Here is a 72,089-nt window from a genome sequence, read left to right on the forward strand (position 1 = left end):
TGATAAGCACTGCCCTAGGAATATTCAAATAAAGAAATTAGAGCTCTGAGAAAAGTGTGTTGCTCTGATGAACATTATTTCATGAACCGTGTGTGTGGGGGGCTGAATACTGATCCAAAGACAGGAGTCGAAGACAGCTCTCTGCAGGACTTGCTGACTCACAGTCTAAGTATCTCCTGCTTAGATTGCGGTGTGCACACAGCACCCAGGTTACTCAACATTCATTCACCATGTCCCCACTGACCCAGCACAACAGCAGTTGGGAGTGGAAAAAAAAAAAAAAATCTTCCAGTGGTCCAGCAGTCAATTCAGTCACACTTCAAGTTCTGTCTCCCCACAGGGGTTGATAGCTGCCAGCGGAGATAAGGCATCTGTTTGTCTTCATCACTATGCTTCTTTCTAGAAACGTCTGAGGTTGCAATGATGAAAAAATAATTTCACGGTATTTGGGTTAATTACAAAAACCAAACTCTACAACTATTTGTTGAGCTGTGGAACTCACACACATTCAAAGGTTTCTGAATGAATGCTAATTCCATTCTTTTATTTCCTCATACCACAAACATTTTAATTTATCTGCCTTTTTACAACCTGATTTACACAAGCAAATTGCAAACGAAAACCAGGCATTCTTTAATCATCCAAAGTGCGTGTATAAAATATAGAACAAACCCTAGTATTTAAACATAAACAGGGGTAGCTGAAGCAGCTTTATTGCAATCTCTTCAAGTTAGCATATTACAGTTTAAATATTTATGCCTGTAAAGGTCTGCATAATCTACAATACAGAGTTATTTTAGAAGCAGTTAAGACTTAACTAATTGGAAAAAACCAACAAAACGTCAACGCAAAGCTGTAACAATTATCTGAAACTTATTTACAATTAAACATTTAGGGTCCTGATTTACAGAACTCAGTGCCTTTCATGATTTATTGATGAGTTTTAGAGAGAAAGTAAGCAGTATGTAGAATATTCCCCAGGTAAAATCTGGAGTGAATGGCTTTTAGAGCAGTCTATCAATATGCTTAACTAACAACTAAAGAGTAACAAAACTGTATACAGCAGCAATCAGAATAACAGGCCACAACAGAAGAACTAATGCCATTTTTGACAGTATCCTTGGTATGTATAGGAAGAAAAATGATTGCCATCCCCCACCCCCGCTGCCAACTTTTTTAATTAAAAAAATAAATTGTCCTTAATAATCACTACATGTGAATTCTGGGTAATAATCTCCTTTCTTCCCACAGAGTTGTGTTTAAACTTAATTCCTGCATCAGCAAATTTAAACAAAGAAAAGTTCCTTTGATAACAGCCATCAGAGTTCAATGGGTATTTATTCAGAGGGGAAAGCTTGGGGCAAGGTGACCAAGTGGTTAACTATTCCAATTGCAAAAGAGACATCATAGATAAGGTGCTAGAAACCCAAGATTACCCTTGAAGCACTTCAGTGGATTCAAGTGATTTAATGTACACAACAAAGGAAATGACAAAGGAAAATTAATGAAAGTGTTTTTAAAGAGAAAAATTTCAACAAATCAGGTCCCAGGTAGTCTTTAAAAGAACAAAAATTTACAGTAAACATTTTAACTCTGGAATGCAAGTATTGTACAATTACCAGTACATTACATTTACAAAACTGCTTAGACAGTAGTTGCTCCAGAGTAAGAATTTTAAAATATACAAGCCAGTTTACGATGACTTTAGATATGTTATTAAAATACATTGTTAATCAAAAATACTTTACTATGTACATGTACACTGTATAAACTCTAGATTTGCCTACCAAAGAAAGCCTTAATCAATTTCTGGTTCACTGGCCCAGTACAATTCTATCATTTGGTCTTCGTATCATACACATGGGCTGAGAGGCATGGTACTGCCGTCAGTTCGTCAATAAAACAGTAACGCATTTTTCTTTCTGTAGAACGTCTAGTTGGATGAGTCAGTTTTACTTCCACCATATTTTACTTTCCTAAATGCTGATCCAAGTAACTCTGGGCATTCACATAATTCATTTGCAATTTGGTTACACTTCAAAATAAGGCTATAATTCATTTCATCAGTTATGACACTGTCTTGCTTGTAGTCAGGATGGTTTGCGATAAACTCCCTCATCCATCTGGCAACTGTCATTAGTTCTCCTGTGGGGCGGGGAAGCGAAAAAAAAATTAAAACCACAGAAGTTTTTTTTTAATAAGTTGATATTTAGTGGTCGGCATAAACGCAATTCTGGAGAGAAATCACTGTGTCCTTTTAGTGTAGCCGCATGGCAGGGGGTGGGAACATCTTTCATAGCGTTTGAAGAAGTCCTCCAGGGCAGGAATTCTAGGTTGTGGGCAGGCAATGAGAACACATACATCCAGGTTCTATGGTACCTGTTAGAGGCCACCCATATGCCGACACTGCTAGCTCTTAAAGGACAGGAGCCAGCACATGTGTATAAGAGCATGTGTCCTCCCGTTTGGCCAGAGGGCTAGGACTACAAATGCTGAGACTGCCTCAGAGGACTGTAGGGTCCCTTGAGCCATCTTTGATCAAAGAGGTAGAGAGAATAAAGAACAGTAAGTAGAGTGAATGAAGAGGGAAATTGGCAGTATACCATTTGAGGGGTGAGGTGGGGTTCTACGGCTATCCTTTGTGACTCCAGAAAGTGTACAGAAGCCTCAAGTTAAATACAGATGCCATTACCATTATTGCTGTCGCTTTATTAATAGCTGACAGCTCCCTTGTGCCAAATACTGTGTTAGGCACTGTAAATGTAACCTTAAAGCTAATAAAGAAAGGGGATTCTCAGGAGCCTCATTGTATGTACAAATGCAGGCTGAAGAACAGTTCAGCTTATTTAACTTACAGAGTTCCTTAGTCCTATAAAAGAGCCCATGACGAGGTACAATCAACACAGTTGGACGTAAATGGTAAGTAAACAATCCAGATGCCATTTCATCATCTGAGATGCCAGTGATTTGAAGATGCACCCCTATTTTCTGAACTGATAAGAAAAAAAGCACTGCTAATCTAAATTATGTGTCAAAGATTAAAAGGTGAATACAATTGCAGAGATACGAAAATGTGAAACAGTGTGCATGAATTAAATACGGCATTATTTTAAAAGACTTGAAGAAATTGAACATTCTAAGATTGTACCGTTCTGTCTACATTACGAGATTAAGAAAAACAGGTATCATACCAGATGCTCTCTTCTTAATTAGCTTTAGGTAGTTCAGAATACTACATCTAGTGTCCACATCTACTTCCATGTTTTCAAGGTAAGAGTTCAGAATTGGGATCAGTCCAGGAAACACGCCTTCCTACAAGAAGCAGGACACGTTATGAACTCCCTGCTGGCGGATGTGCACAGTGAGGCATACGGTACAGGGCCACCCTCCTACCTTCCCATTGATGATGGTGTCTATGCTCATGAGGGTGTACTCCTCTGCAGCAAGCTCTGTGCTGTTCTGGGCCTTGCCACAACCATCCACCACTGCGTTGCCACCTGCCGGAGAAGAGCGTCAGGGGAGCTTTAGCAGCTTGTTGCAGCCTAAGCTGACGTTAGAAATCTAAGATAATGTAATACCTTTGCAAATATCTTTCCTGAAATAAAACATTCCCTGCAAGACAGCATCTCGTTTCTGTGCTGCCTTCATGTTCTCATCAACCTAAGGGAGAAAAAGAATCACGACTAAGTCACAATATTCTTGATCGGACGTACAGGTTGCAGCGCCTTCCTCACTTCTGCAATGAGGACTCACTCCCTTAGGGATTCTACGTTCTGCTCAAATGCTTCCCAGTGGGAGGAACAGGCTTTTTATTTATGTGAGGACTGTGTCACTCAATCATGGATTGGTATGTGATTTTTTTTAACTAATCAGGGAATTTTAAGAGACACGTAAAACCCAAAACTTATATTCACGTGGAATGTCTGTATTTGAAAGCACCTCTGTGACTGAGGCTTGCAATAGACATACAGTGTTGGGAGGGCAGGTGGCTGGTTCCATTTACATAGCAGTGTCTCACCAGGAGTCGCAGGGTAATGAAGGCAGAAGGCAGGACTAGAACCCAGTTCTTCTTCTTCTGTTTTTTTGAGACGGAGTCTCGCTCTGTTGCCCAGGCTGGAGTGCAGTGGTGCGATCTCAGCTCACCCCAACCTCTGTCTCCTGGGTTCAAGTGATGCTTCGTGCCTCAGCCTCCCAAATAGCTGGGATTACAGGCCTGCGCCACCACACCTGGCTAATTTTTTTTGTATTTTTAGCAGAGACGGGGCTGGTCTCGAACTCCTGACCCTCAAGTGATCTGCACACTTCGGCCTCCCAAAGTGCTGGGATTACAGGTGTGAGCCACCGCGCCTGGCCTATAACCCAGTTCTTCTAAGTTGAATGCTCTTCCCCTGCTGCCTCGCCATTGGGGTTTTGCCTCCCCACTAGAGTGAGGAAAGGCAAAGACAGTTCATAGGTTGTCGTATCTGGAATAAGGTTACAGCCCTCCCAAGGGCAGAAGATCACTGCTTTTTGCCCACCTGGTGGCTCCAGACATGTAGACTCACTCATGAAACCGAAAACTGTTTCATTTGTGAATTCTCTACATCTCCAATGACTTTTTAAGACTCTCAAAGCAGAATTTAAAAAACTTTTTAGTAGTAATCCCTTATTTTCTATAATGAAATCTTATGTGGGACCTCAGTGTATACAATAGTGACCAGTTAGGCTGATGTGGGACAGATGGTACATAAACTCTCTTGATTACCAAATCTCCTCCCACATTCATTATGTGGGAAGTGCGATTGTTAACGGTTTCATTTTTGAAGAGACACACAGGACCTTCTGAACAATCTAGATACTCTAGGAGCACACTCAAATAAATAGTATAAATTCCACCATGGCTGTGAACATCTGCTTTCATTACTAGTATTTGTTTCTTTTTTCCTTAGTCTTGTAAAAAGTTGATAATGACCACTTCTAATTTCTGCTTTTATGACTTCCTTTCAAAGTATATTTTATTTTGTTCTTTAGATTCTCAACTACTTAGATTCAAAATCTTTGTTTTACGACATAATTTTTCCTCACACACCAGCTCTGCCAGCAACCTACTGTCTTTCACTTTCCTATACAACCTGTAATTCTAGTTTTGGCGAATCTAAAATCTATACATTTTTAATTTCCAATGTTAAATTTCTCCAGAATCTCTCTTTAGTTTTAGTGGGAACGCATGCTCTATTGTGTCTACTTTTGAGAAGTGAAGATTTTCTTTATTTTTTGTAAACCTTACTCATGGCATCTGAAAAAAGATGTGGTATGAGATATGTAATACAGGCCATACAACCAAGCTTATTAACCGTGCCATTTAACTCCCCCATGGCCCTTCCCATCCTTTGATTATATGACCTGTCAGTTACTAAGTAACAGGCAAGGTACTCTGCTAAGTGGTTTACCTCATTAATCTCACATGGGCTTACAACAGCCTACTTATCCCCCTCTGGGATACATGTGGGAAACTGAGGCACTGAGAATAAGTAACTTGTCCAGGTTAAAAGCCTCCTAAGTAGTACCAGGGATTTATGCATTTAGTTCTCACATCAAAGCCACATATTACCCATCACACTAAATTCTTTTCATGTTACATTTCATGGTACAAAAAGGACCACAGCTTTCACATCTTCTTGGAAGAATATATAAAACTACTTTCTCTATCCCATTTAATAATTTCTACCTCACATTTTGCCTGATATCGCTTTGCCATTCCTGCTATCATTCCAAAAGGTCACTATGCAGTTCTTCCCAGCATCTGTCCTTGTTCTAGGTATATCTTGTGCAAACTGTGTTGTTGCTATTTTATATTATCTGTTTTAGCTGTTTAATAGGATAGAGTTTAGTCTATTCAAATTTGTTTTCATTTTATTTTCACCATTTTATGTTCTGTGGGCTATTGTTTCTTCACTCCCCTGGCCCCACACCCAATTTTGTGGCACTGAAATGTATTCCTGGTTCATTTTACCACCCTTTTAGCCAGCAAGTTTAGGAGTAATAAATCCTGTTTCTATACTATTAATAGTTTTCCTTACTTTTAAAGAGGTAGTTTTGAAATTATAACTCTCTAAGTGTCAAGCACTAATGAGTATCTGCCATTCATCTCCTTCCATATCCCCTTACTAGGTGCCATGGTTTGAATGTTTGTGTTCCCTCAAATTCATACGCTGATGCCTAATGCCCATTGTGACAGTATTAGAAGGTAGGGCCTTTGGGGGGCGATTGGGAGGACCTCCTTTGGGATGTCATGAAGGCTCTACCCTCATAAATGGGAGTAGTGCTCTCATAACAGAGACACCTGAAGAGCTTGTTAGCCCCTTCCACCATGTAAGAACACAGCAAGAAGGCACCATGTATGAACCAGAGGGCAGAAGCTCTCACCAGACACTGACACTGCCGGTGACTTGACCGTGGACTTCCCAGCCTCCAGAATTGTGAGCAATACATTCCCGTTGTTTATAAACCACCCAGTGTAAGGTATTTTTGTTACAGCAGCCCAAACAAACTAAGACACTAGATAAGACTTCTGGCATACTTTTAGCCCTAACTTGATCCATTCAGTTTTGTTAGAATCACCTGAAATTTAAAGAATAATTTGGATGAGAAGATAATTCTGTGGTTGTTAATTCTTTACCTCTCGAGATTCTGAAAACTTCTTTCCATCCAGCATTTAATGTTGCAAATGAGAAGTAGTATCAGTTGATTTTTTTCCCCCTTGGCAGGTCTCCTCATTTTTCCTCTTGTCCAGACAGTTAATTTTCTCTTTGAAATTAATAAATGCCTACATTTGAGTTAAGTATTTGTCTCATCCTTAAGGGAGACTTATTAAGGAAAAATTCTATTATTTCCTTGATTATTGTATTTTATATCTTTTCTATATAAACTATTCTCCTCTTCTAAATTATTACATAAACATTGAATTTTCTAGAGTTTTCCAGGCTTCAGGTTTTCCATAATTTCCATTTCTTCACCATCCTGCTGGGATTAATCTTAATTTGGTCTTCTAAGTCACTACCTTGGATATTCAACAACATCTGCTCTACTGGTGAGAATACTCACCATTAAATAAGCACCATCTATAATGCTTGTTTTATGGATGTGACTGAACCTCTATAGAACTTGTCTGAGGCCACTAATTAGAATTCCTTTAAGAACACTTTCCAAAGCTGAGCATGGTGGTTTGTGTCTGTAATTCCAGCTACCTGGAAGGCTTGGCAGCAGGAGGATCATTTCAGCCCAGGAGTTCGAGACCAGCCTCAGCAACATAGTGAGACCCTGTCTCTAAAAAAGGTTTAAAAATTAAAAATAATAATAATAATTCTTTCCAGTTTCTTATCTTTTTTTTTTCAAGAGATGGGATCTGGCAATGTTGTCAGGGCTGCACTGGAATTCCTGGATTCAAGCAATCCTCCTGCCTCAGCCTCCTGAGGAGCAGAGATTATAGGTGTGTGCTGGGCCCAGCTTACTTCCTTGAAGTAACTAAGTTTCACTGAACAGAGTATACCCTTGCAGGACCAGTTGGGCCCTTCTCTTTAAGGCTGTTAATTGTTCTCAATTTTCTGTTGCCTTCCGGGCATCTATTCTTATTTATAAGCAAAGGCTTAGACCGGTAGCTTACATGCAACCTCTCTTAGATGGATTTGGTCTCCCCAGTAGGTAGGCATGAGGGCAATGTGGGCCCACAGAGTTCTATGATCTTTGGTCTGGGTGTGAGGAGCAGGCATGGGCTGACAGCCTGACTTCCTTCAGGGGGTGTGGGGATGGGCACAGTCTGGCAAACCGCTCATGGAGGAAGGAGATGCCCCAGGGGCAGATGCTGGAGCTAAGCAGTTTCATTCCTGCTTCCATGTTTGCTGTGACAGGGCTGCCCTACTTCTCCATTCTCTGGCCCTAAAACCCTCAACCAGGAACTCCTGCAGCAGGGCCCTCTCTGTTTAGCAGTTTTTTCCAGCCACTCTCTGCCAAGAGGAACCCTGGCCCAGAAACTAAAGACCTTCACCTCCTCAGCTACTGCCCCACCACCCACAGCTCTGCTCCCTCATCACCTGGAGTTGTTCTGCTGGCAAACTGCTCCCAGAAAGCGTGGTTTTTGGTCTTTTGGGGGGCTGATGAACTCCAATTTGTTTTTCTGACAGTCCAACCCCATCCAGATTCTTCAGAAACATCTCAAGTTCAGTTCTACTGAGGATACTTTTCCCGGCATTCCAGCATTTACACTTTCCCTCCCCATCCTAATTTTAACATTGTAATCAACCTGGGATTTTGTGGTGGATGAAATCAATGTGTGGGACTACTTCTAGCCATCAATCACCTTGAATGGAAAGCGTCTAGAAATTAAGCTTAGGTTTAAAAGAAAATAAAGAATAGGGCTGATGGAGAAACATTTTATTGCAAAGGGTAAACAATTCCAAATGAAATCAGGTTGTAAAAAAATAGCATATATAAATAAATATATCGACAGATAGATCTATACCCATCACCATAAAGAAACATATCCTTACCTTTGACAGTGGAATGAGAAAATCCAATTTGTACGAAAGGATCACTCTGGTGAGCAGTACCACGAACACCACATAGGCAGAGTTCTCAAAGTCTGTTAATTGTACCTAGACAAGCAGAAGCTCAGAGAAGTTACAAACCAACTACACAAACGTGCTCTTCCCTGACCCAGGCCCCTCCTTCGATCATGTCATTCCCAAGCCATCTCCTAATTCCCCATCTGGGTCTGGAAGCCCTTTGCCCACATCTGTTCTCAGAAATCAACCCTCTATAACTTGGACTGACTTGTTACCATGCACATACTTAATTTTTATTTTATATTTAAGAGCCTTCTGACAGCAGCATCAGAAGGGTGATGAACAGCTGGCGAAAGAGTACTTTTGAGTCAGTTCTTGCTGATGCGTGTGTCTTACCTCCATGGGTCGAAATTCTACTCTCCATCCGATGTCTGAGTTTGGAGGAGGGGGCTTAAATCTCATTGTCTGCCAATTTGTGGACTGAATATTCTATGATACAAAAGCAGAGAAGAAAACCAACTTTTCATACATCTGGGAAAATATTAAGATGATCTGATATTTAATTAGGAAAGAAGACTGCTTACTGTCCATACCAAATTTCTTCAACTGACAAAGACAAAAAGGTATAATTTAAGATTTTCTTGGAGTGTGCTCTTTCAGGAAAACAAAACAGCAAGTGTTTGCCAAAAGCTAGAGGCCCTATCCCTGCAAGCTTAATCCCACCCAGCTCCTACTCCCTACCTCCCACCTAGGGGGCAGCAGCTGAAGAGCCACGGGGCCCCCACCTTCATCCCTGAGTTTTAGGAGCCAGCCTGCCGTTCCAGGTGACACTGGACACTTTCATCTGAGAACCCTGTCACATAACAGTTGTTTCCTTTCTTCCTCCTCTCCTGGGAATGCTGCTGCTTCAATGACCCCAGAGCCTAAGAAGGGTAGCTGTTTCTCAAGACGCTGAGAGAGAGTTCTTTCTTGGCCCTAACCATCTTGGGATCTGATGGCAAGACTGGAAGGATTTATATCTTTTGTGAGTTTGGTGGGGGAAAGAAAGGGGATATAGGTGGTATTTCAAAAGGTATATATGTCAATGTCTACATATAACATGACACAGAAATAAGCCTATGAGAAGCCTATCTACAAAAAAAAAAAAAAAAAAAAGGTGGTAGGTCTGAAGCACTGAAATAACTGATCAGGTTATTTTTTGTGCAGTGTATGAATTTTTCACCACTAGGCAAATAAGAAAATACTGAACAACAACAAAACAATATAATCAGTGAGATAAACAGTAAGAATCGTAAAATAAGAGTACTTGAAACCAATTTTTCATTTGTTCAAGTTCTTTTCTGCACTGGGTAAATGAAAGTCTCACGAAATTTCTTTTGTATTCTTCACAGGTACAGAAAACTGCCTCCCCATGTTGGTTTGTGAAGTGAAATGCATATAAAACAGAGGATTCCAGACTCTCAGAAGTCAATAAATAAATAAATAAAAATAAAACTGAGGAGATACCTCAAAATGGTCAGACTCATTAGCATCATCCAGGTGTATTTTCTCTTCAAAAAGTGTCAGTGGGTCTCTAATAAAGAGATGAGCAACATGCTGGGCCAGGAGATGATCAATGCCTGCAAAGAGATCATATGGGAACTCACTGCAAAGCAGGAGATACCCCTTCCTCTTAGTCCAGAAAGACGACAGGATAGCTCAGGAAGTTTAAAGAAAGGGTATCTAGAAGCTTGAAATAGCTGGTTTGATTAGTATCCTCACCTCGCCCAGTATTTTATCCTGCGGACACTGCAGAAATGTCAACGTTTTATTCACTACTTACACAATGCCTGCTGGGGCACTGGTGTGGACCTACACACAGACCTCCAAAGTAAGCTCCTTTTGCTAAAAGTCAAGAAGATCTCACAAGTATTTGGAACCTGAAACTTTAGGAACAAGCAGCCTCATAAGGAAAGTTAAAGACTTCACACTAAAAATAGAAACCAGACCAGGAATCAGCAAAAAAGTGTATAAGAGCTTTGAAGAACTAAAGGCGTACAATTAAACCCAGAAAGATGCAGTGGGAACCCACCTTCCTGCAACAGCTGTTCGTAGATCTCTTTATCTATCGTCAAGTCGATGTCATTATATTTCTCACCACACTTAGATAAATAGCTGTCTATTGAGTCATATCGGGATTTACTGATCCTATAGTTATTGTTCTTCAATGGCTAAAGATTAAAAATATATATAAATGAATATGCTATATAAAATGAGTTGAAAATAATATATTTTTATGTATGATAATTATATAAAAACCTCAACATAAGATACAGAAAAAAAGTTAGAGAGCCCTGAAAAGTATTATTAAGGAAAATTATATTTTTTAAAATCTGAAGGTAATTTAAATACCCTTTTTTTCTGGTATGATTTAAATATATTTCTTTCTTTTTTTTTTTTTTTTTTTTTTTTTTTGAGACGGAGTCTTGCTCTGTCGCCCAGGCTGGAGTGCAGTGGCGCGATCTCGGCTCACTGCAAGCTCCGCCTCCCGGGTTCACGCCATTCTCCTGCCTCAGCCTCCCGAGTAGCTGGGACTACAGGCGCCCACAACCGCGCCCGGCTAATTTTTTTTGTATTTTTAGTAGAGACGGGGTTTCACCGTGGTCTCGATCTCCTGACCTTGTGATCCGCCCGCCTCGGCCTCCCAAAGTGCTGGGATTACAGGCGTGAGCCACCGCGCCCGGCATATACTTCTTTCTTTTACAAGCAGATCACTTTCATTCTTATTAAGCTAGGGAAAATAAATGCTAAGGTTAAAAGCAAATAAATAAATAAATCTATAATGTAAGATAAACCTATCAAAATAATTTATCCTTTAAAGTTTATTTCTACTTAGAAAGCATGTTCAACAATTTATGAACAATTACATGAAGACCAGAGCAGCAGTAGTATAGCCCTGGTTAAGAATATCAAAAACACTTATGAGGGCTCCTTTAAAAACACCCCTGGTTCAGGTCCCATCCTAGAGATTCTTATTTAGTAGGTCTAGGATAGGGTCTCGGTGTCTACTTTTAAAGATTTCCATGGGTGGTTCTGATGCACAACCCTTGCTGGAGAGATGCAAGGGTTACTTTACAGTTCAACATGCAAACAAGAGGTGCCATCTCACCCTTATTAGTCAATGCCTAACCTTTTACATGAAAAAAGAATCTCTGACACAAATTATACTTTCCACGGCAGAAAGAACCATATACAAAACACTCATGTGGCACCAAAAAGCCTTTTGCTAAAAACAGCCATCAGCACTTCCAAAATATAGAAAAATGGCACTACTAATTTTAAATGAAGCTAAAACAAATACAGACATCAACATATGACAGAAATTAACTCCCCACCTAGACCAAATCTTTTTCCTCACTTTAGATAAAAATTTCAGGGAGACATCCTAAAATTGCAAGTAGTTACAAAAGATCCATTTTTACCTGCTTGATTTAAAAGGGCTATTAAGGAACAATAATTCCCACCTCCAGTCCTCTCTCCTCCCGAGTTCTATCATCTACAGATGCAGAAATCACTCCCCAGCGACAATCGATGTCTGACACATAGCCTCGGTAAAAGGGAGATGCAGCACTCAAAGCCATCTAAAAACAAACAAAAGTCAGGTCCTGCAAATTCAAAATGTCACTTACATGCTAAAAAAAGCTCCATGCAGTTATATTTCTGATAAAAAATAATCAGTTTGTGCAACCCATACAGAGCTCCACCACACGTACCTGTGCCTATCTTACAGTGAAATATACCAAGAAGAATCCAGTTCCTTGGGTTTGATTCACTTAAATCATCCTCTCTCTAATGTGAGGACATGAAGTATGGGAGAGGGAAAATGTCCACATTCAAACTTGACGTTTAACAAATCAATGTTGTACTAGCAATAGTAAACTTCTACAGTGTAGACTCTCAGTTCATTATACCTAAACCTGCATACTACTTATATTAGTCCATCTCTGACTGAGGTCTTAACTGGACTTAAATAGCACACCATTAGTAAATCCTGCATATGTTATCTTATTTCCTACGAAGTAGTATTTAAAATAAGAGGTAATTTATACTTACGACAATTGGACAGATAGTAGCCAACTGATCATAAAGGTATCTGGCCTCAGATATACTGCAGGCTTGGAATGTCACCTGTTTAAGAATTGCAAAGTTATTAACACCAAGGAATCATTAGCATGCTCCCCAAGCAGTGAAATCAGATAAGGAAGGTGCTGGGGAGAGACGGGCAAGTTAACAATGCTTCATGAATGGCAACATTTAATGCAAGAGTTTTGTTTAAAAGTTGTCTTAGGTGAATTTAACTAGAAAATGGTATTTAATTATGTTCCATTGCCTATAGGCAACTAATATAAATAACCAAGGTCCTAAGTGAAATAAGATTAAGTAGTCAAAAAAGAAAAATAAGACACAGACATACAATGACCTTTAGCAAAGCATTTTCTCTTCTACTGGCTTGTTGCCTTCCTATCCCTTCAGTTAGTGAGGGATGCAAAAGGTATTTGGACCTGTTAACTATTGTTTCCTTTCCCTTCCTTTTGCTTTCCTTCCCTTCCCTTTTCTTTTCTTTCTTTCCTTTTTTTTTTTTGAGATGGAGTCTCACTCTGTCGCCTAGGCTGGAGTGCAGTGGCGTGATCTCAGCTCACTGCAAGCTCTGCCTTCTGCGTTCACGCCATTCTTCCACCTCAGCCTCCCGAGTAGCTGGGGCTACATGTGCCCACCACCATGCCCGGCTAATTTTGTTTTTGTATTTTTAGTAGAGACGGGATGTCAACGTGTTAGCCAGGTTGGTCTCGATCTCCTGACCTCGTGATCCGCTCGCCTCGGCCTCCCAAAGTGCTGGCATTACAGGCGTGAGCCACCGCACCTGGCCAACTATTGTTTTCAAACTTCACTGGTGGCAGTATGGTGAAGAGCTTGGAAGGGGGCAAGACTAGAAAGACTGGGAAGCAGTTAAAATACTGCATCTGTCAAGGAAAAGGCTGAGGAAGGATGTGGGGGAGAGTGATACTAAAGTCAAAGTAGCAGGCACTGGTGACCAAGGGGAGACCAAGAGTGGGGGATGGCTTAGGTTTTGGCTTGGGTGTTCAGAGGTTAGAGATAAAGAGGTGTCATGACGTGATGGACTTATGAGGCCAAGAGAACAGACAGAAAAAGAGGTCCTCTAAGTGGCTAGGTCTCCAGGGCTGGTGCTCAGAAGAAAAATCTGAGTTGTAGAAATACCTGGGGAGTAGGCTCAGACAATGTCCTGAAGATGGGGAGATCACCCAGGAAGCCTGCACAAGGAGGGTAGGTAGGACACTTAAGAGTCAGGCAGAGAGAAAGATCATACAACTTGGTGAGCATAAATTCTTTGTTACCCAACAGAAACCAAAACCAAAAACAAAAGACCTGCTTTTTTTCCAAGAGGGTAGAAGGGACAAGGAACACAAATGTGTTTGTGTTAGCACATTAGTCATAACTGCAAGTTGGCAACAGTTTTAATCTCCTCTGTTGTTGTTATTCAATAACGACAGTTTGAATTTCGTGTTATTCAATAATGACAGCTTGAATTTAGTGTTGGAACACGAAATAATTTGTGTTGAAGACTTGAAATACAGCAGCTAAGTGAATATTTGACTGTTACAATCTCAACTTGTTAGTTCCAATGGTCTTAGCTAGATCTCAACTTTGTTTTCCACAGCAGACGTCTACTGGAGACTCAAGTTTGCCTGCTCAATTATAATCGCATTTCATGTCAGTGTGGAGACTATATTAACTAGTCATTACTAGTTTAATAATCATTAATAATTAATTCAACACAGAGAAAAGCTGTGTCATGGGCACCAAAGAATAAGAGTTTCAAAGGTTAAAGTAGACAAAGATTGATAAGGGTTGGCAATTAGGTCACTGATAACCAAACCAAGGGGAGTTGCTGCAAAGAGGTGGGAACTTGGAAATCACTTTGCGTGTGGCATGAATTACACGAGCAGTGAGGAAATGGGAGCTGGCACGCAAAGTCTTTATGCACTTATTTGCTGAAGTGGAAGCTCCAGAAGGGCGGGGATCTTTCTTCCCATTCTCTATCCCAAGTGTGCAGGACACCTGGTTAGTGCTTAACAAATGAGAATCTTGGGAAAAAAAAAAAAAAGAGGTGCTAAAGAGGATAACATAAGGTCAAAGGTATGGTGAGAAACCTGAAAGACAGGGACCCCAAAGGCCAACTGACAAGGCATTGAGATTTAAAGAAAAACAAAAAACAAAAAACTACATGTTTCCCAAGTATTTTGACTAAATAATTATTTTGAACATGCATCTCTTAGTTTTTTATGTCTTTTTTGTGTTACTCTTAGGTATTTTAGTGTGTGTCATTTTTGTTTTTAAAAAGATACTATGAGAAGCAGGTTTTCTTTCCAGTTTTTCAATTGGCTTCTCTCAGATGGCCTGTACACAATATATAATTTGTAGGTGAATCCTGGGAAATCCAACCCCAGAGAAGTATACAACAGTGAAGTGACTTAGTTATTTTAAATACCTTTAGTAATTAGCTTTCTTACTCTAGAGCTGATATGCAATCATCAAATTAAATAGGACATCACTGTGGATAATGGCTTTAATGGAAGGAAAAAAAGTTCTTATGCCTTAAAAAGCTATGAATACATGAGTAATTTGGGCTTCTAGTGTCCTTTTAAAGCATCATATAAAGGAGACGCACAATGCTGCCAGGAAACTGATGGGGGTGGGGCTGGGGGTGGAGGGAGGAACTAAGGAAGATATATGTTAGAAACCTAAACATCTAATCTAAACTTTATCTACAACCCAGATCTGAAGTCACATGACTTTGGGGGGGTGGGTTGGGGGGTCTCATAACCTGTCATGAACTTAGTGCTTTTTTTTTTGGAGACAAAGACTTGCTCTGTTCCCCAGGCTGGAATGCAGTGGTACAATCTTGGCTCACTGCAACCTCCGCCTCCCAGGTTCAAGCGTTTCTCATGCCTCAGACTCCTGACTAGCTGGGATTACAGGCACATGCCACCATGTCTAATTTTTGTATTTTTAGTAGACACGAGATTTTGCCATGGTGGCCAGGCTGGTCTCAAACTCCTGACCTCAAGTGATCTGCCCACCTCAGCCTCCCAAAGTGCTGGGATTACAGGCATGAGCCACCGCGCCTGGCTGTGAACTTGGTGCTTTTTAAGTGATTCCTGAAAGGCCCCAAAACAGTCAAGAATTTGAATGTGGTTAAAATGCTTTTTGTTTTATACACAAAGTCTTCCATTAGCCTTAAAAAATTACTTTAAAACTATTTTTTCTGCTTTACTGTAATAAGTAGTTTCTTTTTTTCCCCCATCTCTCTAATGATACATAATAGATGTACACAGCTTCAGGGCACACGTGATAATTTAATACATTCATATAATTTGTACAGATCAAATCAGTGTACTTGGGAAAGAAGTCGTTTTAGCGTTCCACTGAAGAGACATAAAGCAGGGATTCTGGTGGTGAATTGGCAAAATTCAATTCATGTGCCACACATGAAATGCTTTATCTGTGCTAATGATTTAAGTGGCGTAGTGAAACTGTATATGTCATTGGGAAAAAGAAAACAATCCTACACCCATGACAGAGCTTACACTGGATGGAAAACTTCTATCTACAAGCAATAAAAATATTGATCATCTACCACTAGGAAACATTTATGGGTATACATACAGTGTTTCAGTGGAAAGAAATCCCTTGGAACTATATCAGAGAAACTATGTGGTCCTTGGCAGAACACCCTGGTTTAATATTAAACCAAGAAAAGGCAATCAATACACTAACAGCACTTACACAATTCTAAAACCATGTACTGTAAGCTCTAGAACTTAATGGTTTTCTTTAGAAATACTTGTAATTAAGATAGGAAAACAGATATGCAGTTAAAAGTTGAAAAATCTCTTTTTTCGTGAAATGTGATGGTTTGTGTTTATTTGGAAGTCACATATTTTATGCTACCTATAAATGTCAAGAAAACAGAAAGAAATTATCCTCAGTCATGTTATTTAAACACATTCAGAATGGAAAAATCTGATTCTAGCATTCAATTTGGATTATACTTAGTTTTGAAAATAAACAGACCAGAGATATATGCGCAAGAAATGCGTGTACACGCGGTAGCTGTCTGAGGTGAAGGAAGGCTAGGTTCTGGGCCTCTGCATTGAGAGAAGTCAGGCTGGGGGCTCAGAAGGGTCTTAATGGGTCCAGGCTCTGCACGGCCCCGCGCCTCTAAGGACGCTGTTTTAAATCAGCTGAAGTAATCAGAACTGGATAAAATTTCCTTGGACATTAAATAACAAGCAGCCTCTCTCTTTTACTTCCATTAGTTAAGGCAATAAAATAAATATTAGCTTAGAGTCAGATCTAGAAGGGGACTTAATATCAGCCCTTCTTTCAAATGACGAAAAACCTGAGCCAAAAGATGTAAAGGGAGTTGCCCAAATACCTGAGTAGTGACAGAGCCAAAACCCAACTGCAGGCTTGCGTGTGGCCACCTGACGGGTTCCATGCTCTTCCATTCCGGTCTTAAGCGTGCTTGGACACTCACTGCCAGGGGCACCATAATTTAAACAGATCCAGGAAAATTTTTTAATGGGTAAACAGAGACAGGCTCCTGTATACTTCACTCAGGGGCAAGATAAACACAAGCTGCTAAGTTATTTACTCTTTTTATACCTCTAGACAGTTTTGCACAAATCCCTTGGATCACAAAATCACTGGAATATTTCCATCAGAGCTCATTTTCAGAGTTTAGAACAATATTTAAGCCACCTCATTAGCCTGTCACGAGATGGCAGTAAAAACTAGGCATATAAAAAGAGAAGAGCAACAATGACAGAATATATTGCATTTTAAGTTAACTGAAATTACAATTACAAAGGTACATATACTGTGTATACCTTTGTGGTGAACCACAGAGTCTGTAGAACGATTAGTCATAGACAGCTACCAATGAATTTGCTAATATAATTTCACTGTTTTTCAGAAAGGCATACCAGCTACCATTTCAACCTCAATAAAATGTGATTTTTGGAACAGGAAACATACATATATGAAGAAGCTAAAAAACAGAAATGGATGGAACACTTTGCCTCTCTGTATGTTTGAAACAATACCTGAAGACAGCAATTGCCCATTCCAAATCCCATGGCATCCATGTAAATATGATCTGGCTTAGAAGCCCTTGAAGCTTCATCATCCTCAGGAAATGTTTCTATAAATGGAGATGGTGTATTCTTGTCCTTAAATACTGTATTATAAAAATACAAAAATAAAAATGGTTTAGAATTCAGGATTAAACAACAATTCAACATGTCTCTCTCCCACCCCACCACCTCTCAGTAGACTTACTTGGTACATTGATGACAACCTTTTCTCCTCTCCTATGTCGGATGTTTCTTGTTAAGGTACTAAAACAGACAACCAAACGTCATCAATTGGTCACCTAACAGTCATCGTGTAAAAGAAGAATTTGATTACACACAAGTAAGCGGAATGAAATCATACCTCAGATTAGTTCTCTAAGACAACTCAACAAATAACGTATCTGAGTCAAGATACTATAAGGGAACTTTCTGATTAAAGGTTTTGCATTACTATCAATTCTTTGGCTCCTGCTCAAGAATGCTGTTCTGTCTCCTGCTCAACCCCTGCTCCCACGGCTCCCTTAACTTACCAAATCAATTCAGGTGTTCAAAGTCTGCCATGGTCTGCTTTCACTGTTTCCAACATGTCCCAAATTAACTCCAAAGACTTTGGTCAAACTTTAGTACCCACTTTGCCCAGGCATCTCTGGAGCCCCAATACCTTGTTCCTCCCTCCTTCAAATCTGCAGGATTAATCCTTATCCTCCAGACTCATGCTTGTTTAGTCCAGAAGCTACCAGGCACACTGTGGCCACTGAGTACTTGAAATATGGCTTGTCCTAATTAAAACACGCACGTGCTGTCAGAGTAAAATATACACCAGATTTTGAAGACGCAGTACCAAAAAAAACACGAAATTACTTGTGAATAAAGGATTACATGGTTCAAATAACATTTTTGGACATATTGGGTTAAATAAAATATAAAATTATGTTCATCTGGTTTTTACTTTAATGTGGCTATGAGAACATTTACAATTACATGTTTCTATGGGCAGTGCTGCTATAGATTCAGCCTAAATGCCACTTCTTCCATGAAGCCTGCTTTGATCCCCTCACTTTCTCCAAGAAGGATTTCTGGTGCATCTCTTGACATCTGTTATAATCTATCTCTTCTTGAGCAACTGAATTATTTTTATTTTCCTTTAAACACATGACAACATATGAAGTTAGAAACCATGTCTACAAGTATCTGTCTTCCCCAAAAGGCTCTGCACGTAGCAAACGTGCGGGCCTGTTAAAAGTAATGAGAAGTCTCCATGTTGCCACTCTGGGTCAGGAGCCTAGGCTCAGGGTGACAGATGAGCATGCATTGTGCAAAGCTAAGATCAGACTAGTGACAGCCTTAAAGCAACTTAAAACCTCAGAATTGAACGACAAACCAACAGAACTCGAAGTTAATGGAAGAGAAGAGAGTGCTTGTTATATATATCAGGTATCGTACCTATTTTATAAGTTATATAGAGTAAGATGGGCAGATCACAGATACTGACGGTTAGATAGAGGGAAAAAAATTAGAAATAACGAAAAGAAAAAAAAAATCCCAGTAGGCATTTACAGACCTAGGACTGAAAATAATCTCCTCATTAAAAGAGGTCAGTGGCTCAGCTAGTAACTTTGTGATGACTTGGAGAACTGACAAGCCTGGTGCACGCATCAACAACCAAGGAGCCTGGGGGTACTGAAGATGTGAACAGGTACACATCTGCTGTCTTCTCTGGTTACTTAGGAAGACAGCCAAAACTCAGTTAATGCTCAAAAAGGATTTCGAGACAGAAACACTATGCTCTCAGAAGTCAGGGGTCTAGCGAAGGGCATCTGCATTTCAACACAAAGCCATACTCACCTGAAGCGAGGGTGCTTGTTTATTGCTTCATCTGGAAAGAAGAGGGACTTGGAAGCTCCTCCTTCCACTGGGTTGGGTTTGACCTCGGGCAGTGTGAACCCAGGACAGCCTAATCTACAACAAATTGAAGAACTAAATAGATGGGATTTGTTTACAGGAATTAATTGTGTGCAGTCTTGCCATCACTGCACCTGCTAAAGACACCTCATTTCTAGTATCCCCTTTTCAGAGGGTTTTGTGTTTACAAAACAAATGTTGTGTAAATACTGTGCCCCTTTACAACCACCCCCACACTTCTTGCTCACAAGGATCTTCTTTTAATTCCAGCCCACTAGTAACTTTATCCAAGTCTCCACTCACCCACAATCCACACAGCATTTACTCGAGTCCTCTCCATCTCTTCATCTAATAGAAAGGACTGACAGCACAGAAGTCATTTCCCTTGGTCACATCAGCTGTCATGGGTGACAGGTGTCCCCCTACATGGCCTATGATGGGTGTCTTCCTTTTCCATCTCTAAACTCTCAGATTATCTCTGGACCCCCTGCATGGCACCACTGCCTCCCACTTCCCGGTAGGCTCTGAATCTGGAAGGAGCCTGTTTTATGCCTCTGTAGGTCACCTCATGAGTCCCTCAAGATTAGGGAGTATCTCTGCAGGTATCCCCATCTACCCCTGAGATTACCCTCTGAAGTCTGAAACCCAACCCTTTTCTCTTACTTAAGGAGCTCTACTTTCAACACAGAAAAATGAAGCTCCATATTTATTCCTAAGTGTAAAGCTCAAATTCCACATCACTTTTAGTGATGGCCCCAGTTTTTCCAAGTTAGGAATTTGAGGTCAATATATTACATGTGCTGTGAGGGAGGACAAGGACTAAGTGAAAGCCAAACAAGGGAGGAGTTTTAAATCAGTGGGAAGAAACTTTTGGCTTGAGGCTCAAGATAAGCTCATACCTTTTTTAAAAAAAATTATTTTTTTTTTCTGAGACAGGGTCTTGCTCTGTCTCCCAGGCTGGAGTGCAGTGGTGCAATCATAGCTCAGTGCAGCCTTGAACTCCTGGGCTCAAGTCATCCTCCTGCCTCAGGCTCCAGGGTAGCTGGGATTACAGGCGTGAGCCACTGTACCCAAGTTTTTTTTTTTTTTTTTTTTTTTTTTTTTTTTTTTTTTTTTTTTAGGGATGAGGTCTCACTATGTTGCCCAGAATGGTCTTGAACTCCTAGGCTCAAGTAATCCTTCTGCCTCGGCCTCCTAAAGTGCTGGGCTTACAGGCGTGAGCCACCACACCTGGCCATCCATGCCTTATTTTTAACCCCTACCTTTTCTTAATATAAAATAAAGTATTTGTTGGCTGCCCATATCCACTTTGGAAACAATTGAAGGTAGTGATCTTATCTAGAAAACAGTTCCCAGCTACAAGGGTTCTTGAGAATTCTTGAAGCTATGTCCATTATTTACTATGAGCCAACAACCTTAGGAATAGTTCTTTGGGAGAGTAACAAACTTAAATCTAAGGGGATTCCTTGCTCACCAGAATCAGATTGCATGAAAAGAGAATGAATATGTGTTTGTGTGGCAGGGAGAAGGTAGAATCAGAACTTGCATCTTCAGACACCTATGGCACTGCTTCATTTTGGACCAATGCTGTCCCACAGAACTTTCTGGAGTGAGGGAAATGTTTAATATCTCTACTATCCAAAACAACATCGTAGTCACTAACCACGTAGTTACTGAGCCCTTGAAATGAGGCTAGTTCCTCAGTCACATCAGGAACTATAATTTTCATTTTATATAATTTTAATTTTAAATTTAAATAGTCATATGGTTACTGTTTCGGACTACAGTTCCACACTATAGAGCTTTGCATCTTTATAAAGAAAGTCACCCTGTTTACACTTAAGAACCAGAGTACTCCTTTCTCTCTTGATCCTATACTACAACAAAACTTTATCATTTACTGTGGATGTATAGGGAGGCTTCTAGCCACTAAATAATAATTATTGTTCCAAGTCCCAAAATACCTTCCTATATGGACAGGGTATAAAAAAATTATACGTATAATTTTTTCAAAATTATAGGTTTTTAGAATAAAGCTTATTCCTCTGTCTCAACTCCCCCTTCACAATGACTTAAGATGCTGAATCTTTTTATTTTTATTTATTTATTTATTTTGAGATGGAGGGTTGCTTTGTCACCCAGGCTGGAGCAGAGTGACACAATCTCAGCTCACAACCTCTGCCTCCCAGGTTCAAGCGATTCTCCTGCCGCAGCCTCCCGAGTAGCTGGGATTACAGGCACATACCACCATACGTGGCTAATTTTTGTATTTTTTGTAAAGACGGGGTTTCACCATGTTGGCCAGGCTGGTCTAGAACTCCTGACTTCAGGTGATCTGCCTGCCTTGGCCTCCCAAAGTGCTGGGATTACAGGTGTGAGCCACCATGCCCACGCATTTAATGCACGCTAAATCTTTTTAAAAAAGGCAACTATCCCATATGGAACCATTCTCAAGGTAAGGGACACATTAGGTTTAACCCAAAACTTTATTTTCTGGCCCAGAAGGAAACACCACTGCCCATCAATCCTATATATTCTTCAGCTTTAATATATAAAACAGTTCTGGTTTGTGTTACAAATCCCCTCCCACTTTCTTAATTTGCTAAGTGAAATGTACAACCCTCTTAATGTTAAGGGGGAAAAAAAGGAAAATACAAGGTATTACATTTTCCAGTACACTAGAAGTTGTCATTTAACATCTGTAACCTCCTCCTTGGCCTCTACTCTAGTATTCTAAGGTTTTCAGGACAATGACCTGTAGCAAAAGCCTTGATGTGTCTTCTCTTCCCAGCAGTTCACCGACTCTGCCATCTTTTAAACCACACACTTTTCCTATCACCAGTACCCACCAGCATCCAGGCAGCCCTTGTCTATCCACAGGGAGCTCGCTCACTCACTTCCTACTAAGCCCTGGCACCTACAGCCCAAGTGAGGTCTGCAAAGCAAAAAGGGGATGCCATTCGCCCAACCCAGCCTTCCCAAGGCCTCCAACTGTTTTTAGGAGAACAACTAAAATTTGTGGTTAACCTGACCTGCCTGCCAATTACCTGCCAGCTTCCGTTTACCCCATACTTGCACTTCCTCCTCAGCCTCCTAGTCACACTGGCCAGCTTGCTTTCTTCTAGTTCCCAGGAAGTCCCCGCTTGCTTGGCTCATCCTAGGACTTCTACACACACTGCTTCCCCTCCCTAAGACCTTCCTCAGCTCCCCATTCCTATTTCACTCCTCCTGGAATCTTGGACATGCCACCCCCTCTCCCTCCACCCACCAGAGTCCACTGGATACTCAGGTTGTACTCTTTGTTCCCCATCTCCTCCTCCTCACATGGCCCCACTTTGACACGTATTGAATCTATGGGTATTTGATTGTCCTTCGTCCCCCCAGCTCCACAGAGACAGATCTGTCCATCCTCACTCATGAGAGCATGCCCATTCTGCCTGCAGCAGGCACTCAAGTGTCTGAGTGAATGGCAGGGCCAGTGATTTTTCACCTCCTCTTTCAAACATTAAGTCGAAGAAATGTGCCCACTCTAATCAAAACAAATCTGTCCACCCTCACCCAGCTGGGATTTTCCTTCTGGTGGGGAGAGGGAGGGAAGTGGCCTGTACATATAGAATGAAGGTATCACAGAAATAGAGATGCTTCTATAAATGTTAGATGGCTGGCTTAAATAAGTTTTCAACTATTTAGATGTTACAATAGAGATATAAAAAACAATAAAATTCCCATGTAAATGCCCCTCTGAGGCCAATGATATGACCCTGAATGGCTGATGGACATTTATCAGAGAAAAGGTATAAAAATAGTTCAAAGTGTTCTCTCCACCACGGATACCAACCCCCAGAGCTCCTTTGAACTTTGAGGAGCTAAGTATACTGTCACAATCTGACAGACACCTAGCATAGATAAATCACATTCATGCTTTGGCAGAAATGTATTTTTACATAGGGGTTCTACGTATAATACATATGATATTCATGTACCTCATTCTAAGCGAAGAACATAATTTCACTATTTACTTTTATGTACTTTTGGTCATAACTAGATTTGATGACAAACCCTAAATCTTCTTTTCAGGACAATATGCAAGGACCTAATGACTCATGTTGTTCATAGAGTATCGGTATCGATAGCGCTTTGGGCGCACCACAGACCCTCCGATCTGCCACTGAAGCCACCATATGCTAGTAGGTAAATGCTCCTTTTTGAAAGTGCGTGAGGGCACAACCATCACAGTCACCAGGGGATGGTATTCCAGAAGCTCTGGCTACTGCTTACAGAGTCAGAACTGTGTGGCAGGCCTGCTGCTCCCTCCACCCTCGCCTGCGGCAGACACGGCCACGCTGCTGGTCTGTCATCACAGTATCCTGGTCTTTCCCACTGAGCCCCACTGAGTGTGCTCACCACGGTGCAGCCACCACAGCTGACAGAAGCTGGCATGCAACTATGCCTGCAGCTCTACTGTTACAGAGTCTATCAAGTGCAGTGTATAAAAGATAAACTGTCTGTAACGTATGGGGATTATAGGGTGGAAAGCCTGGGTTATGACTTGCTCTTTTCATTACCTGTATCTCCGAGAGATCTGCTGGGGCATGTTAATATAGGAACTAACCTGGGAAATGAAGTTATTGTGCAAAGAGCCTGATTTTCTTCTAATACAGAAGTAGCCTCCTTCCGGCGTTTTCGCATGTTGGCCTCAACTGTGTTGAACTCGGACATGGTTCCTCCGTAGGGCTGTCCTGGTGTCCCTTCAATCATGTAACTCCCATACTCTGGTCTCCAAAGGGTAGGATGGCTATGGAGGAGAAATAATTTAGTTCCATCTTATTCTTCTGCTATAGTCTGCTCAATTTTTAAGTTTTTAAAGTTGCTTTAAAAGTGTAGAAACCATTAGGTATAAATGAAGCTAAGAACTCCTTCAGAGTTCTCAGTGATTATTACTTTTCCATAGCTATTCAACTACATAAGGGTCAACAAGTATTGGGTCCAAAATGTTTTTTTTCTTTTGAGACAGAGTCTCACTCTGTCACCCAGGCTGGAGTGTAATGGCACGATCTCGGCTCACTGCAACCTCTGCCTCCCACGTCCTAGTGATTCTCGTGCCTCAGTCTCCTGTGTAGCTGGGATCACAGGTGTGCACTACCACACCCGGCTGATTTTTGTATTTTTAGTAGAGACGGGGTTTTGCCATGTTGGCCAGGCTGGTCTCGAACTCCTGGCCTTAAGTGATCCGCCTGCCTTGGCCTCCCAAAGTGCTGGGATTACAGGCGTGAGCCACTGTGCCTGACCCAAAAGTTTTATAAATAACTGAAAATGCACACAGAGCATTCACTGTCCAGGACAAACTAACCTACTCTGCAGAGAAGGTGATGAAGCCTTAAGGGTTCTTTCAATTCAGTGCTGCCCTCCAAACTCAAATGCAGCTTCCCCAAAACGAATGAGTGGAAAATGAACAGAGGAGGATATACTCCCCTTCCCTCCCCGTCTCTCTCCTTAAATACAGGAATATCTTAAAAACGTGCCAGGTCAGGCACGGTGGGTCATGCTTGTAATTCCAGCACTTTGGGAGGCTGAGGCAGGCGGATCACAAGGTCAGGAGATGGAGACCATCCTGGCTAACATGGCGAAACCCCATCTCAACTAAAAATACAAAAAATTAGCTGGGCGGGATAGTGGGCACCTGTAGTCCCAGCTACTTGGGAGGCTGAGGCAGGAGAATGGCGTGAACCCAGGAGGCAGAGCTTGCAGTGAGCTGAGATCGCGCCACTGCACTCCAGCCTGGGCGACAGAGCGAGACTCCATCTCAAAAAACAAACAAGAAAAACATCATGCTAGCCAACAAAACCCATCTGCAAGTTATATCTTGCACCATGGTTTGTGAACCCAGTTATATGCTTCCGCAATACATTTTTTCCCAAAAATATTTTAATAAAAAACAGGCTTTATATTTAGTTTACTGTACAAAGTGCTTCATATATTAATGTACTTAATTCCAACACCTTAGGTAGGTAGTGCTATTATCTTTACAGATGAGAGAACTGAGGCACAGAACAGTTAAGTAACTTGCCCAAGGTTATTCAGCTATTGAGTAAAGGAACCATGATTTGAAACTCTGTCAACCTGAAACCAGAGCCTATACTCTTAACTGTTATGCTACCCTGACTCCAATAACTGAGAAAAAACTCCACATTCTAGTAGTTTTAGCAGTTTCAGAAACACTAAATCAGCATATGAGAGCTTACTTTGGGTTTGTCCTTTCCCCCTTCTCTTGTAGAGTTTCAAGAACTTTCTCCCCAGACAGGACCAATCGGACTTTTTTATTTTCATGATCAAAAGATACCAACATGTATTCCACCTATTGAAAATAAAGGTGAGAAAAATTAACATTCTTCCAGACTTGTTTTCAGGGTGACCTCCAGAAGAAAAAGGCAAGGAAACGTGAAGTCTGTAAAGGATCCACAGTAACTCCGGCCAGTCACATCTGCTTACAGTACAGCACAAAATAAGTGTTCATATGCATAATATGGAAACCTGTAGAAAGGATCAGTCAGTAGTGCCACTTCCACCCCTTCTTTCCTCTGTCCTACTTAATATCCTATGGAAAGGTCGATACCCATTTTGACAAGCTGTACGTCAAAAAAGATGTATTTTGGAGCAAAGATTCTGGAAACTGCTGTTGTAAAAAAGCAGCTGCATTTTCAAATTTATTTCCTCAGTTGGCTTATTATAAGTTTAAGAAAGAGGTTATCTGGACATTGCAGTCAAGGTAGCTTATGCTTACTTATTGGCAAAGTAATAAGGTAGATTACACTTTCATAATCCTACTACGAGTCCCGCCTTTGGAGAGTTAAACCATAACCATGAATATACCGTGTGGAGAAGTTATTTTAGGGGTTTCACCAATTTAATTTTGGTTTATCTCAAGTAATTTAAGACAAATTCTCCACTCTGAAACCATATACAATTTACAATGCAGGGTGCACTAGTGCACTTATTAACAATACCTGGTGGAATGCTAATAAAAATAAAGACTTAAACACCAAAGTCAGACTTCTGGGCAGAATACAACTAGAACCTACTTTTGTTTTTCCTGAAATTGTATGCTTTCAATCATGATAGTTGGCGTGAACAGTGAAGATTATGAATCACTATGTGTGATGGAAACAAAACATCCACTATCCATACGTAAGTGAAAAGATACGGAATTATTCAGGCAAACCCTTGAATGTACCCTTTGCACATGGCACCAAGACAGTTACTACAGAGGTAGGAAACTGACTCCTCACAAAGCAAACCAGGCCACGGTGTATTTGGTTTGGCCTACAATAGCAGTTTAGAAAAAAAAAAAAAAAAAAAAAAAAAGGCAAACAACAGTGTATCCACTATTTCCCAGACATTTCACATGTAAATCTAGTTTCTCAGTCTTAAAACAATACCCAGAAGCTCAGCACGAAGGCTGTGACTGTGCAGCAGCGCTGTCTGCTTCTCAGGGGTGCACACTGTCTACAGTTTATTCCCTTATTTATGTGTATTTCTCTGGTCTTAGAAGGCATTTGGGTCATTCACCCTCATCACAGAAACATTACGGGCCAAGTAATATGATTATAACGGGGAAAAAAATGTTAGTAACTATAGGAGATAACCTAGCAGATTTAAACAACAACAAAATAAACTTTCAATCAACTTTTATTAGCTCTCATCAGAATCTTTTTGCTCAGGAAATGGAAAAGGCTGCTTGATTTGGGTACGTGAACCAGAAACATGAGATCTCCACCTGCACAATCACTCAGTGTCAGCTGACTAAAAAACTAGGCTGCAGAATCTGGAACTGTTCGCAACAACAATTACAGGTTGCAAGATACCATCTATAGATCTCTGACTCCAGAACAGCTAAAACCTGATGGAACAGGAAACTCGGTTAAGTCTCAGAATGGGTATGTGAAAAGATATAAGTTAATCTTTAAATGAGTATAATGAGAAAGGATATGCTTTCATATATGAATCCTAATCTTCAAACCCAGCATGCAAAAGTAGGCATGATCACCCATTTCACAGGTGGGCAAAGGGGCTCAGAGAGGTAAGCTACACAAGGCCACAAGTGTCAGGCAGGGATTTGAAGCCAGCCCCGTCTGGCCTCAAGGCCCAGCACACCTTGCTGCTAGGATTGTAGAGGGTGCCAGTCTTGGTAAGTGAACATAAGCTTTTTATAAAATTGTTAGTTAACCTATATGAAGCAGGGAAAAGTGGATGAAACTATCTCAAATTGATTATGCTTTTATTTTATGGAAGGGGTCCTAACATTGTATCATGGAAGCTGAGCTGTAACAATAGTTACAGTCATAGATTTAAACAGATGAACTGGCCCATCCCTCAGGCCCGGGACGGAACTCACTTATTCTATGCAGCATTCCTAACTCCCAGCCAGGAGGAAATGTTCCCTCTTCAGTACTTCCTCTATCACTCACTTAGACTCTAACCGATCTGCCTGGCATCTGCTACTGGAATTAAGTTATTTGCTTAACTAGATAACATGCTTCCTAAAGAAAGTCTAAGAGATACTTCCTTGCTTACTGAGTGCATCATTTATTTTTTACCAAATGAGCAAAAACTTGTAGCAATGATATAAACTAAGTTGCAATAACTTCTGTTAGTTTCCTAACTTTGAAAAAAATTGAAATCCTTAGTTTTCAAATTCATTCTTAGCCCACAAGTTTCAAACATGGGTAGGGCAAAAGAACAAAAAGTTCAAGCTCATTTTGAGTTTTAAACATCAGCCAAATGGATGACATTTAAAATGTTAACAAACCAAACTCTCCTCAATTAAAGTATAATCACTTCATGATCTCATTAAGCAAATGAAACAGAAAAACATCAGAATATTTACCAAATGACAAAGAAAACCAAATTTACTTTTCAATAGCATATAATCAGTTGGAAGCCTCAAGAATTTCCTGAAGGTTTTTCAAACTAAAATTTAATGCCTTCTGAAGTGCTTCTCTGCAGTCATCTTGATCTTTCTGCGCTAGTCCTCAAAGAGGTTCTCCAACCTTTTAGCTTTTTGTTAAACAACCCCGCCACCTCAACACAGTTATGTTTATTTCTGATTAGAGCCTGTCTATATGAGCATTCTGAATCGTAACCACATCTTTAAAAGCCAAACTAGAGCTGAAATGGGGTTGAACGCAATAACCTAGATGACTGGTGATAATAAAAAGTGATACATTAAGACAACGCTTTTCCAATATAAAACATCTAAAGCCCCAATACATTATTTTATGATTGCTGGATTGTATCCCCATCCTAAACTTCGTTTTTGAATCCAAAGGATAAGAGGAACAATATACAAAAGAAAATCTTAAAACAGATGCCTTTCTGTATCACAACACTGATTCCAAGGATAAAATTGTACCGGCTTTCTAACTTTGAATAGCATTTAGGCTATAAACCCAGAATTGCAGCAACATCTAATATATTTACGTACTTTACACACATATACAACTCCAAAAGCATATAAACCCAAAAAGTATTATAAATGGGTTGCAGAGCAACAATTCAAACTTGTGTAATTAACATATCATCTTGGAAGTAGGGGAAAAAATGCCCACGGAGCTCTATTCTCTGCAATTCACAGGTTACAACGTCCTGAAGGTGACTTTGGGATACTGTTTTTTGGCACCCATCAGTTGTCCTTTTAACTGAGGGAGGAGACCCAATAAAAATATCTGACCACTTTGCAAGGCATTCAGATTTTAAATGTGCACTATTTTTACAAAAGAAAATTAAAATCTCTTGGATTTCTATTGCTAAAAGGCTAAACTTTATCCTACTAGAATAAAAGCCACTACTCTCAGCTGTCATATCAAAGACAAAGACACATATAAAAGACCAGAATAAAAGTCACTAATACACTACTATCTCTGAGCTGTTGAACCAAGGACAAAGACACATACAAAAGCCTAGTATGTACTTTGCTTTATGTGTGAAATAGTGTTGCTAGGAACACTCCGGACACAACAATCCAAGTCATTTAATGCAGGTTTAAACAAGCGTGAGGTACTTTTATGTTAATCTGAAATTAGGCCAATAAAAAGAAATAATTTTAACGGAGGCGATGTAAGTACTCAGTACAATGCTGAATATACAGCAGACAGTGAAAATACCTGTGACAAAGAAGTTTAAGATAAGAGTAAATACAAGCTTTTAGGATTTAAGTCTTTAAACGGCATTTACCACTGGTATAAAAATGTTCTTTTCTTTCTTTTAAAAACATGTTGATATTGTACCTTAAGGGTAAGAGTTTCAGGGAGCTTAGAATTTGAGGAACAGTGGGCCTGGTGCGGTGGCTCATGTCTGTAATCCCAGCACTTTGGGAGGCCAAGGTGGGCACATCACAAGGTCAGGAGATAGAGACCATCTTGGCTAACATGGTGAAACCCCATCTCTACTAAAAATACAAAAAATTAGCCAGGCGTGGTGGAGGCGCCTGTGCGAGATCGCACCACTGCACTCCAGCCTGGGTGACAGAACGAGACTCCATCTCAAAAAAAAAAAAAAAAAAAAGAATTTGAGGAATGGCTGGGTATTTTTTGAAATACTAATTTCTTAATACTCCTAGAGGTAAAAACAGTGCTTAATTAGGAAACAATACAGAGTTCTATAATACTCAGAGCAGTTATAGGCAGTTCCCCATTTAGGGAGAAAGTTCCTTTGTCAGTTTCTGTGTAAATGAGACGAAGGAATTTCCCCTCTCAAACTATTTAACTCATCATATGCTTGACCTCTTAAGAGAAGAAACCTACACTAAGTCCTTCAGAGACTACGAGCTGTGAGGTCCTACATTCCTCCCAGAGGGAGCATGAGGACTTTCCCCTCCTTACACCCTGGGAAGGATCTGTATTCAGGTGGTCAGGCCAAGAGGGCAAGACAGTGAAGGGCTCCCCAGGACCTAGTCCAGGTACAGTATGTGTGCAGGGCGGGGTTTTCATTCCCCCTACCGACATCTGGGGTTCAGGGCCAGCTCTTCCATTCCACACTGCTGGCTCTCTTGCACTGGCCCAAGCAATAGTTTTGATCCTTTTGCTAGAACCACCTGTTGCTTCTCAGAGACTTAGTCTTCTCCTTACACTAACTCCTAAACAAGCCTGCAACCATTTTGAGGACTAAGGCTCTAGTTAGAGCTGATGACTCATCAGTGCCAAAAAAACACCGTCTTGCTGGACACACTCTCTGCCCTCCAACCCCCAGCACTAACCCCTTTGTCCTTTCATCCATTCAACAAAGCCCTTTGCTAAGCAGGTGCTGGGAATACTGTGAAGAGCCAGGCAGATGTGGCTCCTGTTCTCAGGCTTACACTGGCTGGACTGATAGCCAATAACACGCTATTGCTGAATTATCTGAACGAGCACTCGAAATGACCAAAGAGAGCTGTACATATGTAACAGCAGAGTCTAAGCCAGTCTAGAAGATCAGAAGGCTTCCCAGAGGAAGTGCCATTTAAATTTACGTTGATTCCTGACATGGGGACTGGCTAGGCAAAGGTGAGGGTCTAGGGATTCTTCAACATAAAATTCAACCTCCCATCAGGATCCCGTCCCCCAGGGGAGCTACACCACTGACTGCAGCACAATCACCCTCTCGCCTGTCAAAGATGCAGATCACTGCATCCACCCCGCAAAGATCATGCCAAGTAGTCACCCTCTAGGTTATAAACTGTTTTAAAGTTAGGGGCTATGCCTTCTGTCCAGAAGACTGTTTCATAGCAAAATGGTAATGACAAATATTTTTTAAAAGAACTCTCAACCATCAAGTTGGATGGCATTTACTTCCCAAACTTGGAGCACCCAAAGAAGTGTTAGCCATAGTGATATTACTTAATTTTTAAACACCCACAGTAACATAGGACAACCTGAATGACAAGGCTAAAAGAGGAGCTGTGTTTTAAAAAGTAGAAAATTGAATATGAGATTCTAACACAGATGTAATAAAATTACATATGGCTCAGATTTTTAAAGATGGACTCCCATGTTCGATATGTCTAATGATGACATCGCAAATATGAAAACCACTGTTTCACAAGGTAATCTCCAAGCACTTTTAGGGGACCAGTAAGTACAAAGTAGAAACTGTGTGTGCTTTTGTGTACATGATACTATACATACATAACATCACACACACAACTATATTTTAAATGATGACTGTGGATACTGTAATAATTAAATTGTACTATGTTCCAAAAAGAAAATGTTTTAGCAGTCTCGTCTAAAGCTGTATCAAATTCTTCTAACATTTCATATATTTTGAGAAAACAGGTTTTTTTCCTCCTACTTTGAAATGCCTATTCATACTAAATAATTTCCCACGATACTATGAAAGGTTTACACTTTTAGAAATTAAAATAAATGTGGCCTCTCCCTGATCTAGTTTTCTGTAGCACAGAGCAGGCTGCTTTTTATTTATAACACATTAATCTCAATTTTAATACTGCATAAAAATCAATTAATTTCCTATAGGATTAGGTGGAGTAACTTTCTCAACGTTGTCTCGGCCCAAACAGAGAAAATATTCTTAACATGCCTAGATTAGTGATACGAGACCCAAGAGAAAAATTTCAAGACTTTAATAAAATACAGAAAGACAATGAGAGTTGCGGGGTAAACTGGGATGACTCTCATACAGGGGAAAATGTCACCTGTCACCAAAGGAACGCAAAACATTGTGTTGTCCATTATGCTACTCACTTAGCACATGTGGCTGTATGGATTTAAAATTACTTAGCATAAAATAATCAGTTTCCTACTCCCTAATGGTTAGTACAGAGTAGAACATTTCTCTTACTGCAGAGGTTGTACTAGGCAGCACTGGACCAAAACCCAAGAGAAACCACAATCCTGAAATTAATTTTACCTGGACACACTAATTCATTCTTGTTGGCACAAAGGAAATCCTTGAATGTAGATCTGTTCTTTCATGCTCCACAGACGCATGAGACATTTTCTGGGCCTCTGAATTTATACTGGCTGATTTTTTTTTAAACATCATGCTACCACAATTCAGGCATATGCTAGTTTTAATTTTCTGACAATTATAAAGACCATTAAGGCATTCCCACTTTATTTCTGAACCATATCTAGCAAAACCTAACCAGTCTTCTCACACAAATTAACCTCAGAAAAGATAGCACATCAAGTTGCCAATGGGGATGTCTGCTTATGGCCACCAGCATAACTCAGGTACTCTGTAATTTAGGAACCTAAACCAGAACACATTTTCTCTTAAAGAAACAACATTGTAAGTATGAATAGTTCTTATTTACCTCCAAACATCTGTACTTTAGTACAATAGCTTCTGGGTTCTAAGGACAAGTGAATTCCTTGGCTTTTTCCTAAGAACGTATTCCCCTGCTAGAGTCCTAGTCACCACGTGGTTGACAAGAAACAGTATCCTGGTCCCCAGACAGAAGCTGCTTTGGATCAACTGCCCTGCAGTAGCCAGAGCTGGGGTACCATAGCGGGTGAGGATCATGGGCAATTTCTGCAGGGGCTCCCTCTAGGTGCAGGAGAGTTTAGGGCTTTAGCATGTGGGCGGGACTATTGCTAGAGAGAATACATCCCCCCAGTGGGTGGTGCCCAGCTCAGGGTCTGATGTACTTCCTGGGCTGAGCAAGCAAGAACACACACATGATTTCCTTCTAAGGCATGTTATAAGCTAGGCTGTCCTAAATTCACAGACTGCCTATGAGAAATTCAGGATTTTAGTTCCTAGGAACTGGTGCTAGACTAACCAACCCAACGAAGAGAGAGAAAAAAAGAGAGCTTTCTAAAGAGACTAAGTGAGAGTCAATGCTACATGGAGGAATTCTAACTCCAAAGTGACTGCTAGTGCTCAGTGGGGGTCACCTATGCCTCCAGTGACAGGATGACAGGGCTTCAAGACCTCCAATTAATGCCATTCCACCATCATACGAATCTGAGTGCAGACATTCTGTCATAACCACATCTCATAAAGGCAGCGTCCAGTTCCCATTCAGGAATTGTACCTGGGTGTTACAGTAGATCCCACCAACAGAGTAATTCTAACCTGTGGGATCTGGAAGATTTAGGTTTTTGTGAATTCAATTTCCTTCCCTGCCGTATTTGAAATTCATGCTAAAGGATGAAAATCTCAGATAAGTTAAAGCTCCTGACTTGGGGTTCTGATTCTGGCCTGCTACCTGCTGCCCTGGGAAGAGGTTGACACAAGCTGCATAACTATCAAATGAGGTCAGCCTGATTTTCACAGAAAGGGCTCGTCCTGCATCTGCCTTTTCACAGGGCTCGCTGGCCAGCAGATTAGCTGGGAAGGCTGCAGTCACATTACTAAACTTGTTAGCATTTGTCCTGCAGACCGAGAACTTTGCCAAGCATATTCAATGGTATCGTTTTGAAAGAGTGTTGGCATTTCACTAGAAGAGAATTACCGGCTATGGGGTACCAAAAAATGCTTAAGCCTGTATCTGTGGCCGATGACATATTCATATTTTCATAAAAAAAAAAAAAAGCCTACTTCCTGCATTACCACCATTGCTTTCTCTGTTCTTCCTTCTCTTCCTCGCCACTCTCAATCTCATCTCTGTCTGGAGCCTATTAAAACTGTCACAGAGCTCTTTTCCTCCTGCCTATTTAGGTGATAATAGGTGGGGGAGCAGCCAAGAGGGCAGGCTTTGGAGTCAATCCGTTTGAATCTTGGTAACTTCTCGATGCTTCAGTTTTTGCAGAATGGAGGTAATACTTGCCTCACAGGGCTACTGGGGAGGATTACATAAAATAATGCATGTAAAGTGCTAAAACAGTATTAAGTACACCGTACTACTTAAGGGTTAGTGGTTACTATTTTCTAGCTCCAGGGCAGCGATACACTGAGGGACACAGAATAGTGTCTTGTGCTTTTCAAACGTTGGTTACAGCTCCTTTGTGGGCCATGATGAGTTGTGATCAACATAACAAAAAATAATTTTTAATAGGGTAGAATAGAAATATCAGAATATGTCACTCATGGGAAGGGAACTGCTGTTTTGTGGAAATGTTTCACAGAGCACTTGTTTTAGTCGAAGGTGAAAGCTACTAGCATGGAATACTGTCTAACCCTACAGTCAGGAAGACCATGGCCCTTCAGCAAGCAGGTCAAGTCACTCTCCTTAAAACTTTTAAATGGCTCACACTCAGTAGAAACTTCAACATCCCTCCTAAAGAGCATTACGACCAATCTTCTCAGCCTCCAAACCCCACACCGTGTTGCAGCTACACTGGCCTTTTCTGTCTCCACAACAATTACTTCAAGGCCTTTGAAACACTTTTGTTCCCTCTGCCTGGAAGATTTTACCTCAGTACTTCAAAGAGCTGGCTCTTGTGTGCTTCAAGTCAAGTGCCACTCCTTCAGAGAGACCTTTGCTGAACCCCCAGCACGGTAACTCCTTCCCCTTTCCACTCTCAAGGGGTGCTACCCACCCTGGTGCCTCCTAAAGTTGTACAAGGTATTTATCCTGCGCAGAGCAGCCTTAATTTTCCCTAATGATAGCCACTCAGAATGTGTTGTAGTCTTTGGCTTTTAAACCATCTGAAAATAAGAGAAAACCCAATGTCCGAAGTTCCAGTTCTAAACTACTGTTTTTGAAATTAAAGTCTTCCAGAAACTCTTAGTATAAGACCATCCGTTTTTCTTTTACTCATCAAACACAGAACATTCATTTTATTCAAATTAATTTTATTACCCAAAACTTACCCCTTTAGAGCATATGTTTTCTTTAAAAAGTTTACATATACAGGAGTGGAAATCTTTCTAAAATTGACTACATCCCCTTCTGCTATCAACAGGAAGATACTAAACATACTTTCACTTTTTATTAGGACTTCGGACGTTTTTGGCAATTTCACTTCTTTAACTACAGCTATAACAGAGCGGGGCTCTTGGGGGCACATCAGGAAGGCCACATCTGGACCTGTTTTGGGCAGCTGCTCTCCCGACTGGTCCCTCTCATTTCTGCCTCAATTTCTTGCAGTATATCCTGAGCTGAGAAACTAGATGACCAAGTTTACAGGAACTATGTACAAAGTGATCTGCATACAGGCGTCAAATATGCTTCCAGGAATAAAGTTTTTGTTTACTTCCCAGTTCTTGCTCTATTTGAGTAGTGGAGCCAACAGATGGTAACCCCTAGACACAACTTAACACACTGACAGGCCAGGGTTCTACTCTGCTTAGCTCAGGCAGGACTGCTGAAAAGTCTGCTAGAAAACAGCAGCTTCTATGACCTTTTCTATCTCTGTGAAGCTCTGGGCCCCCGCCAGCAGTTAATCTGAATAGAGCAGACTTACAGCCCAGATTTTTACTAGTTTCCTGGAAAAGTCGCTCACCTTAGAGTCTGAATTCTGCTAAGTCACCATCCACTTCAAAAAGGAGTTAACTGAATCCAAAGGCCTAAAAACGGAATCTCGGTGGAGGGGGACAAAGACAACAGGGGGTCTGTAAGAGCATTTATGTAACTAGGAACATCTGTTTTGCGGGCTCTTTTGTAGTATTATTGTGGAAATAAGTTCAACTACTAAACTCTAACCATAAAACAGACACAAAAATCTAATACAGTAAGTTCCTTAGAGATCATCCATCAGAGCAGAACCGCAGCCGTAGAAACCCAGTCGCTCAGATTTCTATGGTATGTCGCTCAGGACATACCAACCCAGATAACCAAACTTTCCAAGTGCCAATAAAGGTGTATCAAAAATGAACCCTTTTGGCTATAAGTCTGAGGCTCATTACATCCTTCTTTGTCTTTTCAAACCATGTCTGAGAAACATAACCATTAAGTGGAGATTAAGTCATCACTCGTTCCGTTTCACTACACACCAGTGATAACTAAGCCACAGAGATACTACCAAAGTGACCCAAATTCATATGCTGTCCCAGTGCAAGCCTGTTTCCTTCTAAAAATTATAATCAAGATTTCAAGGATCATATGAAATGTAAAAACATGCATGGGGGCTTTGTGGCATTTATTTTGGTCTGACACCAACTTCTGCTATTCTCCCAAATCCTTAATATGTTCAGATATGGTGTTGCCAGATGCTCCCGGTACCTGCCCAAATGGCAAATCCAGAGGCTTCTTGTCCTTCCCCACTTCTTGAAAGTCTGCCATCATTCTGCCTACACACAGCAATACTTCTAACTCCCATACCGAATTTCTAGGAAATTATTATCTGCGGCTTTATAATTAAGATTACTTCTTAATTATAAATATATATAACTTATATACATAAGTTATATATATTAATATATATTATATATATTAATAAATATAATTACTAATACTTCAGTTGACGGTAAAGTATGTAAAATGCTAAAACCTGAAAGGTTGCAGGGGAATGAATTCTATCACTTCTGGTAGAATGTACCGATTTTCATAAGTTACAGAGTATTAAGTGTTAAGGTATTCTGAAACAATTAAAAATTGTTAAAAAATACAACTAAAAGAATGTATATATATATAAACATGCAATTCAAAACATGAAATGATACAGTTTTTTAATTAGTCTTACAGATGAGGAAATTATGGTCCAAAGAATTTAAGTTCTGTTTTCTTCTTTTCTTTTTTTTTTTTTTGAGACGGAGTTTCACTCTTGTCGCCCAGGCTGGAGTGCAGTGGTGCGATCTCAGCTCACTGCAACCTCTGCCTCCTGGGTTCAAGCGATTCTCCTGCCCCAGCCTCCATGGTAGCTGGGATTACAGGCATGTGCCACCACTCCCGGCTAATTCTGTATTTTCAGTAGAGACGGGGTTTCACCATGTTGGTCAGGTTGGTCTCAAACTCCTGACCTCAAGTGATCCACCTTCCTCGGCCTCCCAAAGTGCTGGGATTACAGGCGTCAACCACCGTGCCCAGTCTTAAGCTCTGTTTTCTAAGCTCACACAACCTGGGATGACCCCAGGTCTTAGACTCTGATCTTCAGACTAAAGCCCATTCATAAAATGTATGTCAACTTTCAAAACAATTGTGCTTTAACCAAATATCCAGTCACAGGATGATAACAGAGATACTAAATGATGAAAACTGTAGCTTCAGAGCAAAGAAAATCCTGACCTTTTACAAACTTGGCTAAATCTTGGTGATGGCAGGTATCTTATAAATCACAATGATAGCCAGCTTTGTACAAAGTTTACAGACAAAGGAGAACAAAGCTAGAAGGATAGAAAAGTGGGAAACAATTCCACTTCTAATCAAGATGGAGTAACAGGAGCTAAATTTACCCCCCTACCTGAAAAACCAAAAAACAACAACAACAACAACAAAAATAAATAAAGAGAGAGGAAGAGAAAATATACGAAAGAATACTTTTCAAGACACTGCATATCAGATAAGAAAGGACCCCTGAGATATAGGGGAAAATCAGTGGGCTCTACAATTTCCCCCACTTACTGCCTGGGGAGAGGCTCCAGGTCACGGGCAGGAAGGTAAAGTAGAGCCCAGTGGACTCCCTGGGTGGAAGAGATGGAGGTGAAGGTCTGGGGAAATCATTTACAATAGAACTGAAACATAAGAAACATTCAGGGATAACAAAAAAGACGTGAAAGACCTATACTGAAAAACTACAAAACACTGCTGGGAGAAATTAAAGATGTAAGTAGAGTGGAGAGATATTCATATACTCAAAGACTCAATATTGTTAAGATGTCATTTCTCCCCAGACTGAGCTATAGATTCAATGCAATCCCAATAAAAAACCCCAGTAGGGTTTTTGTTTGTTTTTAAGTAGAAATTGCCTATCTGGTTCTAAAATTCACTTGGAAATTTGGAAAGTCAAAATATCCTGAAGAGTCAAACCAGTTGAAAAAGAATAAAGCCAGAGGGCTAATACTACGTGATCTCATGGCTTACTATAAAGACACAGCAATCAAAAGAGTATGCCATTAGCCAGGTGCAGTGGCACATGCCTCTAAGTCTCAGCTACTTGTGAGGCTGAGGCAGAGGTTTGTTTGAGCCCAAGAGTTCTAGGACAGCCTAGGCAGCACAGCAAAACCTCATCTCTTAAAAATATAAATAAGGCCAGGCGCGGTGGCTTATGACTGTAATCCCAGCACTTTGGAAGGCCAAGGCAGGCGGATTGCCTGAGCTCAGGAGTTCGAGACCAGCCTGGCCAACATGGTGAAACCTCACCTCTACTAAAAACACAAAATTAGCCAGGCGTGGTGGCACATGCCTGTAATCCCAGCTAGTCGGGAGGCTGAGGCAGGAGAATCACTTGAACCTGGTAGGTGGAAGTTGCAGTGAGCAGAGATTGTGCCACTGCACTACAGCCTGGGCCACAGAGTGAGACTCTGTCTCAAAAAAAAAAAAAAAGAATAAAAAAAGAGAATGAAAACAGACTGAGAGGAAATATTTGCAAAGTTTGCAAAGCATGTGTCTGATAAGACTTACATCGAAAATATAGAGAACGCTCAAAATTCAATAGTTTTAAAACAGACAAATGATTTTAACACACTTCACAAAAAAAGATACACACGTGACAAATCGGCACATGAAAAGATACTCAATATCACTGATCTTCAGGAAGATGCAAATTAAAAATACAATAACGTACCACCACACTCCTATTAGAATAGCTAAAATTAAAGAGACTGCCCATACCAGTGTTAACAAGAATGTGGATGAACTGAACTGGCATACTCGCTAGTGAGAATGCAAAATGGTACAACCACCCTGGAAAAGTCTGATATTATAGTTTCCTTAAAAAGTTAACATACACCACTCCAAGAGTAATAAGATGAAGAAAAGCATTAGTCCATACATACAAACTTGTATGTTAATGTTCATATAATTTTTTTATAATAGTGAAAAACTGAATGCAACACAAATGGTGAATGTATCAACAAACTGGTATATCCATGGAATGAAATATTACTCAGCAACGAAAAGGAATGAACTACTGACGCATGTAACATGGATTGATCTCAAAATATTTATGTAGAACCAAAGAAGCCAGACCAAAAAAGTATATGCTGTATGATTTCCTAGATATATGAAACTAGATATCAAATGCAAACTATGATTTCCTGGATATGAAAATCTAGAAAATGCAAACTACAGTAACAGAAAGCAAATCAGTTGCATGGGATGGAGAGAGGAAGAAATTACCAAAGGGGCATGATGACATTTTTGGAGATAATGAATATACTTATTATCAGAGGTGATTTTATGATGTATACATATGTCAAAACTTACCAAATTGTACATTTTAAATATGTGCAGTTAACTTTATAACTCAATAAAGCTGTTTAAATGTTTTTTTTTGAAACACCTGATTATATCATGAAATGTAGAAACAGAGTACTAATTAGCAAGCTCATTAGGATATGGTCCTTCCAATAATACCAGCAACATCAGTAATGCTTCATATACAGTTTTCTAACTTTAATAATATATTCACAAGCCTTGACAGTATGTAAAAATGTTCAGAAACATAAATAGTGATGTTAGAGGCTCAGTTAATATTGTGACATCTTTTCTGAACATGCAGAGTCTTACTGAATGTTACTCAGGTTTATGCTTCAAAATGAAACTACACACAGTACCAATCAATGAGTATATCTGCTAATACCATACTTCTAAGACAGTAGGGTCTTAACATGCAGGAATTCAACAGTGATATGGTAGGTCATAGTAACTGGTAAGTCTTAAAGGATTTTTCTGTAGGAGATAGGTACAGAAGACTAATATGCTTTTTTTCCATTCTACTTTTCTCATGTTTTTAAAGTACAACATAACCTCTACTTATCGAGAACTAAACAAAGACCTCTATAAGCTGGCTAAACCTATTCACTGCATTTACAACACCAAACTGCACAATAACCTTCACATGCTATCCAATGGTATTTCTCACCTTTCCTCCTGTGTTACACTGTTCTTTTGGCAATAATGCCTTCCTTTCTCTCCTTCATCTAATTAATGACCACACATTCTTTAAGGCAGTTTCTCAAAGGTGGTGTCTGAAGAAAAACCAGAATCAACTGAAGTGCTCTCCCTCTCTCTCTCTAGCATACACACATGCACACATGTGCAAAGGGCACAAGGGGACTTCTGGGGGGTGGGTAGGGGTTAATGGACAATAAATGCTGTTGAATCAACGTCCAGTGACAGCTAAAAAAGATAGATGCGACAACTTTGCTTTTTGTGCTACAGAATACGCTATGACCTATAGAAGAAACCTGAATCTTTGTCATGCCTATTAAGAAATAATTAATTTGTGCTCTATATCTTATTTTAAGAAGCCTAGCCTGTGTGAATGCATTTTTGAAGCGCAACTTAGAAATGCGATCAAAATCGCTTGAGCCCGGGAGGCTGAGGCTGCAGTACACTGTGATGGTGTCACTGCACTCCAGCCTGGGTGACAGAGCAAGACCCTGTCTCGAAAAAATAAATAAATAAATAAATAATATTTAAAAAAAAGGAAATAAATATGATAAAAAATTATTGTTAATGGAATTTATCTGAATGAGCAAGTTTCAGTCAACTGTAAAAAACAAACAAACAAAAAAATCCCTACATATGTGGAATGTTACATTCCCCAATGACCACAGCTATTTAAATAAGATATACTAGATATTTTAAATTTTCTAAGTAAATGGTTTAGGCTATTTATGAGTTTTTACTTAACAGGCTAGACACTTGCAAACCATCTCGCTAATATTACCTCTTTTAATCTCAATAACCCTGTAAGGAAGGTAGTGTTGTCCCCATTTAATAGATGACAGAACTGAAGTTGAGAGAGTAAGCAACTTGCCCAAAGCTATAGAGAACCTTCAATTTGACTCAAATAATTGTGCTTTTGTCCATTCTAGATTTATTGCTCAAGACTGTATTTTTAAACAGGATCATAAGCTTATTCATTCATAAGCTAGGCATTTTCTTTCTTTTTTTGTTTGAAAGAGATGGGGTGCCACTCTGTCACCCAGGCTACAGTGCAGTAGTGGCATGATCATAGCTCACTGCAGCCATGAACTCCTGGGCTCCAGCAATCCTTCCACCTCAGCCTCCCAAGTAGCTGGGATTACAGGCACAAGCCACCATGCCTGGCAAGCTATGCATTTTCTAAATAGTCACTTCAGCATTCTGAACCCAGCATAGGCAAATTGGAAGTTCAAACTCAATGGATGATATATCAGCCCTTAATAAATCCCATTTCTGTTTTATACATAAGAACATGCTCATAAAGATTAAAGATACATTGCATTTTCCTCTCAAAGTTCACATGGACTTTTCTGCTAACTAGAGGATAATTTACCTTTTTGCCTTTCAAGAGCCACTGCACTGGGTTACAAACTTAGAAGAAGTATAAGTTTTAAATGTTGTTTTCTGACTCTCTACAACCTATACAGTTTGAACTCTGCAAAAGGAAATTCAATGAAATTCATGACTGTAAATAACCCAAAACCTGGTAAAATATTTACGGACTGGACCTGGAGTCAGACAGATTTCAATTCTGATGATACATCTGCCACTAAGTAGCTGAAAAGGTCTGGTGGGCAGCTAACATTGGAGTGATTAGCAAAAAATCAGGAGTCGTATTTATTACATTTACATCATAGATTTCCCAGATCTGTCTTTTAATGTGCTTAAGTTACAAACAAAACCCATATCTGAAAAGCTGTGTGTGAACTGTGCGGAAGTGCTTACTTGTTTGTATTATCGGCAGGCAACAGGGCACCCAGGAATATCCCCCTCACCTCACCTCATCCTGGGGCAACATAGGTATCTTCCTGGAACCTAAGAGCTAGAATTTCTGTTTCCCACAGAAGCAGCACAGTAAATGGTGGCTAGAGTTAGGACCTGTCATAGTAAAGGTGAAACAGGCATCTGCAGGCTGATCGTGGAGCTCTCACAGGAAAATACCCGAGTTCCAAAAAGCCAGCATACACGCAGCTCTGTAAGACAATCCACTTCGGCCTTGGACGAGAACACAAGCTGAACCCCAAATCCAAAGTTATTTCTGGTGTGAAGAGACAAATACTATCCTAGTGAGTAGAGCTGAGAATTTCTAAAGTGGCAGCCTCTCCTTCCAACCATACCTATGGCGAGTTTTCAGTTCATGTTTGTCTTTTTTGATCCAAGTCCATGGCTCTGTAAGTGCAACAGTAAGCAATAAAAAGCAGCATTTTGATATGATCCCCATAAAGCCCAACATATCACATCCAAAACACCACTTTCTGTCCTGCGGGCCATTCTTCATCTCCACGTGGCACACCACCCACCACACCCACTTTTATCTACCACACACACTTTTATCTGCCCAGCCTGTTTCTCAGCTATTTCTCAAGGCTTCTGCACACAAACAAGCTCTCTTGCATCTGAGCCACTAGGCTTCTGACCTGTCTTCAGACTTCTATTCAGAATGTGTACCAGTGAGTTCCTACTATGTGCAAAGATTAGTGCTAACCTGTTCTTTTTCACAAGGCTCACCTCATCAAATAAATAAATCTGAGACTGTGGTCTTCAAACTCTTCAACTGTGAACCATTGTAAGAAATAATTTACATGCAATCCAATGCACAAGCCTACCTTCACACACCCCCTCAAAAGATAACTCAGAAGTTCTACGTAATATTCTTACTATGGTATGATAGATTAATATTCTTCACCCTGTCCCATTTAATATTTTAAAAAGTCCTGTTGGCAAAGAGGTATTAGCACTCCAGTGTTCATCGAAGTTATTCACCATTGCCAAGATGTAGAGACAACTAAATGTTCAATGACAGAAGAATGAAGAAAATGTGGTACATACAAGCAAGGGAATATTATTCAGCCTAAAAAAAAAAAAAAAAAAAAAAATCCTGCAGTATGGGACAATTTAGATGAACCTTGAGGACATTATGTTAAGTGAAATACATCAGTCACAGAAGGACAAATACTGCTTGATTCTACTTATATGAAGTACTAAAAGAGTCAAACTCACAAAGCAGAATTGTTCCCAGGAACTGGGTGGCGGGGAAAATTGAGGAACTGCTAATCTGTGAGCATGGTTTCAATTATGCAAGATAAACTAGTTCTAGAGATCTGTACAACACTGTCCCTGTAGTTAACAATACTATATTTGTGCACTTAAAAATCTGTTAAAGAGGTAGATCTTGTGTTAAGTGTCTTGCCACACACACACACACACACACACACACAAAGTCCTGGTTGGAATCTTCTAAATGTATGTCAACCCACTACTGAATCATGACCTGCAGTCTGAAAAATAATGCTCTATCTTACAAAAGGGTGATTAGATTACGTTGACATGATGATGATGCTAGAGGAATGGTTAGAGGCATCAGCAAATATTTAGGCATGATGAGACCCTCCCAACCTCAACCCGCAAAAAAAAAAAAGTCACACCTTCTCTTTGCCCATAAGAGATGTAGAGAGGTGGCCAGGCACAGTGGCTCATGCCTGTAATCCCAGCACTTTGGGAGGCCAAGGCAGGTGGATCACCTGAGGCCAGGAGTTCAAGACCAGCCTGGCCAACATGGTGAAACCCCAATTCTACTAAAAATACAAAAATACAAAAATTAGCTGGGCGTGGTGTTGGGTGCCTGTAATCCCAGCTACTCAGGAGACTGAGGCAAGAGAATCACTTGAACCCTGGGAGGCGGACGTTGCAGTGAGCCAGATCACTACGGCCTGAGTGACAAGGGCAAGACTCCATCTCAAAAAAAAAGAAAAAAAGAAATGTAGAGAGGTACCACAATGGAGAATTAGTATCTGCATCCCAGATCAAGGGTAGGAGGGAGAACTAGCTGGGGGGAGACCAAGGTTTCACCTAAGTGTCATTGCAGGAGGGAAAGTAGGGTGGGGATTCTTTTTAATCACCTGGGCTATCTTCACAATCTTAATTCTTTCCTTTGTGTCAGGCAACTATCAACACTTCAGGGCAGGAATGTTATTCTTCTCAAAAATTCTATACTCCATCCAGAGATATAACTGAAGCAAATTTAAAATAATAAAAAATGAGCAGCGGGTTGTGTTTTTCATCTAAGATGACTTTCCTACCTCAGTTTCTGTTTACTCACCACTCCAAAAGACATTAATATGTTAGTGGGTTGGGGGGGAACAAAGGCAGATGTGGAAAACAAAATAGTCTAGAGAAATAGAAAGGATAGATCATAAAACAGTAAAATGCTGGTAAAAGCAGCATTTCAAATGAGGTTTAAAAAAATCAATTTATAACTTTGTATTTATAACAGAGTATTTGGAAGAAGAAATGTGAAGGCATAGTCTCAATAGTCACTAAAGAAAGTTTTCGGTGAACATCATTTACACATGTTAAGGTAAGGGCAGTGTTATCAAATCTTTTTTGGGGCTGGGGGGCTAAGGTCTCACTGTCACCCAGGCTAGAGTGCAGTTGAACAAGCACGGCTCACTGCAGCCTCAAACTCCCTGGCTTAAGCGATCCTTCCATCTCAGCCTCCCGAGTAGTTGGGACCACAGGCACACGCCACTAATTTTTAAATTTTTTGTAGAGATGGGGTCTCGCTACATTGCCCAGGTTGGCCTTGAACTCCTGGGCTCAAGCAATCCTCCTGCCTGGGCCTTCCAAAGTGTTGGGATTACAGGCCACCCCGCCCAGCCATTATTAGAGTCTTAACACAATATCAAAGTCTAATTCTCCACAGATCTGCTCAGTATAATTTCTTCAAGAAGTGTTATGACCTGGCTGAAATGCTGCGTCCAATTTTCTCTTCTTTATAGATGCATAATACAAGTTTGCATTATTGCCACTCTTTTCCAAGCCCCTTGATCTTTCGGAGTGGGAAGGAGGTAAACCTATTGCAAAGCTCTCCATGAAAGCCTGTTAAAAGTAGAGACATGTACTTCAAGACTCTACTCTTCAGCTCTTCTCACTTCAACTTACCTAACAACTACAAAAGTCACTTAAAATAGGTAGTTCTAAATGCTCTTCCTGCCAACAGGAGAGGCCCTTTTTAAAAGGGTAAGATTAAGGATTCCTGGAGGGTCTTGCAGGAATACACCAAATGGGACGAAGATGGATTAGGGGTGGTGGGGGGTGGGGTGTTGTCTCCGGAATGAGTTGCTGAGCTCCAACTGTGCTGCAAATTTCCTGTTGATGTACTTCTACCTGGGACAATGACTACCAAAGACATGAACTGCCTGTCTTTGTAGAGAGACCTAGTTAAATGTCAAAAGAAGCACAGGGCACACTGGCTCACGCCTGTAATCCCAGCACTTTGGGAGGCCGAGGCAGGTGGATTACCTGAGGTCAGGAGCTTGAGACCGCCCTGACCAACATGGTGAAACCCTATCTCTACTAAAAATACACAAATTAGCTGGGCCCGGTGGCAGGCACCTGTAATCCCAGCTACTCAGGAGGCTGAGGCAGGAGAAATGCTTGAACCCGGGAGGCACTGGTTGCAGTGAGCCGAGATCGCGCCATTGCGCTCCAGCCTGGGCACAGAGCAAGATTCCGTCTCAAAAAAAAAAAAAAAAAAAAAAAAAAAAAAAAAAGGAGTAGCACAAAAAAATGTCAAACTTTGAACTGCTCTAGAATGACTAGTTACCATACAGTGGAAACTTTAAATGGTAATTCACTCATTCATGCCACAAGGACCTGATGCCAGGCACAAGGCTGGGACCTAGGAAAACACAGGTGAACAAACATTATGTCCCTGCCCTATTTCGTCTTACATTTTCCTGTGACACACAATACAAAAATGAATATACAAAATGGCAGATGCTGTAAAGAAATTATGAACTTTACAGTAAAACTGAAGAATCATCACCAAAACACATGCTGTGCTTTTTCTGTTCAAAGAAGTGACAAACCACTTTTTGTAGAAATGTGAATTACTAGTCATCATACTTTCCTAATTTAAAACAGCACAATTTCTTCAGCTGTAGGAGGCAGAATTATCTCCCAATCTTAGAAATAAAAAAAAAAAAAAAAAAAACTAACTTTTTGAAAGGAGATATTCTGCACTGGTGTAACAGCACCTCAGCACTTAGGCCAAGAGTGGTAACAACACTGGCCAAAAGATAAACAGTTTACACAGGTGGCAAGCCAGCTAAGGCAAAAACTAAAAACAAGAAAAAAGAGATGGACTTCTCAAGAAGTCATTTAATGTGTACTGCATACACACGTAATTTTCAAAAACAGAAAGGGAAGGCACAAAACGTTTTGGCAGATGACACTAAACCAACAGTTTTAACATTGCTGCATTCCAGATCATTCCAATAAACAATGGTTCAACATACTGAGAATCTAGAGACATTTCATCTCTACACAGAACACTGGTTTGTGAAGTTTGGATGCTGGACCTAGGCCATGGAAAGACACAAGCAAATCCTAATGCTGAAACTCTAAATGCTTTCCCACTTAGAACTAAACAGGAAAGGGAAGTTTCCTCCCCCATGTAGGAAACTGAGCCGTAATTTACTGGTTTCAATTTATAGCTATCAAGTGTGTGTGTTGGAGGGGAGGGGAGATGAGAAGTTGGAGAGGTTTAAGAAAAAGACACCTGCATGAGGTTGAGCAGAAGTGGACATCCTGAAGACCTGATTTCTAAAAGCAGCAGGCCTGCTAGGAAAACTTAGTCTCTTTCATACTGACCGCAAAAGCGAATTTTGAGCCTCTAAGGTGGATCGTGGTAGTCGCCTGTCTGCAGAAACACTAGGTTGAAGACTCGCAGCACCTAGTGTCACTTTTTCATGCTCACGCCCTCCCAGCGCCCAATCCGTGTTTATGGAATGAAGGGGAAAACCCAAAAGAATGAATGAACGAGAAAGGAGTCTAGTCAGGAGGATGGCCCTGGACGCCGAATAGGCGAAGGCAGGGACGATGCTCCCGGGGCCGGGAGGCGCTCGAGGACCCCCGGGCACAGTGGAGAACGCGGACCGCGATAGGGCCGGGGGCGTAGGGCCAGACAAAGGCAGCGCGGGCGGCCAGACAGGGGTGCCGGGCAAGGGCGGGGGCCGCGGGCGCTCACCTCATCGCCCCACTTGAGAACGTCCTTGTGCCGGTCCTTGACGGCGTGGTAGATGTGCAGGAACTGGAGGATCCCGTGCCGCCGCACGTGGTCGGCATGGCGCTTGGTTTCCTCCCAGCTCAGCGGCGAGCCCTGGGACAGCAGCCCCATGGCCGCCCCCTTCTCCTCCTCCTCGGGGCTGACGGCGGCCGCCCGCTCCCGGCGCGAGACGGACACTCAGCCGCCCGCAGAAGGCAGCTGCCGCTCCACCCCGCGGGGGCGCCCTCGGGCCGCAGTCGGCGGAGGGAGGGTCCCGTCCGCTCCGGCTCCCCGGCGGCGGCCCCTGGCGCCCAGGTGACAGACCCTGGGTCCGACGCACCGCGCGGATGCGAAGGCAGAAGACCGAGGGCAGGCGGGACCGCTCTCGGCCCGGCGGCCTCGCCCTGGCCGGCTCCCCGCTGCTCCTTCTCCCGCTCCGAAGCGGCGGCGTCTGCGGACCCCACGGCCGCGCTGCCGCGGCTGCTCCCGCTTCTCTTTGCCGGTCTGGTGCACTGGCTTCTTCCTACTTGTGACCAAAACCTGCGCCGCCGCCGAGCATGCCCAGTCTTTGCGTCCGCTTGCTCGCCGCTCCTGGGCGCGATCCGTCGCTCCGGGTTTTATAGACTACGGGCGAAGGCGGGGACAGGAGGAGGTGCAGCGGCGGAGGCGTGGCCGGGGGGAGCCCGGTGGGAACTGCGGAGACTGAGGAGGGGTGTGCAAGGGTGGTTGGGGCGGAGTCGAGGGAAGCAGCTCGCGGGAAGGGGGCCTGCGGTCTGCCTCGCTTTAAGCAAACGCGACATGTCAAAATTCATTTTTTTTTCCTAATCAAAAGAGACAAACTTGGGGTTGGGGAAGAAAGTTGATTGTTTGAATCAATGACTAACTCACCATATTATTTTTTAGTTGGTCAGGGCCTCACACTTAAATCAGTGAGAGCGGCAGAATGTGTTGAGAAAAGTATTAACATGGTAGTGAAGTGAAACAGTTCAACTCTAGGCTCCATCACTTACTGACTGTGAGACTTGGGACAAGTTCTTCCCATAGCTGCATACAATTATATTAATTCTATCTTTTATAGATGTCGTAATTATGTGCATAGTGTGCATGTGTATAGTGTTGATGGCCAATAAATTGACCCGGTTATTAAGAGGAATCAATTTGTCAACATTTGTAAATCATCATTATTCCCTACTCTCTTGATTAACTGGTGACATATGTTCTCTGGATGACACAGACACCATTTATTGCAAAAAGTCTCGAGATAGACCATATGAGGAACCATCTCCAAAAGTTTACCATCTAAACCTAAAATTCATCCCTTAAGTGATCAAAATGACGTTCATGTGAGCCTACAGTGGGGATGAAGATAGTGGGAACACCTAGAGTTGGCCTTATCTTGGAGGGAAAGGAGAGGAAGGAGGTACCATGCCCCCAAATAATTGTTTAATAAATATGTGTTGACAGAGCAATGACCTGTCAGGGGAAAAGTGCAAGCAACTAGATCATACATGTACCTACTCAGAAAGTGTGTGTTTATCATACCATCTTCCCTCGCACTACAGAGTTAACATTTAGTAAGCACTTATTAATTGCTGAATGAGTGAGTACATGATAGCCAGATTCTCTTCTCCCACAGCCTTCATATTGGTTGTGCTCCTCACAGGACTTGGGGACATGAATATCCAAGGTCTGGCTGGGATTTCCACAATGGGGTGTGTGTGTGTGTGTGTGTGTGTGTGTGTGTGTGGTAGGGATGTTTGAAGCTCAGGAGATGTTTCCATCCTCCTCACACAGCTGGGATAGAAATCAAACCACATTCTAATTTTTCCACAGCCTTTCCTCTAGGGCAGAGATGACTTATGCCTTTTGTACCTTTAATTCTAGAAAAGTGCTTGGTATAGAGTGTGTGCTTAATAAATGTTAGCTTCTCCGTGAAAAGCAGGTAGTGGGAGAGGGGGAGAAACAGTGTTTCACATGTAGGTAAGACATCCAAGGATCACTGGGTTATTCTCACCATCTCACCTCACATTTTCATAGACCTGCATTGTTCAACATGACAGGCATCAGCCACATTGGCCGATGCATATTTGAAATGTGGCTAACATGACCGAGAAACCAAATTTTCATTTTAATTTAATCAATTTAAATGTAAATTTAAAAACTGATACACCATTCAGTTACTGGAAAGCTTTTAAGTAAATCTGGAACAAGTTGGAAATGTGAATCCACTTTTTGACTGTAAATTTTATGAAATGTAATTACAGATCAAGTATTTCCAATGAAAACTTAGTGGCCCAGATGTGCTGTGAGTGTAAGTCACACACCAGATTCTAAGACTTAGTGGAATAAAAAGTTGTAAATAGCTCATGAAAAATTGTATATTGATTACATAGTGATATAGTATTTCAGAAATTTTGAGTTAAATATGATGTAGTACGTTATTTAAATTAATTCACCACCCCCAGTCCCACTTTTATTTTTAGTTTTAAAGGAGGCTACTGAAAAATTTAAGATTACATATGTGGCTCTCATTCCACTTTATTCAAACAGTACTGATGTAGACCTTGATTTACTCTTCGCAAAGCACACTTTTCCCATACACCTGCTGCACACCATACACTTTTCCCATGCACCCGTTAGGAATCATGGACCTGGGCGGTTCAATAACAGACTAAATTCTAGTCCAGCCAAAGCCCTACGCGACACTGAACCTAGTGAGAGTTTAACACTGTAATTGGAGTTATTCTGTCCTAGATCCCGGCTGACACTCACATAAGGGACCTCCCTCACCCTATCCCCCGCATTCTGAACCAGCTCTCCCAGCGGAGGTCCCAGGGCTTTGGATAATCCCAAAAAGGGCGCAGGCACTGTTGCACCACAAGGCACTATGCCCAATTTAAACTTTGATCTCTCAGTGCCTTCAGCCGTTTCTGTTACAAAGAAAAAACAAAAACCCCATCACGGATCAACTGAAGTCATATTTAACAAGAGTCACTCCCCTCTGACAATGCTTTGCCTGCATAGCTCCACTACTGCTCGATTTCATTCTGTAGACTGCACCCAGGGCTAGGTTTCGACATCTGGAAGTGAGTTTTCAGCAGACAGCTCCATCAGGGCTGTAACAATAGCTGAAGGGAAAGAAGGAGCTCATATCTTGCAGTATCAGCTCTTCCCTATACCATGACCAAAGACCAATTCCCGGTAGTGTCTTCTGCGGAAAAACGCGAGACCCGCTCGCCAGGAACCCATCACTGCCCAGCGGCGCCCTGGTTCGGCAACCTAGCCTCGCCGCTCCGCGGACCAACACAGGCCCCGCCCCCAGAGCCGCCCGAAAAACCTGGACGGTGGAGATCCGCATCGGGGGATGCTGTGCGGTCTTGAGGCCAAGCTGAGCATGCTCGGAGAGCCGGCCTGTCGCGGGAGGAAGCGGTGTGGGCCGCAGGCGGTGCACGCCGCGCCGTTGTTGTGATACAGCCCCCGCCACGTGACTGCGCGGGCCCGCCTCCCCCGCGCGCGGCACCGCCTCTCCGTGACTCAGCATTCTGTGCGGGCTCCGAGCCGGAGGTCAATCCGGGGGAGGCTTCTCAGGGCAGAGTCTCAGTCCATCACTCCTGACCTCTGGGCTGCTGCTGCTGCTGGTATTGCAGCAGTCATTTCAGACACGATGGGTTTCGGGCTTCTAAGGACCAAAAAATACATCACTTTCCCTGTGGTCACGCCATTCCCAGTTTCCCCTGAGTCAGCGACTTCGCGAGATCAAATAAAGAAAACAGAGAGAGTGCCTAGGGGACTCTGAGGAAGGCACTTCTAGGTCATCTGCCCCTGCATTTACCGCTCTCTTTGGCTTGAGTATCCTTTCACCTTGGTGGTCTGTTGCGTGGGTACCAGTATATTGCACTCTATGCCAGGTACTTTGAGCTGGTATCCGTAAAACAGTACTAATTTTTGCCACATTTTATAAGTGAGGCAACTGAGATCCACTAATACTAAGTAACAGGTAGTGGCTAAGTCGGGATTTGAACTCCAGTGATACTTCAAAGCTGTCTACTACACCACTCAGCCTGGGTGAAGCTGGTGGCTGCCTTCAGTGTGATTCTTCCTGGGACTTGATGCCAACCTTCATTACATCCTTTCTTCTCCCTTGACACACCCTTTCCCCAAAACCCGCGGATCTGCCTCTGAAGTCCTTAAGATTTTTGTCTGTTAAATTTCTTAATTGGTAGAAACAAATGGTTATTTCCTAACTTCAGTGTACATGTTAAAGAACAAAAGATATAGAAGGAATTTTCTCCCTACATTTGAATTATACTTGAAATTTGGCTTGATCTTATTCAAGAAGATCCCTGGGGGCTTTATGATGGAAGAGCAGTAACCAAAAGGCTGGGGCTTTGGCCCCAACTCAGAGGGCTACCTGCTGGGTCAATCTAAGCAAAGTTGTGATAATCGTTGGAGAGTCCTTTCCTCTCATCTGTTCAAATGCGAGTCTGGAGGAGATAAAGTTTCCCTTCCAGCCTAAACATTCTCTGATGTCATTACTAAAATTAGTTGAAAGGGTTCAAATCTTTTTGTATTGTGCAGTTTTTGTAATACATGCTGCTGATGTGTGCTATTGTCATTGTCAAAAAAGCAAGGAACCTCTTTTGACCTTTTCCAACTAAAAGCCAATTTTTAGTTTACATGGATTTTTGAAAAATATAAATGTGCTTATTTTCATGTAGAGTTACAAAAGGTCTGTGAAGTTCAAGTGAAGAACTTTTTTAACATGGAGAAGTCTGTGCTAAAGAAGATGGGTAGGAGTCAAAAGGGGGCAAGATTAAAGATGTGGGAACGAGAAAGGATGTTTTCAGAAGCAAGATACCTTGGGAGACCTGACTTGTTGGGATCCAGAACACATGGGTAGTGGTGAGCTTTTTTTTCTAGAAAAATCTCATTGTCTTCTTACGCTAAGAAAGAAGATAAAGATGCCATAGTAATGTGTTGGGACGGTTCGAGTGATATCTGAGTCCTGTAGACTCATTCTTCTCACTGGAGAATAATTAAAGATAACTTTTTATTATGGACATTTCCAATAAAGCACAAACGTTGAGAGAACATAGTGTAATGACTCTTCATGTACTTTTTTCTTTCCTTTTTTTTTTTTTTTTTTTTTTTTGAGATGGGAGTCTCGCTTTGTCACCCAGGTTGTAGTGCAGTGGCATGATCTTGGCTCACTGCAACCTCCACCTCCTGGGTTCAAGCAATTCTCCTGCCTCAGCCTCCCAAGTAGCTGGGACTACAGGCGCCTGCCTCCATGCCCAGCTAATTTTTGTATTTTCAGTAGAGACGGGGTTTCATCATTAGCCAGGGTGGTCTTGAACTCCTCACCTCAGGTAATCTGCCAGCCTCGACCTCCCAAAGTGCTGGGATTACATGTGTGAGCCACTGTGCCCGGCCTTAGTTTTTGTATTTTTAGTAGAGATGGGGTTTTGCTATATTGGCCAGGCTGATCTCGAACTCCTGACCTCAGGTGATCCGCCTGCCTTGGCCTCCCAAAGTGCTGGGATTACAGGTGTGAGCCACTGCACCCAACCTCTTCATGTGCTTGTTATTCACCTTTGTATGTTTCAGTTATTTACCTCCTCCCATTAGTTTAAAAGAAATCTCACTCAAGTCTGATCTCAGGATCTCAGCTCTAAGTGAAGGTTGAAGAAAGAAAGAGGAATGTAGAAGATGAGGTTTGAGCAGCTGATATGGGAGGTGATCTAGAAAGATGGAAAGTAATGACCAATACCCTAATACCCGTAAACCAAAAATAAAATCCTAAGCCCTCCAACTAACTGAATGAACCACTCCTCTAGGCCAAGAACATTCTAAAGTAAACCTAAGGCCAGGCACGGTGACTCACACATGTAATCCCACCACTTTGGGAGGCCGAGGCGGGCAGATCACCTGAGGTCAGGAGTTCAAGACTAGCCTGGCCAACGTAGCGAAACCCCGTCTCTACTTAAAATACAAAAATTAGCCAGGTGTGGTGGCATGTGCCAGTAATTCCAGCTACTTGGAGGCTGAAGTAGGAGAATCGCTTGAACCAGGGAGGTGGAGTTTGCAATGAACCAAAATAGCGTCACTGCACTCCAGCCTGGGTGACAGAGTGAGACTCCGTCTCAAAAAATAAATAAATAAATAAGAGAAAGTAAACCTGGAATATGAAACACTACTTCAGGCCATGATGGAATAGGTGATCGGACATGCCTAATTATAACATCCTCTCTGAATTTCAGACATAGCTGACCAGCATTAACATTGAAACAGAGACCTGAAGACTAACTAAACAGATTCTTTGGAGCAATAAAATACTAACATGATGGATAACAGGCCCTGAAGCTATCAAGTGTTTTATCCCAAAATACAGTTCTTTGACATATTTTGAAATGGCCCTGCAAAGCTGTTTCTTGTGGGGAAAATCTACATCCTGTAGAGAATCCCCTTCCCTTTCCAGGTCTTTTTCCTGATCCAGAAGAGAATTAACGGAGTCTGGACCTTTTTTAGTCTCCCAACAAACATTTACAATCTATTCTCTCTGAAGCCTGCTACCTGGAGGTTTCATCTGCATAATAAGAACCTTGGTCTCCACAACTCCTTATGTTAACCCAGACACTCCTTTGTATTGATTCTAGGTCCTTAGGTAAACTCAACCAATTGCCATTCAAAAAATCTTTGAATCCACCTATTCAAACATTAGAGGAGACATGGAACTGACCCTCTGATATTGTTTGGCTGTGTCCCCACCCAAATCTCAACTTGAATTGTACCTCCCAGAATTCCCACCTGTTTTGAGAGGGACCTAGGAGGAGGTAGTTGAATCATGGGGGCTGGTGTTTCCTGTGCTATTCTCATGATAGTGAATAAGTCTCACAAGATCTGATGGGTTTATCAGGGGTTTCCCCTTTTGCTTCGTCCTCATTTTTCTCTTGCTGCCACCCTGTAAGAAGTGCCTTCTGCTTCCCACCATGATTCTGAGGCCCTCCCAGCCATGTGGAACTGTAAGTCCAATTAAACCTCCTTTCATTCCCAGTCTCAGGTATGTTTTTATCAGCAGTGTGAAAACAGACTAATATAGTAAATTGGTACCAGTAGAGTGGCGTGTTGCTGAAAAGATGCCTGAAAATGTGGAAGCAACATTGAAACTGGGTAACAGGCAGAGGTTGGAACAGTTTGGAGGGCTCAGAAGAAGACAGGAAAATGTGGGAAAGTTTGGAGCTTTCTAGAGACTTGTTGAATGGCTTTGCCCAAAATGCTGACAGCAATATGGATAATAATGTCCAGGCTGAGGTGGTCTCAGATGGAGATGAGGAACTTGTTGGGAACTGGAGTAAAAGTGACTCTTGTTATGTTTTAGCAAAGAGACTGGTGGCATTTTGCCTCTGCCCTAGAGATTTGTGGAACTTTGAACTTGAGAAAGATGATTTAGGATACCTGGTGGAAGAAATTTCTAAGCAGCAAAGCATTCAAGAAGTGACTTGGGTACTGTTTAAGTTTTATAAGGGAAGTAGATCATAAAAGTTTGGAAAATTTGCAGCCTGACTATGTGATAGAAAAGAAAAAAACCATCTTCTGGGGAGAAATTCAAGCCGGTGTCAGAAATTTGCATAAGTAGCAAGGAGCCTAATGTTAATCCCCAAGACCATGGGAAAAATGTTTCCAGGCCGTGTCAGAGACCTTCATGGCAGCCCTTTCCACCACAGGCCCGGAGGCCCAGGAGAAAAGAGTGGTTTTACAGGCACGGCCCAGGGTACCCATGCTGTGTACAGCCCAGGGACTCGGTGCCCTGTGTCCCAGCCACTCTAGCCATGATCGAAAGGGGCCAACATACAGCTCAGGCTGTGGCTTCAGAGGGTGGAAGCCCCAAGCCTTGGCAGCTTCCACGTGGTGTTGAGCCTGCAGGTGCACGGAAACCAAGATTGAGGTTTGGGAACCTCCACCTAAATTTCAGATGTATGAAAACGCCTGGATGCCTAGGCAAAAGTTTGCTTCAGGGGCAGGGGCCTCATGGAGTACCTCTGCTAGGGCAGAGCAGAAGGGAAATGTGGAGTCAGAGCCCCCACACAGAGTCCCTACTGGAGCACTGCCTAGTGGAGCTGTGAGAAGAGGGCTACCATCCTCCAGATCCCAGGATGGTAGATTCACTGACAGCTTGCACCATGCACCTGGAAAAGCCACAGACACTCAATGCCAGCCTGTGAAAGCAGCCGGAAGGGAGGCTGTACCCTGCAAAGCCACTGGGGCAGAGCTGCCCAAGACCATGGGAGCCCACCTCTTCCATCAGCGTGACCTGAACGTGAGACCTGGAGTCAAAGGAGATCATTTTGGAGCTTTAAAATTTGACTGCTTCACTGGATTTCGGACTTGCATGGGCCCTGTAACCTCTTTGTTTTTGGCTAATTTCTCTCATTTGGAATGGCTGTATTTACCCAATACCTGTACCCCCATTTTATGTAGGAAGTAACTAGCTTGCTTTCGGCTTTACAGGCTCATAGGCAGAAGGGACTTGCCTTGTCTCAGATGAGACTTTGGACTGTGGACTTTTGGGTTAATGCTGAAATGAGGTAAAACTTTGGGGGACTGTTGGGAAGGCATGCTTAGTTTTGAAATGTGAGGACATGAGATGTGGAGGGGTTAGGGGTGGAATGATATGATTTGGTTGTGTCCTCACCCAAATCTCGACTTGAATTGTATCTTTCAGAATTCACATCTGTTTTGGGAGGGATCCAGGGGGAAGTAATTGAATCATGCTGGCTGGTCTTTCCCATGCTATTCTCGTGATTGTGAATAAGTCTCATGAGATGTGACGGGTTTATCAGGGGTTTCTGCTTTTGCTTACTCCCTGTTTTCTCTTGCTGCTGCCATGTAAGAAGTGCCTTTTGCCTCCCACCATGATTCTGAGGCCTCCCTAGCCATGTGAAACTGTAAGTCCAATTAAATTTATTTTTCTTCCCAGTCTCAGGTATGTGTTTATCAGCAGTGTGAAAATGGACTAATATAGCCCCCTCACCCCGAGTTGTCTCATGTTTCCCAAGCGGTCTCACATTTTCAGGGCATGTTTCTGGACTGAACCACCTACATCTTTCATGTATTCATGTCCTACATCCACCTAAAATGTATGAAACCAAGCTATATGTAGCCCGACCACCAGGGCACATGTTCTCAGGATCTCCTGGGGCTGTGTCACAGCCCATGGCCACTCATATTTGGCTCAAAATAAATGTCTTGAACTGTTTTATAGAGTTTGACTCTTTGTTGACATATCTTACCAGAAACCAATTTCTGTCATTCTAAATTTGGAGATGGTAGATGTTATCCAGTTTTTTCACTCCAAATTATCCAGGTACTGTTCCAAATTATTGGGCTTTGTATTTAAAAACAAAACCCAAAGCCGGAAAAACATGCTTGTCACATATAGTATAAATGATTTGACAATGGCTGGGCATGGATGATTAATATTGCTGAAATAGGCCAAGTATCAAAATGTGAGTAAGGTTGCTAAGGCACGCATTTACCTTTTTAAAGGTATCTGATGTTAGTCTCTGCCTTTTTTCTTCCATTTCATTCACCTTAGTTCACATAAATACGTGTAAAGTTCATTCTAGATTAGATAACACCAAATAATTGAACTTCGGCACACTATAACCTATCACTCATGGATGATGAGCTGTGAAAAAGTGCTAGCCATAATTACCTCTATGTAGAAAGGCAACTGTACTGAATAATTGAGCAATTTTGCTTAGATAAGACCAGTTCCTAAAAGCAAAAAAACAAAAACGAAAACAAAAATGGTACTTCCTGAAAGTATTTTTTCTCATACAATACCCCCTGCCACTTATTTTAGTACTTAAACTTAAATGTAGTAGGTACCTTAAGGAAAAAAATTCAACTCACCTAAAAACTTATCTTACAATACACAGGACAGCCCCACAGCAAGAACTGTCCTACTCTAAATGTCAGTAGTATCAAGGTTGAGACACTCCTCTATATGTTTTGAAAGGAAAATAAATCTCGGGACCTCCAAATCACTAAGCCCAGGGAAAAATCAAGCTGGAAACGATGTCAGGCAAACCTGCCTGCATCTCATTTTATTCCTAAATAAAATAGCTACAAAGACAAAAGGCTACATACCTCCTTTCACCATTTGCCTACAAGGAATTTCCTTGTGGACAAAGGGCAGACAGAAATCAAAGTCATCCCTCTGAAGCTCATCTGAGACAAATGCATATCTGATTGCTTCCTCTGCCCTATTGTTTATACAAAAATGCAGATTCAGTGAGCCAGACTAAATTGTGTATTTGGTGAAAGGCTGATCAAAGACTCAAAAGAATCCCCCTCTGCTCCCCACGACCCTGTGTGCCTTTCTGGACTGAACCAATGTACATCTTACACATATTGATTGATATCTCTGTCTCCCTAAAATGAAAAAAAGCAAGCTGTACCCCAACTACCTTGGGCACAAGTCATCAGGACCTCCTGAGGCTGTGTCACGGGCACATCCTTAACCTTGGTAAAATAAACTTTCTAAATTGACTGTGACCCGTCTCAGATATTTGGGGTTCATAATGTATTACGATGAACTCTATTACACGAATGTTTGTCTTTAAATATTTGCAGGGATTTCCAAGATCATCAAAATGAATAGTTGAGAAGAATTGAACATTATGATGGTTAGCGTCATTTTATTTGCAATTATCACAGGGACAAATATGTATATATAGTCACCTAGTATACTCCTCTCTACTGTGCTGATGGAGCCTGTGATGGGAGGGGTTAGGGCCGTTTCTTAATCCTGTTTCTGTTTTTCTTGTGGCCACTTACTAGTGAAAGGAAAATAAATCTTGGGGCCCCAACACCACTAAGCTAAAGGAAAAAGTCACGCAGGGAACTGTTTAGGGCAAACCTGCCTCCCATTCCATTCAAAGTCATCCCTCTGCTCACTGAGATAAATGGGTATCTGATTGCCTTCTTTGGAAAGGCTAATCAGAAACTCAAAGGAATGCAATCATTTGTCTCTCACCTACATGTGACCTGGAAGCCCCCTCCCTGTTTGAATTGTCCCACCTCACCAGACAGAACCAGTGTACATCTTACATATATTGATTGGTGTCTCATGTCTCCCTAAAATGTATAAAAACAAGTTGTGCCCCGACCACCCTGGGCACATGTTGTCATGCCTTCCTGAGACAGCATCATGGGTACGCATCCTCAACCTTGGCAAAATGAACTTTCTAAATTAACTGACACCTGTCTCAGATATTCAGGGTTCACATTTTGGCAACCATGAAGGGATTCTGAGTGGTTGTGCCTCTAACATTTGACAAATCTCCTATCAGTGCTTGGAACCAGCTCGAGCTATCTTTATGGTTCAAACCAATAGGACAATTTGCTGAAGCCTGGAAGCACCCCCTCCAGAGAATCCCCGATCTCCCAAAATTTGGTCGAGATCTAAAGTTTATTTTGTTGTACAACTTCCTTTGGAGTTTTACTTGCTTCCAATACAAGGCAAGCTTTTCCTGCTTCCATGTAGATGGAAGACAGGTAACTCCTTTATAGAGTTTCAGCTTGCTTCCAACAGAGAAGACAAATTTGAGATTTTTCCTGCTTCTAGGATGGTAGAGAACAGTCTTCAGCCTGGGACTCATTCCTAAGTAAGTAACTGAATTGGGGTTTGTTTTGGCTAAAGTTAAGATGAACAACTAGCTGGTCTTAATTTCTCCTTACCGTTAGAGCACTCAGTAATTGTACAAGTTGTGCCATTGTTTGTTTGGCTTAACTGCTTTTTTGTTGTTGTTTGTTTCTGTTTTTGTTGTTTCAGTCTTTTTCCCATTGGGTTTGATCAACCTATCTGACTTGATCAAATCTGAAGGGAAGTTCCAAATTATGGGGAAAAAGGCCTCTGAAGTGGCTAAATTCTCACAAAAGAAAAGAGAAAAGAAAAAAGGTGGTGTGGTGGAGGGAGAAAAATGGCCAGCAAAAGAAAAAAAAATGTTTTTGATTTTGACTACTTGAGGAGTTTTCTTTACATAACAAGGCCACCTCTTTGCTAGCCAGACCAAACTGAAAGAGCAATGGCTGTTGTCCTACTCTGCAGTTCCATAGCGAAGGGTTCTGCTATCTTTTTTTTTTTTTCACCACAACAGCCTGATTTTGGTTCCTAAATCAAGCCCTTTCTGGTTTGATACTTGTTACTTCTGCAACAGCAGCAATTTGTTCAAGCTGAAATATGGTAATCAAATTTAAAAACTTTTTTAAAAGGAGCTCAATGGTTAAAAGTTAGCTTAATTAAAAGCTACCATCCAAGATATGTGTGTGTATGCATGTGTGTGTTGGGGGGGGAGTGTTTGTATTTAAAAGGACATCATGGTTTGTTTGTTTCTCTCCTAGGATCTCGTCTCTTTTTTTGAGCAAAAGATTTTTTCTTCTCAGCTGGCTGAATTCTCTTTTCTTCATTTACTTCTGCTGTCTCTCCTTTCTCTTGCACCCTCTGCTGCATGAGGGGCCTAAAATTGTTTATAATAGCCTGGGGTTCCTTAAAGAAAATGGAGAAGGCCCCAGACTCCCTATTGGGGTGAAACCTGTTTTTCCTTATGGAGCTCCAAGAGTGTAAACAGACAAGTTTGTCTCAGCTCTTAAACTGCTTGTGTTTGTATTGTGTTACCTGATTTATTGACTAAAATAGTTATTGCAACAGAGGCTACTCTTGGGTTTTTAAGGAGGAGTGTAATACACTTTGAAATGTCTTTTCTTAAAAAAAATTGTTTTAAGTGCACTGCAAAAGCATTACATGGTCTAGCCTCATAATAATTTTCCCTTTTTGGAGAGCCAGGATGGGCTCTGCCCAGATTTCATACATCCAGTTAAAAAAGAAGTAATCCCTATCTGAATAAAATTGGTCTCCTCATACAATCCTATGATAGAGTTCTATCATTTTATGTTTGATTTGGCATCCATCTTTAGTCTCCCTCTAGCACCACTATACTTTTTCTGTCTGTACCTTGAGATGTAAATTTTGCTATCTGATTTTTCATCTAAGAGTTGTTTCCTTCAATATGCAGGTTTAGGGCTATTTAGCTGACAACTACCAGGCTAATGAAACAGGTTTTAAAGAGTTTGCAAGTCTAAGACAGGGTAAAACAAAAGGAGGTTTTAGGAATCTACAAAATGTACTTCTATCAGTATGCCTAATATGTCTGTGTACCTATGTGTTATGTACATGTTTCACTACTAAAAATATATGAGAGCTGTAATTAATTGGCTTACAGAAAAATAAAGGTACTTAAATCAAATGCTTTATCAGAAAAAAGAAAAGACTAGCCAAATGCTTTTTCAAGTTTACGTGACTTAAGTAAATTCTTTAATAAATAAGCTAGCTTTAAAATTATTGGCAAAATAATATTAGAAATGTCTTAAGAATTGCCAGCATACATTTTTGTTTGCATTTATGGATCAAGTCATTTCATACTTATCCCTGCCAAATACTGTAAGGTGTCAAGATTTGGCATAGGGTTACAAAACTACAAATCCAGCCTAAAACAGAATGATCTTTGTTTGTGTTAATTTTTAATAAATAAGACATTGCCGGGCGTGGTGGCTCATGCCTGTAATCCCAGCACTTTGGGAGGCCGAGGCGGGTGGATCACGAGGTCAGGAGATCGAGACCATCCTGGTAAACATGGTGAAACCCCATCTCTATTAAAAATACAAAAATTAGCCGGGCTTGGTGGCGTCGCCTGTAGTCCCAGCTACTTGGGAGGCTGAGTCAGGAGAATGGCGTGAACCCAGGAGGCGGAGCTTGCAGTGAGCCGAGATCGCGCCACTGCACTCTAGCCTGGGTGACAGAGCGAGACTCTGTCTCAAAAAAAAAAAAAAAAAAGACATCGATATTGGTTTAATAAAAATAGCTACATCTTGAATTATTTAGTAAAATTACCATACCTTCTAATCTTATGGCTTTTGGGAGTGTAGTCCACAGGGAATAAGGTTTCTTTTGGGAAATGATTGTTATCATCTTTGTTCCAAAGTTAAACTAAACTACGTTCCTTCCACAGTTAGTTCGGCCTATGCCCAGGAATGAACAAGTATAGTTTGGAGGTTAGAGACAAGAGGGAGTCAGTTAGGTCATATCTTTTTCACTGTGTCAGTTATAATCTTGCAATGGTGACTTTCATAACTTTAAATGATGACTATCACAGTTTTCATAAATAATCTAGGTAAACAATTAAAATAATTAGGTAAATGTAATGGATAAATACTTATAGATAAACTTGTCATAATTTAGAATCTAAAGTTGCATTAAATTAAACAATGGATATTTCATTATTTGGGTGTTTTCCAATGAAAATATATTGTAGGAAAATATTTTTTCTAAAAAACAAAATGTGTCCTTTTTAAAAGGTGAACAATTTTTGTCTAATTCAAAGCTCATTTCAAGGTTATATATAAAACAAGATAAAAGGAACCAGGAAATAAAGCAGATATAAAGAAAGTTGCAGAAATAAAAGATACTTTTTGGTAAGAAAGCTCAAAGAGAAATAATTTTATATGAGAAAGAATCTTGTATGGTGAATTTAGTCCTAGAATAAAATGACTGGTTGTTTAAGAAAGAGTGATGTTCAGGACAAACCAGAAAATCCAAGCATGTCATGAATCATCTGTGTAAGTCACAATAAGAGGATTTATTAAAAAAAAAAAAAAAAAAAAAAAAACTTTCAGCCGGGCACGATGGCTCACACCTATAATCCCAGCACTTTGGGAAGTTGAGGCAGGTGCATCACCTGAGGTCAGGAGTTCAAGACCAGCCTGACCAGCATGGTTTAGTAGAGAAACCTCATCTCTACTAAAAAATACAAAAAAATTAGCCAGGTATAGTGTCAGGTGCCTGTAATCCCAGATACATAGAAGGCTGAGGCAGGGAGAATTGCTTGAACCCGGGAGGTGGAGGTTGCAGTGAGCCAAGATTGCATCACTGCATGCCAGCCTGGGTGACAGAGTAAGACTCTGTCTCAAAAAAAACAAAAAACAAAAAAACAAAAAAAACCCCACAAACTTTTATATGATCAAGTTGTGTATAATTAAAGGGAAATTAGAATAGTGTTTCTAGAAATTGGGTTTGATATAAAAAAAAAAAACACACTTATCCACTAAAGAATTGATCAGAACAATACAGTTTTCTTAGGGGATTGATTTACTCTTTTTCTTTGTTTTTTTTTTCTGAGACAGATTCTTGCTCTGTCACTCAGGCTGGAGTACAGTGGCGCATTATCGGCTCACTACAACCTCCGCCTCCCAGGTTCAAGCAATTCTCCTGCTTCAGCTTCTCAAGTAGCTGGGATTACAGGCATCTGCCACAACGCCTGGCTAATTTTTGTATTTTTAGTAGAGACGGGGTTTCACCATGTTGGCCAGGCTGGTCTTGAACTCCTGACCTCGTGATCTGCCCACCTCAGCCTCCCAAAGTGCTGGGATTACAGGCATGAGCCACCATGCCCAGCTGGATTTACTCTTAATAAATTATAAGACATTTTAAGTTTTTAAACCCAGAGTTCAACTTTTATTGCATCTCACCATTTTTGGCTTTCTCTCCACTTTTTTTTTTCCCTCGAGTTCTGTTTGTTGTGGCCTGATGCTAACAATAAAGGTCTAAATGAAATGTTTTCTCCCAACGTAATATTCTGTGCACTGCAGAAGGTCTTTTGTTTTGCTTTTTGGTAACTTGACTAACAGATTTTACCTTTTATTGAAATAATTCCTATGCCATTATTATTAAGTTTTGGTTTGTTGAGAAAAAAGCTGAGATTAAAAGAAAATTTTTTAAAAATTAAAGTTATTACATCCATGTATCTTTCTGTATATGCTTTTAAACTACTTGTGACATTGAGTTACAGGGCTTTGACTCCTGGGTCTAAAAAGGACACAAAGTCTTGCTAAATCTTAAACACTGATAGCAATTAAAGCCTCATCTTCAGGCCTGGTAGAAGATGTCAATCAAAATAAACTGCATTCCTAAAACACAATGCCAGAAATTAAAGCTACTCAACTCCTCAAGGCCCAGGGACTGTTTTGTGGAATAGGTGGGTGTGTGAGATTGTAAGGACTGATTTTGATAGAGAAAATAAGTTCAGTTTCTCTATAAATTAATCGTTAATGTCAAAGGCATACCGATGCAAGACCATCATATGGTCTCCTGTGTAGGATTAACAAGGTTTTCTGAAAGCACTGACCAACTCCTTAATAAAGGTTATAAAAGTTATAAAAGGCTTATGGAAGTTATGTCTTATGGTCAGGATTAAAATTTTATAGATTGTGTGTAAAATTTTGGAAAACAAATTTAATTGGCTTCACGCTGTTTTTATTAGGGCTTGTTTGGGAAATTAAGTGTCCTCTCTGAAATAATGAAGGTTTTTGCCTTTTTTATTTTTAAATCCTTGAGTTACCACTTTGGTTAAATAAATGACTTTTTACAATGACCTGTGATCTTATTTTGTGATATCAAGTGTTTTTGACCTTTGATATTTGACAAACTTTCCAAAATCAAATTATAAATTATGTCTTTTTCTGACCTAATTAATCCTTTAAGATACTATGTTCCCTAAAGTCCAAAAATGACATATTTGGTTTATTTGATATGAAAATTATATAGGAACCATTGTCAAATATGAAATGGTATTTGGTTTTCTTTGGGCTGTATTTGTATAAATGTGTTATTGGTATCTGTTCCAAAATAATAGGAAACTCCTAAAATTCTGATGTGACTTAGTGTATGTTATCACTAATTACAATTGTTATGTTAAATTATTGTATGCCACAGAGGTAACAAATTTTCTTGTCAATTGTGTCTTTGACTATGGCTGCCCTAAAACTTTGTTATCCATGGACAATTGTTGTCTTGTTTTGTTCCTCTTTTCAAGGTAGTTTTATAATCAGTTATAAAACTCTTAACACATGTTCTTGAATGCAGTTTTCTGATAACTTTGGAGATTGTGACATCAGAAAAGAGGAAAAACTTTCAGGACTCATGGAGAGCTGAAATGTTCACGAATATCAAGCAGAACAGAAATTAACTGCATGGACTGAACCAATAGAATACTGAAGTAATCTTTTTGGCTTTTTACACAAAATGTTGCTGATCCTTTGTTTTGTTTTTCAGAGTCAAGGAAACTTTTCTTTTGAACTATTGACAGCTTTTAACAAGTATACTCCTATGAACAAAATTTGGAACTTACTTATTTCTCTCTACCTGATTTCTCCAAAATTTAGAAACTATTTGTGAGTATTCATGACTTATGGCAATATAGTTATTTGCATAAGTGAAATAAGAATCTGTTTTTATTTGTAACAGGACACAATTGGAGAAACTGGTTATTTTACTGAGTCTTTTGCTGGAATGGTGTGCTTTCCTTTAAGGTATTAAACTTGACTCATAGAGCCAATAAAAACCCCTTGGGGAAACTGGCCTCATACCTTGTCTGCACAGTCCCTGAACAATGTTCCTGACCTGTGGTAAGTAAAGAATGTCACTTTCTGACAGGCCCAAGATAATTCACCCAACTCATAGGTATTTGATGGTACAAATCTATGGCTGGGCTGGGCTTTAAGAAAGCCTTATCTGAGATTCCTTCTATGGAAGAAGTCCATCAAAGTTAATTTTAAAAGCCTATGTGTAAAATAATTATTCTTGCTTCACTTCACACAAATAATCTGGCCAAGTATAATAAAGCAAATTGGTTCCTCCATGATTTGTCTTTAGTAAAAATGGGAAACTAGAGAGAGAAAAAATGTTTCAAAAACTACAGTACACCTGTTGTTAGATTTTAGTCTTGCCTAATGTTTTTCTATTTTTATTATTTTCTACAGTTTAGACTGAATTCTAATTTTTCCTGGCTACAAGTCTCCAAAATAATGTTTTCAATTTTTTTCCTTCTTTTCCTTCCCCTCACTCCATTTTTCCTAATTTGAAATAATTGAAACCTAAGCTGTACTTTCTAAAGTCCTGCAAACTGAATCTGGACAACTTAAACTTCAGAAGAAAATAACAGCAACCTATTTATGTACATAAGCCACTTTCATACCTACCTAGTGATGTATGGACTTCAAAGTAATGTGGTCTATATAGATTTTCCAGGATTGCTCTCTTGTTTGTTGTTGTTTTTCTCCCTTCCTCCTACTATTTTCTCTTCAAAGGACATGAGATTTCTCAACCTGCTAAAAATGAGCTTTCCTAATAACTCGGGACCTACCCCTGTAGGAATAAACTATCTAGCCATGAGAGCAGAGACTCGTTTTCTTCTAAAATGCTTTCTTCAAAAGATTTTTAAAAAGAAAATGGAAGAAGTGTGAAAGGAAAATAAATCTTGGAGTCCCAACATCACTAAGCTAAAGGGAAAAGTCAAGCTGGGAACTGTTTAGGGCAAACCTGCCTCCCATTCTATTCAAAGTCAACCCTCTGCTCACTGAGATAAATGCATATTTGATTGCTTCCTTTGGAAAGGCTAATCAGAAACTCAAAAGAATGCAACCGTTTATCTCTCACCTACATATGACCTGAAAGCCCCTCCCTGCTTAAGTTGTTGTGCCTTTCTGGACATAACCAATGTACATCTTACATATATTGATTGATGTCTCATGTCTCCCTAAAATGTATAAAAACAAGCTTTGCCCTAACCACTTTGGGCACATATCATCAGGACCACCTGAGGCTGTGTCATGGGTACACGTCTCAAACTTGGCAAAATAAACTTTCTAAGTGAACTGAGACCTGTCTCAGATATTTTTGGGTTCACATACTCATCCAGCCCTGGTGTACCCTCTGAAGTATGTTATACCAGTGCATGAGAAACTAGCTATATACTTGTACCACTATTAGCATGAAACTACAGAGTACTTAGTACTCCTGTCTACATTTCTTAAAAATTCAGTTTTAACAAATGAAAACTCAGATTTCTTAGAAGCTTTGTTACTACTAGACAGGAAATGTGGCATACCGTGTATTAGTACTGAGGGAGAATCCCAACTCTGGTCCCTCCTAGCTCTGTAATCCTAGGCAAACTACTCTGCTTCAATTTCATCATCTGTGTAATTGGGAGTGAGGAGAAGCAGTAAGTTGCTGAGCAGTTGTGAAGATCAAAAGTAACATACATGGAGCATCTGGCACATATTAGGAGCTCAATAAGTTGGTACTTCTTTTGCATACCTCAAGGAAAGGTAGGAATTAGACTGCAACAAGTAGGAGTGAGCTTGGAAAACACTAGCCATGGATGCTTTTGCTGCTACAATGGTAACAGGTCTCAAACTTTTCCAGAAAGACCCTCCCCTCTTACTCAAAAGCCCAGCACTTGTAAAAGCTGGGGTTAACAGCTTTCATCTGGCCACCAAAAGCCACCTCACTGGCACTTTAATTTTTAAAGTTTTGTGACGGCTACTAGTGTTTTTTCTGCAAGTATCATTCACACAAAACTTTGCTGGCTCCTCTACCTTCTTCCTTTCTAAGCAGAAACCTGAATTAAATAGAAAACAGCAGCAGCAACCTCCATAGCCTTGGGTAGGGACCTTGTGGAGTCATGCTTCAAGGCTGGCAGGGCCCAGCTGTCAAGGAAAGGCAGGCCAGTGAGTTCCTCATCAGATGTTGCTGTGAAAGCTCATTTGGTGTGGGCAGCTCTGCCCCGGCACAGCCAAACCATCATCCTTCAGAGGAGTGTTCTGCCAAGGGGATGGGCACCGGATAAGTAGGTTGCTCTGTTTTTCTTTGATCTGGAGAAGGAAGGGGAATTAAGACATTATTCAGTATCTGTTATGATCAGAAAGTCTTGTATTAATTCCTCCCCACAAACTGAGTAAAGCAGAGCTTCCCAAACAGTGTGCCCAGAACATTAATGTGCCCTGTAGAGTTACCAAGTGCCAAAATGCCAATTGCCCTCAGCCCTTGTGAAAGCAAAGCAGGACTTCATTCAGGTGATTAGAGCTCCCTGATCTGGTCACCTCTCACTGTAGGTGGCAACATCCTTTGCAGTAAAAATATTCTCATTTTCAAAGTATACAATATTATGAAAAAGTTTGGGAAAGGCTACTATAAGGTATTACCTTGGTTTACAGAGGAGGAAGTTGAAGCTCACAGATTAGGAAGCACACCCAAAGATCACACTTGCAAACAGCAGAACAGGCATTTGATTCCAGGTTAATTTGCCTTCAAAGTCCAAGTTCATTCCACTTTCCTCACATCGCTAAAAACAAAACAAAACCATACAAACAATAACACCTGAAATCTGAGTAGACCTTTTTGGTTTAGGAAGTGCTATGACAGAAGAAAGGAAGACATAAGAGGTGACGGAACAAGCACTTCTCATATACCTACAATGTACCTCGTGCTTTACATTAAGAGTCTTGTCTTTTTAACAGTTTTAATTTGTTTTGCATAAACTTATAGTAGATAAACATATAAACTTATGGTACTTTTTGACAAATTTAATTTGCTCTTTCATAATTTTCTCTCTATGCCCCACTACTTTTTTCCTATTTATTTATTTTTGTATATTTAGGGGGTACAAGTGCCACTTTCTTACATGCATATGATGCACTATGGGCTTCTAGCATACCCATCACCTGAATAGTGAATGCTGTATTCAACAGCTAATTTTTCAACCTTCACCCCTCTCCCTATTCTCCCACCTTTTATAGTCCCCAGTGTTTATTATTCGACTCTTGTCCCCCACTCCTTCTAATAACTGATTCAGTTCTTAGAGAAACATTTAATGATAGAAACTGGACTTAATCCCATTTCTTTTGACTGCAAATTCTGGACACTCCTTGCCCCAAGAGCAATGGTATAATTAATTCAAAAGAGATTTTCAACATAAAGGAGTCATATTTACTAGGCCAAGACTGTACAAAATAAACTCTTAAATTTGATGCTATTTTTATGTTTTATAATACATTTCTATTTCTCTCTCTATACCCTTTGATTTCCTAGTTCATAATTTTTGGGGTTCAGAATAATATCTATGTCATGTGCTGATGGAGGAAGACATAGAGTAAGACCAAAAGACAGATTGGTTAGGAGTTGAATCACCAATCACTTGAAGTAGAGGCTTGAGAGATTAAAGTAACTTGAGGGTTAGTATAGCTAGAAGACTCCCAAGTGATGATTTCTTTTTAAAGGAAATTGTCTCTAAATACAATCCTTAAAGTAAATCCATGGAAATAAAACAGTATCATTTTATAATACAATTCACCAAAATTCATGGGATCAAAGATGAAAATTCTCTGTCTAGAGATGTCTCTCAAGCACACAACAAAACCATTTTGTCCTGTCCAGGAAAAGCCAATGTAACTTTTGTGAGAGATCAGGAACCATTTCCGTGTCCAGGCAACTAATCACTGCTTATGCTGTGTTCAGTAAGGTCAGGGGCACAATCCTGTAGTTGTAGGCATTTGTGATGGGGAAATCTGGTAGTTTTTCTGAGTCATGATTTGATTGCAATGGTGATGGCAATAGCTGAAACCTTGACTGTGAGAATTTGTCCTTGAAGATAAATTATTATTGAGGTTACATCTCGTACTTTTTTTTTTTTTTCATGATGCAGAACAACTAAGAACATGGTCAAACCCTGTCTTTACTAAAAATACAAAACCAAAAAACTAGCTGGGCATGGTGGTGCAGACCTGTAATCCCAGCTTCTCAGGAGACTGAGGCAGAAGAATTACTTGAACCCGGGAGGCAGAGGTTGCAGTGAGCCAAGATCGTGCCACTCCACTCCAGCCTGGGCAACAGAGCAAGACTGTCTCAAAAAAAAAAAAAAAAGAAAGAAATATTTTACAGTTGTCTTTTAATGTTTAATAACTTGGATTATATATATATATATATATATATATGTTCATAAACCTGCTGTCAAGTTAGTACCAGTGTTGATCTGGGTTGCAAGGAACTTAGTTTGAAAGTTTGGATTTGGATAATATGTAAAGTGCCACAGTTAAGTAACTAAGGCAATTATCTGTCAGATTAAATTTGTGTTTGTTTATTTAACAAATACTAGGCACCCACTCTGTATGGGCCCTGTTTTCGGTGCTGGGGATATTGGGTGAATGAGAAAGGCAGCATTTCTGCTGTCATGAAGCTTTCCTTCTAGAAAGAGAAGACGGAAAATAAACACAATACATTGGATCACTTTAGGTGCCATTTTGAAATAATATAGAGCACCTGTTGTTATGAATGTGTCAGACTGTCTTCTAGTTAGTTTTGCTGAAAATTTACTTACAGGTGCAGTGACTCTGCAGGTCCAAAGAGCTGCCAGCTCTTAGAGAATTTTCCTTTGCTCCTGCTGAAGATAAAGTCGGACAGTTATAGTAGAGAATTTTTTTCCTCATTTCCCTTCGAGTAGGGCATGCAGCTTCCTTCTTAAATATGGAGTGGGTTAATCAGCATGAATTGTAATTGAAAGACAGATGCTTTGGTTCCCTTTGAGAGTCCCTAGTTTCTGTTATGAATCTATAGATCCTTACAAACATAGTATTTAACCAATGCCTAAAGCCTGAAGGGTTTATGAGAGATTTATGAGATTTACTCAGTACACCAAAATAGTGTCATAATGTTAAAGAAATTTGACTGATATTTTAAATTGACTTACCATGTTGTTATGTCGTGAAGGTTTTTCTTTTTTTCAGAATTTACTTGGGATAAAAACAATAATGAGTGGCAATGCCTTTGATAGTATTACACCATAATCTTCAGGAAGACCATGCTGATATGAAGTTCCAGGCACAGGATGGTAGAAAACATAGAGAATATAAAACAAGAGGAAAAAGTACAAGTAGTCATGTTTTTCAGAAATCTGGTACATTTGATGATGTCAAATATATAAGAAATAAATAATTCATATTAGTGTATTACACTCAAAGTTGCTTATAAATCCTGGGTTTTTTTTCCCTTATAAGAAAATAACATAAATTCTGCTTAAAGACAGACTCCTCAATAAGGGCTGCTTCTCTTTTATCCATTCTTATATTTTCTAGATGTAGAAAGGAGGTTCAGAGTCATTACATTTTAACTACAGTAATACGTTTTGGGGTTTCCAAGTTTTAGTTTTCAAGTTATGGCTGGTTTATACAGCTTCAGGGCTGTTCTGTATTCAGATGATTATAAAGTGATTGGCTTGAAAGGCCAACGTAAGTCTGCAAATATTTATTTCAAATTTTAAAGTCTGTTAACAGCTCAATTCAGGTAACATGTTGTTGCATGATTAAAGAAAGCTGAGTTTCCTTTAACTGTACTTAGAAAGAATACTGTTGAAGTAATAAACAACAGTGGCTATTATGCCTTTTTTTTTTTTGAGGCTTATAGTTTTAGTAATCGCATTAGTAACTGCATTCCAGAGGTCCGGAGCTTAGAAGGACAAAAAAAGCTGTAGTACAGATTATGAAAAATTACCAGAAATAAAAAAGGAGAAAGAGAGAGAGAGAGACGAAGAAAGGGAGAAGGGAAGGGAAGGGAAGGGAAGGCCAACAGCCTGGATTAGGGGTTTGAATTTCTTACTTACCAGTTCATTCATTAAGTCATTCATTCCTCCTTTCAAAATATTAGTGTGCTGGTGATAATACTTTAAGCAAATAAGTGAACCTCTTGGCCCAAGTTCTGGGAAAAAATAAAAGTTTTTTTTTTTTTTTTTTTTTTTTTTTTTTTTTTTTTGAGACGGGGTCTTCCTCTGTCACCCAGGCTGCAGTGCAATGGTGCGATCTCAGCTCACTGTAACCTCCGCCTCCAGGGTTCAAAGGATTCTCCTGCCTCAGCCTCCCGAGTAGCTGGGACTACAGGCACCCACCACCACACCCAGCTAATTTTTGTGTTTTTAGTAGAGACAGAGTTTTGTCATGTTGGCCAGGCTGGTCTCGAACTCCTGATCTTGGGTGATCCACCCGCCTCAGCCTCCCAAAGTGCTGGGACTACAGGCATAAGCCACTGTGCCCAGCAAGATTTTTTTTTTTTAAATAAGAAAAACTGGAAAGGATAATAATTCTGTCTGTGTCTCACAGTTATTGTGAGGCTTCAACAACAAAATATATGAAAATGCTTTGGAAAAATTGCCTAGAGAAGAAAGTTCTCCACAGGTGCTATTAATAAAAGGCACATGCCTATTTACTATCTTATTTCTGAAATCACATTTGAGGTATTTCAAGCAGCCTTCAGTGGAGCTCTGGCCCAGTAGCTCGCAGTGCAACATGAACAACATGTTTATCTTGTGAGAAAGCTAGCAGAGTGTCTTAATACTTCAGCTGAGTGTATGAGGAGACAGTTGGAGCAGAGCAATCTTTCTTTGATTAGTGCACAAAAACTACTAATTTGCATATTTAAGATATGCTATTTCATTGTATGGGAAGAAGTTGGGCAGATGATTCATCTGGAAAAGATCAAGGAGGCT

The 72,089-nt window shown here is 40.7% G+C and overlaps 1 protein-coding gene across 1 annotated transcript; it reads right to left on the reverse strand.

Annotated features, from left to right (window-relative positions):
• Positions 1-515: 515 nt before the first annotated feature.
• On the reverse strand, positions 516-48,254 carry GCLC (glutamate-cysteine ligase catalytic subunit). Its single transcript, XM_050789260.1, has 16 exons — positions 47,644-48,254; positions 25,882-25,994; positions 24,252-24,434; positions 19,583-19,696; positions 17,943-18,001; positions 17,708-17,841; positions 12,633-12,707; positions 12,044-12,160; positions 10,612-10,750; positions 10,047-10,159; positions 8,937-9,029; positions 8,526-8,630; positions 3,579-3,660; positions 3,394-3,497; positions 3,192-3,312; positions 516-2,145 (listed from the first exon to the last, which is right to left on the reverse strand). The coding sequence occupies exons 1-16, from the start codon at positions 47,791-47,793 to the stop codon at positions 1,934-1,936; spliced, it is 1,914 nt and encodes a 637-aa protein (XP_050645217.1). The 5' UTR covers positions 47,794-48,254; the 3' UTR covers positions 516-1,933.
• Positions 48,255-72,089: the final 23,835 nt, after the last annotated feature.

The sequence above is a fragment of the Macaca thibetana genome, chromosome 4 (assembly GCF_024542745.1).
Source record: "Macaca thibetana thibetana isolate TM-01 chromosome 4, ASM2454274v1, whole genome shotgun sequence".
Classification (NCBI taxonomy): domain Eukaryota; kingdom Metazoa; phylum Chordata; class Mammalia; order Primates; family Cercopithecidae; genus Macaca; species Macaca thibetana.

Bases quoted from the DNA above. Each gene is read 5' to 3' on its own strand.
- GCLC (XM_050789260.1), bottom strand. From the start codon at position 47,793: ATGGGGCTGCTGTCCCAGGGCTCGCCGCTGAGCTGGGAGGAAACCAAG. The intron at 10,751-12,043 runs GTGGGAATTATT...TTTAATCTTTAG, and splicing joins GGGAGGAGAGAGGACTGGAG to CCATTGAAGAACAATAACTA. The intron at 10,160-10,611 runs GTGGGTTCCCAC...ATCTCTTTGCAG, and splicing joins CGAACAGCTGTTGCAGGAAG to GCATTGATCATCTCCTGGCC.